At 53.4% G+C, this 69,940-nt stretch overlaps 2 protein-coding genes across 2 annotated transcripts in view; both read left to right on the forward strand.

Annotated features, from left to right (window-relative positions):
• Positions 1–12,636: 12,636 nt before the first annotated feature.
• On the forward strand, positions 12,637–23,236 carry spryd4 (SPRY domain containing 4). The gene is made up of 2 exons (XM_072494056.1): positions 12,637–12,768; positions 22,111–23,236. Exons 1-2 carry the CDS (start codon positions 12,675–12,677, stop codon positions 22,647–22,649), a joined length of 633 nt encoding a protein of 210 aa, XP_072350157.1. The 5' UTR covers positions 12,637–12,674; the 3' UTR covers positions 22,650–23,236.
• A 26,310-nt stretch (positions 23,237–49,546) lies between these two features.
• LOC140405515 (tumor necrosis factor receptor superfamily member 5-like) overlaps positions 49,547–69,940 on the forward strand; it is a 50,865-nt gene continuing 30,471 nt past the window's right edge. The window contains exons 1-4 of the mRNA XM_072494057.1: positions 49,547–49,845; positions 61,926–62,013; positions 66,947–67,072; positions 69,502–69,651. Of these exons, the coding sequence (XP_072350158.1) occupies positions 49,816–49,845; positions 61,926–62,013; positions 66,947–67,072; positions 69,502–69,651 (394 nt within the window). The 5' untranslated portion in view covers positions 49,547–49,815. The remainder of the gene's footprint in view (positions 49,846–61,925; positions 62,014–66,946; positions 67,073–69,501; positions 69,652–69,940) is intronic.

The following is a 69,940-nucleotide window of genomic DNA, read 5'->3' on the forward strand; positions in this document are numbered from 1 at the left end:
CCCCTCAATATCCCCATCCTCATCCTCCCTGATATCCCCATCCTCATTCCCCCCTCAATATCCCCATCCTCATCCCCCTCAATACCCCATCCTCATCCTCCCCGATATCCCCAATCCTAATCCCCCCTCAATATCCCCATCCTCATCCCCCCCTCAATATCCCCATGCTCATCCCCCCTCAATATTCCCATCCTCATCCTCCCTCAATATCCCCAATCCTCATCCACCCTCAATATCCCCAATCCTCATCCCCCCTCAATATCCCCAATCCTCATCCCCCCTCAATATCCCCATCCACACCGCCCCCCAATATCCCCCTCAATATCCCCATCCTCATCCCCCCTCAATATCCCCATCGTCATTCGCTCTTCTATATCCCTCATTCCGATATCCTCCCTTCCTCATTCCCTCAATATCCCCATCCTCAACCGCGCCTCGATATCAGACCATCCTCATCCTCCGCAATATCCCCAATCCTAATCCCCCCTCGATATCCCCATCCTCATCCCGATATCCTTCCTTCCTCATTCCCTCAATATCCCCATCCTCAACCCCGCCTCGATATCAGCCCATCCTCATCCTCCCCAATATCCCCAATCCTAATCCCCCCTCAATATCCCCATCCTCATCCCGATATCCTCCCTTCCTCATCCCCCTCAATATCCCCAACCTCACCCCCCCCCCGCAATATCCCCATCCTCATCCCCCCTCAATATCCCCATCCTCATCCTCCCTGATATCCCCATCCTCATTCCCCCCTCAATATCCCCATCCTCATCCCCCTCAATACCCCATCCTCATCCTCCCCGATATCCCCAATCCTAATCCCCCCTCAATATCCCCATCCTCATCCCCCCCTCAATATCCCCATGCTCATCCCCCCTCAATATTCCCATCCTCATCCTCCCTCAATATCCCCATCCTCATTCCCTAAACATCCCCATCCTCATCCCCCCTCAATATCCCCCCTCAATATCCCCATCGTCATTCCCCCCTCGATATCCCCATCCTCATCCCGATATCCTCCCTTCCTCATCCCCCTCAATATCCCCATCCTCATCCTCCCTCAATATCCCCCATCCTAATCCCCCGTCAATATCCCCATCCTCATCCTCCCTCAATATCCACATCATCATCCCCCCTCAATATCCCCATCCTCATGCCCCCTCAATATCCCCATCCACATCCCCCTCAATATCCCCATCCTCATCCTCCCTCAATATCCCCATCATCATCCCCCCTCAATATCCCCATCCTCATCCACCCTCAATATCCCCAATCCTCATCCCCCCTCAATATCCCCAATCCACATCCCCCCTCAATATCCCCATCCTCATCCTCCCTCAATATCCCGCATCCTAATCCCCCCTCAATATCCCCATCCTCATCCCCCCCTCAATATCCCCATCCACACCGCCCCCCAATATCCCCCTCAATATGCCCATCCTCATCCCCCCTCAATATCCCCATCGTCATTCGCTCTTCGATATCCCTCATCCCGATATCCTCCCTTCCTCAATATCCCCATCCTCAACCGCGCCTCGATATCAGACCATCCTCATCCTCCGCAATATCCCCAATCCTAATCCCCCCTCGATATCCCCATCCTCATCCCGATATCCTTCCTTCCTCATTCCCTCAATATCCCCATCCTCAGCCCCGCCTCGATATCAGCCCATCCTCATCCTCCCCAATATCCCCAATCCTAATCCCCCCTCAATATCCCCATCCTCATCCCGATATCCTCCCTTCCTCATCCCCCTCAATATCCCCAACCTCATCCCCCCCCCCCGCAATATCCCCATCCTCATCCCCCCTCAATATCCCCGTCCTCATCCTCCCTGATATCCCCATCCTCATTCCCCCCTCAATATCCCCATCCTCATCCCCCTCAATATCCCCATCCTCATCCTCCCCGATATCCCCAATCCTAATCCCCCCTCAATATCACCATCCTCATCCCCCCTCAATATCCCCATCCTCATCCCCCTCAATATCACCATCCTCATCCCCCCTCAATATCCCCATCCTCATCCCCTCAATATCCTCATCCTCCCTCAATATCCCCATCCTCATCCCCCTCAATATCCCCATCCCCCCTCAATATCCCCATCCTCACCCCCCTCAATATCCCCATCCTTATCCTCCCTCAATATCCCCATCCTCATCCCCCTCAATATCCCCATCCTCATTGCCTCAATATCCCCATCCTCATTCCCCCCTCAATATTCCCATCCTCATCCTCCCTCAATATCCCCAATCCTAATCCCCCCTCAATATCCCCATCGTCATTCCCCCTTCGATATCCCCATCCTCATCCCGATATGCTCCCTTCCTCATTCCCTCAATATCCCCATCCTCATCCTCCCTCAATATCCCCCATCCTCATCCCCCCTCAATATCCCCAATCCTAATCCCCCCTCAATATCCCCATCCTCATCCCCCCTCAACATCCCCATCCTCATCCTCCCTCAATATCCCCATCCTCATCCCCCTCAATATCCCCATCCTCATCCCCCTCAATATCCCCATCCTCATTCCCTCAATATCCCCATCCTCATTCCCCCCTCAATATCCCCATCCTCATCCTCCCTCAATATCCCCCATCCTCATCCCCCCTCAATATCACCAATCCTAATCCCTCCTCAATATCCCCATCGTCATTCCCCCCTCAATATCCCCATCCTCATCCCCCCTCAATATCCCCATCCTCATCCCCTCTCAATATCCCCATCCTCATCCCCCCTCAATATCCCCATCCTCATCCCCTCTCAATATCCCCATCCTCATCCCCCCTCAATATCCCCATCCTCATCCCCCTCAATATCCCCATCCTCATCCCCCCTCAATATCCCGATCCTCATCCTCCCCGATATCCCCATCCTCATCCCCCCTCAATATCCCGATCCTCATCCTCCCCGATATCCCAATCCTCATCCCCCCTCAATATCCCCATCCTCATCCCCCCTCAATATCCCCATCCTCATCCTCCCTCAATATCCCGCATCCTAATCCCCCCTCAATATCCCCATCCTCATCCCCCCTCAATATCCCCAATCCTCATCCCCCCTCAATATCCCCATCCACACCGCCCCCCAATATCCCCCTCAATATCCCCATCCTCATCCCCCCTCAATATCCCCATCGTCATTCGCTCTTCAATATCCCTCATCCCGATATCCTCCCTTCCTCATTCCCTCAATATCCCCATCCTCAACCGCGCCTCGATATCAGACCATCCTCATCCTCCGCAATATCCCCAATCCTAATCCCCCCTCGATATCCCCATCCTCATCCCGATATCCTTCCTTCCTCATTCCCTCAATATCCCCATCCTCAACCCCGCCTCGATATCAGCCCATCCTCATCCTCCCCAATATCCCCAATCCTAATCCCCCCTCAATATCCCCATCCTCATCCCGATATCCTCCCTTCCTCATCCCCCTCAATATCCCCAACCTCATCCCCCCCCGCAATATCCCCATCCTCATCCCCCCTCAATATCCCCATCCTCATCCTCCCTGATATCCCCATCCTCATTCCCCCCTCAATATCCCCATCCTCATCCCCCTCAATATCCCCATCCTCATCCTCCCCGATATCCCCAATCCTAATCCCCCCTCAATATCCCCATCCTCATCCCCCCTCAATATCCCCATCCTCATCCCCTCAATATCCCCATCCTCCCTGCCCCCTCAATATCCCCATCCTCATCCCCCTCAATATGCCCATCCTCATCCCTCCCCCTCAATATCCCCATCCTAATCCTCCTCAATATCCCCATCCTCATCCCCCCTCAATATCCCCATCCTCATTCCCCCCTCAATATCCCCATCCTCATCCTCCCTCAATATCCCCATCCTCATCCCCCCTCAATATCCCCATCCTCATTCCCCCCTCAATATCCCCATCCTCATTCCCCCCTCAATATCCCCATCCTCATCCTCCCTCAATATCCCCCATCCTCATCCCCCCTCAATATCCCCAATCCTAATCCCCCCTCAATATCCCCATCGTCATTCCCCCTTCGATATCCCCATCCTCATCCCGATATCCTCCCTTCCTCATTCCCTCAATATCCCCATCCTCAACCCCGCCTCGATATTAGCCCATCCTCATCCTCCCCGATATCCCCAATCCTAATCCCCCCTCGATATCCCCATCCTCATCCCGATATCCTCCCTTCCTCATTCCCTCAATATCCCCATCCTCAACCCTGCCTCGATATTAGCCCATCCTCATCCTCCACGATATCCCCAATCCTAATCCCCCCTCAATATCCCCATCTTTATCCCACAATATTCCCACATCCGCATCTCCCCCTCGATATCCTCATCCCCCCTCGATATCCCCATCCTCATCCCGATATCCTCCCTTCCTCTTTCCCCCTCAATATCCCCATGTTCATCCCTCAATATTCCCCCATCCGCATCTCCCCCTCGATATCGTCATCCCCCCTCGATATCCACATCCTCATCCTCCCTCAATATCCCCCATCCTAATCCCCCCTCAATATCCCCATCCTCATCCTCCCTCAATATTCCCATCCTCATCCCCCCCTCAATATCCCCATCCTCATCCCCCCTCAATATCCCCAATCCTCATCCCCCTCAATATCCCCCATCCTAATCCCCCCTCAATATCCCCATCCTCATCCCCCTCAATATCCCTATCCTCATCCCCCTCAATATCCCCATCCTCATCCCCCTCAATATCCCCAATCCTAATCCCCCCTCAATATCCCCATCCTCATCCCCCTCAATATCCCCAATCCTAATCCCCCCTCAATATCCCCAATCCTCATCCCCCCTCAATATCCCCATCCTCATCCCCCTCAATATCCCCATCGTCATTCCCCCTTCGATATCCCCATCCTCATCACGAGATCCTCCCTTCCTCATTCCCTCAATATCCCCATCTTCATCCCTCAATATTCCCCCATCCGCATCTCCCCCTCGATATCCTCATCCCCCCTCGATATCCCCATCCTCATCCCGATATCCTCCCTTCCTCATTCCCCCTCAATATCCCCATGTTCATCCCTCAATATTCCCCCATCCGCATCTCCCCCTCGATATCCTCATCCCCCCTCGATATCCTCATCCCGATATCCTCCCTTCTTCATTCCCCCTCAATATCCCCATCTTCATCCCTCAATATTCCCCCATCCGCATCTCCCCCTCGATATCCTCATACTCATCCCCCCTCGATATTCCCATCTTCATCCCTCAATATTCCCCCATCCTCACTCCGCCGTCGATGTCCCCCATCCACATCCCCAATCTCATACCCCCCTCGATATCCCCCATCCTCATCCCCCCCAATCTCATAACCCCCTCGATATCCTCCCATCCTCATCCCACCCTCGATATCCCCCCATCTTCATCCCCAGCCTCGATATCCCCCCAGTCTCGAAATCCCATTCTCATCTCCCCCTTCGATATCCCCCCATCTTTTTCCCCAGCCTCGATCTCCCCCATCCTCATCTCCCCCTTCGATATCCCATCTTCATCCCCAGGCTCGATATCTCCCCCCCCCCAGCCTCGATATCCCATCCTCAACCCCCCCCAATCTTTAGCCCCAGCCTTGATATCCCCCCATCCTTGATTCCCCCCATCTTCATCCCCAGCCTCAATATCCCCCCACCCTCAACCCCCCCACTCTTCATCCCCAGCCTCGATATCCCCCCATCCTCACCCCCCCAGCCTCAATATCCCCCCATCCTTGATATCCCCCCATCCTCACCCCCCCATCTTCATCCCCAGCCTCAATATCCCCCCATCCTCACCCCTCCACTCTTCTGCCCCAGCCTCGATATCCCCCCATCTTTGATATCCCCCCCATCCTCACCCCCCATCTTCATCCCCAGCCTCGATATCCCCCATCCTCACCCCTTCACTCTTCTGCCCCAGCCTCGATATCCCCCCATCCTTGATATCCCCCCATCCTCACCCCCCATCTTCATCCCCAGCCTCAATATCCCCCCATCCTCACCCCCCCACTCTTCAGCCCCAGCCTCGATATCCCCCATCCTCAGTGCCCCACTCTTCATCCCCAGCCTCAATATCCCCCCATCCTCACCCCCCATCTTCATCCCCAGCCTCGATATCCCCCCATCCTCACCCCCCCACTCTTCAGCCCCAGCCTCGATATCCCCCCATCCTCACCCCCCACTCTTCAGCCCCAGCCTCGATATCCCCCCCATCCTCACCCCCCCACTCTTCAGCCCCAGCCTCGATATCCCCCCATCCTTGATATCCCCCCATCCTCACCCCCATCTTCATCCCCAGCCTCGATATCCCCCAGCCTCTATATCCCCCATCCTCATCTCCCCCTTCGATATCCCCCAATCTTCATCCCCAGCCTCGATATCCCCCCAACCTCAACCCCCATCTTCATCCCCAGCCTCAATATCCCCCCTTCCTCCTCCCCCCTCGATATCCCCATCCTCATCCCTCAATGTTCCCCCATCCTCATCCCCCCCCCCCCCCCCCCCCCCACGATATCCTCCCATCCTCACCCCCCCATCCCTCATTATGTCATTTGCAACAGAGGGACAGGGCAGGTCAGGCCCAGTGGGCAGGGCCCGGGGTCATGATGATGGCGGATAGGAGGAGGAGGGGGGTGAGAGACACCCCCGGTCAGAATAGTAACGTGGAATGTGAGGGGGTTGCAGGACCGGTGAAGAGGTTGAGGGTGTTTGCGCATTTAAAGAGCCTAAAGGTCGATGTGGCGATGCTGCAGGAGACCCAGCTGAGGGTGAAGAATCAGGTGATGCTTAGGAAGGGCTGAGTTAATCCGGTGTTTCATTCAGGGTTCGATATTAGGGCTCGGGGAGGTAGCGGTGTTGGTGGGCAAGAGGGTGAGGTTTCAGATGGAGACGGTGGTCGTGGACCAGGGGGGTGGGGTGAATAAGTGATTATCACAGTGGTGTTGGAGGGGAGCATGATGGCACTGGTGAGCGTACACAGCCCCAATTGGGAAGATGTAGGGTTTGCGAAGAGGGTGCTGGGTGATATCCCGGACTTGGACACTCGTGTGTTAATAGTAGGGTGGGGGACTGGAATATGGTGCAAGAGCCAAGGATGAACAGGTCGCAGCCGTACACGCTGGCCCGGTCGAGGGGGGCGGTGGTGAGGCAAAGGTGCTGACTGGGCTCATGAGAGAGATGCGTGATGTGGACCCGTGGAGGTTCCTGCACAAGAGGGAGTGGGAGTACTCGTTTTTCTCCCCGGTACATAAAGTATTCGAGAATAGACTTTTTTGTGGTGGGGAAGGCGTTATTGGCTAGAGTCAAGGGGTCGGGGTATTCTGCGATAGCCATCTCAGACCATGCGCCATATTGGTTGGATGTGGTCTTGGAGAAGGGGGTGGTCGAGAGGCCGGGGTGGCGAATGGATATGGGGTTGTTGGGAGACCGGAGTTTTTGTGGTAAGACTGGGAAGGTGATTGAGGAATATGCGGGATTCAATTGTACAGGGGAGGTTTTGCAGGCGGTGGTTTGGGGGGCTCGGAAGGCAGCAGTGAGGGGGGAGGTGAACTCGTTTAAGGCTAAGGTGGACAAGCAGGAGAGGGAAAAGTGCCAAAAGTTGATAGAGGAGGTTGATGGGAGACATGCGGGGGTTTGGACCGAGCCCTCCTGGACAGGAGGAACAAGCTTCAGGCAAAGGTTGACCGGTTGTCCACAGGGAAGGCGGTGCACCAACTGAGACGGGCGAGGGGGGTGGTGTATGAGCACAGGGAGAAGGCCAGCTAGCTCCGGAGGGAGACGGCAGCAAGGGAGATGGTCCAGGTACGAGATAGGACAGGGAAGTTAGTGGTGGCCCCGGAGCAGATTAATAATGTTTTTGAGGAGTTTGAGAAGTTGTATAGGTCGGAGCTGCCGGGAGAGGAGCGAGAGATGAGGGAGTTTCTAGACAGGTTGGAGTACCCAGTGTTTGGGGAGGAAGATAGGGCAGGGCTGGAGGGGCCGGCGGGAGAACAGGAGGTAAAAGAGGCAATCTGGAGGATGCAGTCAGGGAAGGTAGCAGGGCCGGATGGGTTCCCAGTGGAGTATTATCAGAAGTTTAAGGACAAGTTGGCGCCGCTGATGGTGGGAATGTTTGAGGAAGTGATGCCACGTGCCAGTGAGGCTAGAAATAGGAAGATAGAGCAGCTAAACACGTGGCTAAACAGCTGGTGTAGGAGGGAGGGTTTCCGTTATCTGGACCACTGGGAGCTCTTCCAGGGCAAGTGTGACCTATATAAGAAGGACGGGTTGCATCTAAACCGGAGAGGCATAAATATCCTGGCCGCGAGGTTTGCTAGTGTCACACGGGAGGGTTTAAACTAGTATGGCAGGGGGGTGGGCACGGGAGCAATAGGTCAGAAGGTGAGAGCATTCAGGGAGAACTAGGGAATAGGGACAGTGGGGCTCTGAGGCAGAGCAGACAGGGAGAAGTTGCTGAACACAGCGGGTCTGGTGGCCTGAAGTGCATATGTTTTAATGCAAGAAGTATTACGGGTAAGGCAGATGAACTTGGAGCTTGGATTAGTACTTGGAACTATGATGTTGTTGCCATTACAGAGACCTGGTTGAGGGAAGGGCAGGATTGGCAGGTAAACGTTCCAGGATTTAGATGTTTCAGGTGGGATAGAGGGGGATGTAAAAGGGGAGGCGGAGTTGCGCTACTGGTTCGGGAGAATATCACAGCTGTACTGCGGGAGGACACCTCAGAGGGCAGTGAGGCTATATGGGTAGAGATCAGGAATAAGAAGGGTGCAGTCACAATGTTGGGGGTTTACTACAGGCCTCCCAACAGCCAGCAGGAGATAGAGGAGCAGATAGGTAGACAGATTTTGGAAAAGAGTAAAAACAACAGGGTTGTGGTGATGGGAGACTTCAACTTCCCCAATATTGACTGGGACTCACTTAGTGCCAGGGGCTTAGACGGGGCGGAGTTTGTAAGGAGCATCCAGGAGGGCTTCTTAATACAATATGTAGACAGTCCAACTAGGGAAGGGGCGGTACTGGACCTGGTATTGGGGAATGAGCTCGGCCAGGTGGTAGATGTTTCAGTAGGGGAGCATTTCGGTAACAGTGACCACAATTCAGTAAGTTTTAAAGTACTGGTGGACAAGGATAAGAGTGGTCCTAGGATGAATGTGCTAAATTGGGGGAAGGCTAATTATAACAATATTAGGCGGGAACTGAAGAACATAGATTGGGGGCGGATGTTTGAGGGCAAATCACCATCTGACATGTGGGAGGCTTTCAAGTGTCAGTTGAAAGGAATTCAGGACCGGCATGTTCCTGTGAGGAAGAAGGATAAATACGGCAATTTTCGGGAACCTTGGATAACGAGAGATATTGTAGGCCTCGTCAAAAAGAAAAAGGAGGCATTTGTCAGGGCTAAAAGGCTGGGAACAGACGAAGCCTGCGTGGAATATAAGGAAAGTAGGAAGGAACTTAAGCAAGGAGTCAGGAGGGCTAGAAGGGGTCACGAAAAGTCATTGGCAAATAGGGTTAAGGGAACTCCCAAGGCTTTTTACACGTACATAAAAAGCAAGAGGGTAGCCAGGGAAAGGGTTGGCCCACTGAAGGATAGGCAAGGGAATCTATGTGTGGAGCCAGAGGAAATGGGCGAGGTACTAAATGAATACTTTGCATCAGTATTCACCAAAGAGAAGAAATTGGTAGATGTTGAGTCTGGAGAAGGGTGTGTAGATAGCCTGGGTCACATTGAGATCCAAAAAGACGAGGTGTTGGGTGTCTTAAAAAATATTAAGGTAGATAAGTCCCCAGGGCCTGATGGGATCTACCCCAGAATACTGAAGGAGGCTGGAGAGGAAATTGCTGAGGCCTTGACAGAAATCTTTGGATCCTCACTGTCTTCAGGGGATGTCCCGGAGGACTGGAGAATAGCCAATGTTGTTCCTCTGTTTAAGAAGGGTAGCAAGGATAATCCAGGGAACTACAGGCCGGTGAGCCTTACTTCAGTGGTAGGGAAATTACTGGAGAGAATTCTTCGAGACAGGATCTACTCCCATTTGGAAGCAAATGGACGTATTCGTGAGAGGCAGCATGGTTTTGTGAAGGGGAGGTTGTGACTCACTAACTTGATAGAGTTTTTCGAGGAGGACACTAAGATGATTGATGCAGGTAGGGCAGTGGATGTTGTCTATATGGACTTCAGTAAGGCCTTTGACAAGGTCCCTCATGGTAGACTAGTACAAAAGGTGAAGTCACACGGGATCAGGGGTGAGCTGGCAAGGTGGATACAGAACTGGCTAGGCCATAGAAGGCAGAGAGTAGCAATGGAAGGATGCTTTTCTAATTGGAGGGCTGTGACCAGTGGTGTTCCACAGACTTGTTTGGAGATTTGGGCGGAGAGATGGCAGATGGAGTTTAATCCGGACAAATGTGAGGTAATGCATTTTGGAAGGTCTAATGCAGGTAGGGAATATACAGTGAATGGTAGAACCCTCAAGAGTATTGAAAGTCAAAGAGATCTAGGAGTACAGGTCCACAGGTCACTGAAAGGGGGAGAAGGTAGTCAAGAAGGCATACGGCATGCTTGCCTTCATTGGCCGGGGCATTGAGTATAAGAATTGGCAAGTCATGTTGCAGCTGTATAGAACCTTAGTTAGGCCACACTTGGAGTATAGTGTTCAATTCTGGTCGCCACACTACCAGAAGGATGTGGAGGCTTTACAGAGGGTGAAGAGATTTACCAGAATGTTGCCTGGTATGGAGGGCATTAGCTATGAGGAGCGGTTGAATAAACTCGGTTTGTTCTCACTGGAACGAAGGAGGTTGAGGGGCGACCTGATAGAGGTCTACAAAATTATGAGAGGCATAGACAGAGTGGATAGTCAGAGGCTTTTCCCCGGGGTAGAGGGGTCAATTACTAGGGGGCATAGGTTTAAGGTGAGAGGGGCAAGGTTTAGAGTAGATGTACGAGGCAAGTTTTTTACGCAGAGGGTAGTGGGTGCCTGGAACTCGCTGCCGGAGGAGGTGGTGGAAGCAGGGACGATAGTGACATTTAAGGAGCATCTTGACAAATACATGAATAGGATGGGAATAGAAGGATACGGACCCAGGAAGTGTAGAAGATTGTAGTTTAGTCGGGCAGCATGGTCGGCACGGGCTTGGAGGGCCGAAGGGCCTGTTCCTGTCCTGTACATTTCTTTGTTCTTTGTAAGGGGGTTTTGCCTCAGACGTTGGGACATCCTTCGATTTCCCTGTTGTTAAAAAAGGACAAAGACCCGGTGGAAAGTGGTTCGTATAGGCCCACATCACTATTAAATGTGGACGCCAAGATACTGGCAAAGGTGCTGGTGGCAAGGTTGGAGGAGTGCGTCCCGAAGGTGATAGGAGAGGATCAGGCAGGGTTCGTTAAGGGAAGGAAGCTGTTCTCGAATGTTCGATGGTTGTTAAATGTGATCACGTCACCAATGGATGGAAAGGATGGCCCCGAGCAAGTATTCAGTGAGCCTGGTGGTGGTGGCAACTTTGAAGATCTGGAGGCAGTTTAGACAGCACTTTAAGCTGGGAGTGGGGTCGGAGGGATGCCAATTAGGGAGAATCATAGGTTCGAGCTGGGGAGGTGGGATGCGAGGTTTCGGAGGTGGGAGATAAGCACAGTGAAGGATCTGTTCCTGGGTGGCGATTTGCGAGGTTGGAGGAGGGAAGTCCGGGTTGGCGCAGGAGGGTTTCAGTACCTACAAGTCCGAGATTTTGCAAGGAAGGACTTCCCGATAGCGCCGGCCCCCTTGCTGTTGGAGGTGGTACTGTTGGCGGCGGGGTGGGGGGGTAGTATCGGCAATCTATGGGAGGACTCTGGGGGATTGGGTGTTCATGGAGCGGATTGACCGCCCAAAGGCGGGTCCTGTTGGGGTGAAGGTCAGCCTCCCCACCCGGTACCATGGCGTGGCGGGGCATCTGCTGCAGTTGCTGACGCTCGAGAAGGTGAAGTTTGAATTAAGTGGGGTAAAGGATGGAAGGATTCCACAATTCATGGGCATTGTTTATCTTGCATTTTCGGGAGCTGGTTACCGTTGGTTACCAGGTTTGGTTTATTGTTTGCTTTTTAATTTGTGAATCAATGTTTTAGGTTGCATATTGGTGGGGTCGTTTTGTTGTTGTTTCTGTTTTTTTTCTTTGTATGGTGAAAATATTGCGAATAAAAAGATTTTTTAGAAAGGAACATTGAAGTTAACGGCGTGTTTATCAGGGCCACCTCATTGGAAGTTAAATGTTCCGTTCCTGCAAATAGAATTTGGATGTTTTAAAACTTCCTACTAAAACTGAAGCAAATCCGCGGGGCAAATGCTGCCGTTTACCTCAGCTGGAGTCCAGCGAGTGAACAGCGGCCGACCATTCCCGCCTCATTGGCATGGGTGACGGAATCACGCTCCCGCCGCAGGGTGACGGAATCACGCTCCCGCCGCAGGGTGACGGAATCACGCTCCCGCCGCAGGGTGACGGAATCACGCTCCCGCCGCAGGGTGACGCGCCGACGCTCCCGCCGCAGGGTGACGCGCCGACGCTCCCGCCGCAGGGTGACGTGCCGACGCTCCCGCCGCAGGGTGACGGAATCACGCTCCCGCCGCAGGGTGACGGAATTACGCTCCCGCCGCAGGGTGACGCGCCGACGCTCCCGCCGCAGGGTGACGCGCCGACGCTCCCCGGAATGAAGATGGCGGCGGTCGGGAGGCTGTTCCGAGGGGCTGGAGGGTTGCTACTGGCCAGGAGGCAGTCGGGTGCCATGGAGCTCCCCAGACGCTGTGGGTATTAATTGGCCTTTGAAGTTTGATGCGGAATGTGATGAATCCAAGTTGCTCAGGATTTGTGGTCGGGTTAGTGGGGGTGGAGATGGGGGTTACAGAGGTCACTATGTGAATGGGGTTAGTGCTGAATGGGATTGGCCTAGTAGCTGGTTGGAAGAATTTCCCAACACATTCTCCCCCTGGAGCTAAGCAGTGGAAGTAGCTCTGCACATGCCCCGCAGCGACATGGAACTAAACAAATTACTGCAGATGTTGGACTCGAAAATGCTGGAAAATCTCAGCAGGTCTGGCAGCGTCTGTAGGGAGAGAAAAAAGCTTTGTCAAAGGGTGATCTGGACTCAAAACGTTAGCTCTTTTCTTTGGCAAGAATACCAAACTTCAAAGACACTCTTTCTCGCTCCCCAAGTGCTGCCAGACCTGCTGAGTTCATCCAGCATTTTCTGTTTCTAATTGAGAAAAGAGCGGGGGCACTAATTGTTTGACAAGTCGGCTCAGATTTGTTGAGGCATTGCCATGCAGAATGCACCAGGGAGCGATTGTTCCCCACTTATTTGTTTATTTCAAACAAGGTGCATTCCTTCATAGAATTTACAGCGCAGAAGGAGGCCATTTGGCCCATTGAATCTGCACCGGCCCTTAGGAAAGAGCAAAAACAGCTTCTTCCCCGCTGTCACCAGACTCCTAAATGACCCTCTTATGGACTGATTTCATTAACACTACACCCTGTCTGCTTCATCCGATGCCAGAGCTTATGTAGTTACATTGTATATGTTGTGTTGCCCTATTATGTATTTTCTTTTATTCCCTTTTCTTCTCATGTACTTAATGATCTGTTGAGCTGCTCGCAGAAAAATACTTTCCACTGTACCTCGGTACACGTGACAATAAACAAATCCAATCTAATCCAACCCTATCCCCATAACCCAGCAACCCTACCCAACCTTTTTTGGACACTAATGGCAATTTATTATGGCCAATCCACCTAACCTGCACACCTTTGGACTGTGGGAGGAAACCAGAGCACCCAGAGGAAACCCAGACAAGGGGAGAACATGCAGACACCGCACAGACAGTGACCCAGCGGGGAATCGAACCTGGAGCTGTGAAGCAACTGTGCTACCGTGCTTAGACATGTTCCTTTTTCCTGGAGAGAATATGTTCCTAAGAATATATGCATGTTCTAGCAAAAGTAAGTGAGCTGCACTGCGAGACAACTGATAATCATAATTGATAGTCAGTGTAACTCTTAGCGCACTTTCCAAACCTGTGACCTCTGTCACCTAGATGGACAAGGGCAACAGATACATAGGAACCCCACCAGCTGGCAGTTCCCCTCCAAATCACTCCCCCTCCTAACTTGAAAATATATCGGCTGTTCCTTCACTGTCAAAATCCTGGAACACCCTACCAAACAGCACGGTGTGGGTACCTACACCACATGGATTACAGCAGTTCAAGAACATGGCTCACCACGTAAGGGCAAGTAGGGTGAGCGATAAGTATTGATCTAAGCCAGTGATGCCCACATTCCACGAAAGAACAAAAAAAAAAACACTTGGGATTGTTCAACTAGTGCTGCCCGATCACGGAACCACATCAAATGGTAGACATTATGTTCTGAGTTTTGCCAGCACAAGTTGGTGGAATACAGTCCGTCCTCTGCTTGTTCCAAACAAAGAACTTTATCATCCCTACAATGTAGAAGGAGGCCCATCAAGTCTGCACCAACTTTCGAAAGAGCACTCCAGGCCTAATCCCCGGCCCAGGCCCACTCCCCTGCCCTATCCCCATAACCCCAATCCACCTTTGAACACCTACGGTGCAATTTAGCATGGCCAATCGACTGAACGATACTGTGTGATACAATCTACCAATCATTGGGATGTATGGTTTACAAACCTGGCATCGCACTGGTATTAAAATTCATATACCATATGACGCATTTGTGTAATATACAGAATGTCTTTTTGATTTGACGGCAGCATCCTGCTGGTGGAAAACTCCGCTCGTGTTGCTGCTGCATAGTAGCAGCATGAAAGGGCTAACTTGACCTGTTCAAATTTTTGAGATACTTTACTTGCACGGTGCACGGCCTTGTTTACAGGGTTGCCAATAAAGCTAATCTTACAGTGATTGGAGCTGCAGGAGTCCCAATTTGGATATTGACCAATGAAAGTAGACTTGTGGGAAACAGTAGCAGAGAGCCTATTAGCGTATTCCTCTGTCGCCGAAAGTGAGTGAGTTTGTTACACTGCACCATTTTAAAGATGAGTGCAGGATGGAGCCCATTAAGGTTTGTAAGGAAATTCTTGAAAGCGGCTGCCAATTCAAATATAGAACATAGAACGGTAAAGCACAGTACAGGCCCTTCGGCCCACAATGTTGTGCCGATCATTTATCCTAATCTAAGATCAACCTAACCTACACCCCTTCAATTTACTGCTGTCCATGTGCCTGTCCAAGAGTCGCTTAAATGTCCCTAATGACTCTGACTCCACCACCTCTGCTGGCAGTGCATTCCACACACCCACCACTCTCTGTAAAGAACCTCTGACATCTCCCCTATACCTTCCTCCAATCACCTTAAAATTATGTCCCCCTCGTGACAGCCATTTCCACCCTGGGGAAAAGTCTCTGGCTATCCACTCTATCCATGCCTCTCATCACCTTGATGTGGAGATGCCGGCGTTGGACTGGGTTGAGCACAGTAAGAAGTCTTACAACACCAGGTTAAAGTCTTTTATTTCGATATCACTAGCTTTCAGAGTGCTGCTCCTTCCTCAGGTGAAACAGTAGCAGAGAGCCTATTAGCGTATTCCTCTGTCGATGAAAGTGAGTGAGTTTGTTGCACTGCACCATCACCTCATCACCTTGTACACCTCTATCAAGTCACCTCTCTTCCTTCTTCGCTCCAGTGAGAAAAGCCCTAGCTCCCTCAACCTTTCTTCATAAGACATGCCCTCCAGTCCAGGCAGCATCCTGGTAAATCTCCTCTGTACCCTCTTCAAAGCATCCACATCCTCCCAAAAATGAGGCAACCAGAACTGGACACAATATTCCAAGTGTGGTCTAACCAGGGTTTTATAAATCTGCAGCAAAACGTCGCGGCTCTTAAACTCAATCCCCCTGTTAATGAAAGCAAACACACCATACGCCTTCTTAACAACCCTATCAACCTGGGTGGCAACTTTGAGGGATATAGTAAACATATCAACTACCTATCGGAAATGTGCAAAGGGACAGGAGCTATAAGGTCATTCTATCAAAACTCTGTTCTGGAAACCGCTAAAAATGTTAGAGCTGGGCCTAGAGGGTACCAATCTATTTGGGTAACACAGGATAGCGAGCCTGGTATTTGGATGATTTCTGAGAGGACACATGCATCAATATTTCTAACCCACTCCTTGGACTCTCATTCAAAAAGTATTAAAATTACAACACTGGCGGAGACCATTCAGCCCCACTTATTATTGAATCCTATTCCACTAGATCATGTCATATTTATCCTTTTTTCCTACACTTCAATCACCACATGAAGCATCTTTTCTTTTCATGTACTAAATAATCAGTTTGAGCTGCTCACAAAAAATACTTTTCCCTGTACCTCAGTATACATGGCAATAAACCAATCCAATATTTCAAGAACCTTCTTGTTTTATCCAGTCAGAATCTTCGGTCTCTTTCACGTCTCCCACTAATGTATACAATGTATCACTATTTACCCACGATAAAGTCCCCTGGTTTCACTCTTCACTGGCCATCCCCATTCACCACATTGCTGCTGCAGTATCTCCTGGCCCCATGCTCAGCCCATGCTCCGGTTTCCTCCCAGAAGTCCCGAAAGACGTGCTATTTGGTGAATTGGACATTCTGAATTCTCCCTCTGTGACCCGAACAGGCGCCGGAATGTGGCGACGAGGGGATTTTCACAGTAACTTCATTGCAATGTTAATGTAAGCCTACTTGTGACACTAATAAAGATTATTATTATTATTCTCCTCTTCCCTCCTCACTCAGTCCTTTGACTCCTCTCTCTCCCATCCACCAAACTAATATGCCCCGAGTTCCCACTCTCTTTCCCCACATCAACTCCTCCCCCCCCCCCCCCAAACTTGAGACCTAACCTTCCAACACCAAGTGGCACTGCTGCCTCACAGCTCCAGGGTCCTGGGTTCAATTCCGGCCTCGGGTGTCTGTGTGGAGTTTGCACTTTCTCCCCGTGTCTGCGTGGGTTTCCTCCGGGTGCTCCGGTTTCCTCCCACAGTCCATAAATTAGGTGGATTGGCCATGATAAATTGCCCCTTAGTGTCCAAAAGATTAGGTGGGGTTGCTGGGTATGTGCTCTATTTTTTTCAGAAATATTTTTATTCAAATTTTTACATATTTTCAACACCCCCCCCCCCCTTACAGAAAAAAGACAAACAAAGAACACATAAATAAACATCTTACAACTACATCACAAATTCCCCCAATATACAAACCCCCCCCCCCCCCCCCAATAAGCAATAATAAACCCACCTCCTAACGCTCCACTAGAAAGTCTAGGAACAGTTGCCACCGCCTGAAGAACCCTTGCACAGACCCTCTCCAATTTAATAAACCCCATCATATCGCTGATCCAGGCTTCCACGCTCGGGGGCCTCGCATCCTTCCACTGTAGCAGAATCCTCCGCCGGGCTACCAGGGACGCAAAGGCCAGAATACCGGCCTCTTTCACCTCCTGCACGCCTGGCTCGCCGATACCCCAAATAGTGCTAACCCCCAGCTCGGCTTAACCCGGGTGTTCACCACCTTAGACACCGTCCTCGCAATACCCCTCCAGAACCCATCCAGCGCCGGGCACGCCCAGAACATGTGGGTGTGATTTGCTGGGCTCCCCCAGCACCTCCCACACCTGTCTTCCACCCCAAAGAACTTGCTCAGCCTCGCCCCTGTCATATGCGCTCTGTGAAGAACCTTAAATTGTATCAGGCGAAACCTGGCGCAAGAGGAGGAAGAATTAACCCTACCCAGGGCGTCCGCCCACGTACCCTCGTCTATCTCCTCCTCCCATTTACCCTTTAGCTCCTCCACCGAGGTCTCCTCCTCCTCCTGCATCTACTGGTAGATCGCCGAGACCCTGCCCCCCCCCCCCCCCCCCCCCCCCCGCATTTCCGGGAGGAAGCCCAAATTTTTCCTCCAGCGCCCCAAGGCTCGCAAACGTCCCATCTAAAAACAGGTCCCCCATCCTTCTAATTCCTGCCCTGTGCCAGCTCAGGAACCCCCCATCCATTCTCCCCGGGACGAACCAATGGTTCTCCCGGATCGGGGACCAAACCGAAGCCTCTACCTCACCCCTGTGGCGCCTCCACTGCCCCCAAATTTTCAAAGTCGCCGCCGCCACCGGACTCGTGGTGTACTTAGTTGGCGGGAGCGGCAGCGGTGCTGTCACCAGCGCTCCCAGACTCGTGCCCACACAGGACGCCATCTCCAGCCTCTTCCACGCCGCCCCCTCCCCCTCCATTGCCCACTTGCATATCATCGCCACATTGGCAGCCCAGTAATACCCACACAGATTAGGCAACGCTAACCCTCCTCTGTCCCTACTCCGCTCCAGAAACACCCTTCTCACCCTCGGGGTCTTTTCGCCCACACGAATCCCATGGTGATCCTACTGACCCGCTTTAAAAAGGCCTTGGGGATCAGGATGGGGAGGCACTGGAATATAAAAAGGAACCTCGGGAGCACCGTCATTTTCACCGACTGTACCCTACCCTCCAAGGAGAGTGGCAGCATATCCCACCTTTTAAACTCCTCCTCCATCTGCCCCACCAGCCTCGTCAAGTTGAGCTTGTGTAGGGCCCCCCAGCTCCTGGCCAGCTGGATCCCCAGGTACCGAAAATTCCTTTCCGCCCTCTTCAATGGAAGCTCGTCTATCCCCCTTCCCTGGTCCCCTGGGTGTACCATGAAGAGCCCACTCTTCCCCACGTTGAGCTTATACCCAGAAAAGTCCTCAAACTCCCTGAGGATCCGCATCACCACCGGCATCCCCCCCCACTGGGCCCGCCACATACAGTAACAGGTCATCGGCATACAACGATACCCGGTGTTCCTCCCCCCCCCCCCCCCCCCCCCCCCCCCCCCGGACCAGCCCCCTCCAGTTCCTGGACTCCCTTAGAGCCACAGCCAAAGGCTCAATTGCCAATGCAAATAGCAAGGGGGATAGGGGCACCCCTGCCTCGTCCCCCGGTACAACCAAAAGTATTCTGACCTCCTCCGATTCGTGGCCACACTCGCCACCGGGGCTTTGTTAAGTAGCCTAACCCAACTAATGAACGCCTCCCCGAACCCAAACCTCCTCAACACTTCCCAGAGGTACCCCCACTCCATCCTATCGAAGGCCTTCTCCGCGTCCATCGCCGCCACTATCTCCAATTCCCCCTCCACTGCAGGCATCATGATTACGTTAAGGAGCCTCCGCACATTGGTATTCAGCTGCCTTCCCTTAACAAAACCCGTCTGGTCCTCGTGAATCACCCCCGGGACACTGTCCTCAATTCTGGTAGCCAACACCTTCGCTAACAGCTTCGCGTCCACGATGAGGAGAGAGATTGGCCTATACGACCCACACTGTAATGGGTCCTTGTCCCGCTTCAAGATCAGCGAGATCAGCGCCCTGGACATCGTCGGGGGTAGGGCCCCCCCATCCCCCCCTCCCCCCTCTCCTCATTGAAAGTCCTCACTAATAGAGGGCCCAGCAGGTCCATGTACTTCCGGTAAAATTCCACCGGGAACCCATCTAGCCCTGATGCCTTCCCCGCCTGCATACTCCTCCGCCCCTTAGTTAGCTCCTCCAGCCCTACCGGTGCCCCAAGCCCAGCCACCTGCTCATCCTCCACCCTCGGGAACCTCAGTCGATCCAAAAATCGACGCATCCCCCCCCCTCCTCCGTCGGGGGCTCAGACCTATACAGCCCCTCATAAAAGTCTCTAAATACCCCATTAATTCCCACCGCACTCCGCACCGTGTTCCCCCTTTATCCCTAACTCCCCCAATCTCCCTCGCCGCCTCCCGCTTCCGAAGCTGGTGTGCCAACATCCGGCTAGCCTTCTCCCCGTACTCATACACCGCCCCTTGCGCTTTCCTCCACTGCACCTCTGCCTTCTTGGTGGTCAACAGGTCGAACTCGGCCTGGAGGCTTCGTCGCTCCTTGAGTAGTCCCTCCTCGGGGACCTCTGCACACCTCCTATCCACCCTTAAAATCTCCCCCACCAATCTCTCCCTCTCTCTCCTCTCCTTCTCCTTGTGGACCCTAGTGGAGATTAGCTCTCCCCTAATCACCGCCTTCAGCACCTCCCAGACCACCCCCACCTGCACCTCCCCATTATCATTAGCCTCTAGATAGCTTTCAATGCACCCCCGGATCTGCCCGCTCACCATCACATACCTACCTCCATTGTCTGCCACGATGTTCAGCGCCTCAAACGACACCTTCCCCACCAAAATCAACACCCCTCGATTCTTTGCGTCCAACCCCGAGTGGAAAACCTGCCCTCCCCACCCCTAACCTGATCTGCCACCCTCAAATGCGTCTCCTGGAGCATAACCACATCTGCCTTCAGTCCCTTCAGGTGCACGAACACACGGGCCCTCTTGACCGGCCCGTTCAGGCCTCTCACATTCCAAGTTATCAGCCACGTGCCCACGCCGCCCGCACTCTCCATTCCCCCCCCAGCGGCAGACCGCCATCGCCGTCCATCAGCGGGCGCTCCTCTCCAACACCGCCCTTCCCCCTTCCTTCCCTAGCGCGGGAAAAAGCCCACGCTTTCCATCAGACCAGCCCCGCCCTCTCTAGCGCAGCTCTCTTTTGCGGCCTAATCCCAGCTCCCCTCCCCCCAACGGGGCCCCGTCCTTCCAACCACCGACGCCCCCCCACTTCGAACCATTTCACCCTTCCCCACCCAGCACCCAAGCAAACAATACAGAACAGAACATCCCCCAAAGCACAGTAACCACAGTAGCCCCCCGCGACCTCCCCTCACAACCGACCCTCAGTCCGTGTCCAACTTTTCGGCCTGAATAAAGGTCCACGCCTCGTCCGGCGTCTCAAAGTAATGGTGCCGGTCCTTAAACGTGACCCACAGTCGCGCCGGCTGCAGCATCCCGAATTTCACCCCCTTGCGATGCAGAACCGCCTTAGCCCAATTGTACCCGGCCCTCTTCTTGGCGACCTCCGCGCTCCAGCCCTGGTATATCCGGACCTCTGCATTCTCCCACCTGCTGCTCTGTTCCTTTTTTGCCCATCTTAGGACACACCCCCTGTCCACCAAGCGGCGGAACCGCACCAATACCGCCCGCGGCTGCTCGTTAGACTTGGGCCTCCTCGCCAGGACTCGGTGGGCCCCATCCAGCTCCAGGGGCCTCGGGAAGGCACCCGCGCCCATCAACGTGTTCAGCACCGTGACCACATATGCTCCAGCATCCGACCCCTCCACTCCCTCTGGGAGACCCGGAATCCGCAGGTTATTCCTCCTCGGCCGATTCTCCATGTCCTCGAACTTCTCCTGCCATTTCTTATGCAGCGCCTCGTGCGCCTCCACCTTCACCGCCAGGCCCAATATCTCGTCCTCATTCTCCGAGGCCTTCTGCCGCACCTCCCGGATCGCCGCCCCTTGGGCCTTCTGGGTCTCGACCAGCTTGTCGATCGAAGCCTTCAATGGCTCCAGCAGCTCTGCTTTCAATTCCGTGAAGCAGCGCTCGAGAAACTCCTGCTGCTCTTGCGACCACTGCGCCCACGCTGCCTGGTCTCCACCCGCCGCCATCTTGGCTTTCCTCCCTTGCACTTTTCGCTGCACCAGAATTACTTTTTTCACCGCTCCACTCCTGGTCCAATCCATACAGTGCCGGGGAAATCGTACTGTCACCTTCCCACACTGGGAGCCGTCGAACGGGCCCCTCAAAAGAGCCCAAAAGTCCGTTTCTGGCGGGAGCTGCCGAACGTGCGACTTAGCTCAGCATAGCCGCATCCGGAAGCAGGGTATGTGCTCTTTCAAGAGTCGGTGCAGACTTGATGGGCCAAATTACATCCATCTGCACAGTAAATTCTATGATCATGATAAGTCTCTCGATTTCCCCCTCCTGAACCCCGTTCCTCCTGATCTCTCTTCCCCCCCCCCACTTGCATTCTCATCACCCCCGCCCTCGCTGAGCCTCAGCAGTTTATAATTAAGCCGATAAGAAAGTTGTTGACCGGTCTTTGAATTTAAAATGAATTGCTTGCCACTGATGAACTGGAAATTTCTCTGGAGCAATACACTTTGTTGAGCAGTGTGTCGCATTGTTTTCTTTTTCCATTTATAGATTTAAATTTCAAACTGGACGAGAAGACAGCCCACAGTTGCTTGGACCTTTTCAAAAAAGAGACGGGAGTCATTTACCGGGTGATCGGTATTGACCCAAGTAAAGTGCCCAAAAATCCTGAGCGCTTCAGAGAGTGGGCTGTGGTCTTTGCTGACGTGACTCTCTCAACTGGGAGACATTACTGGGAGGTCACAGTGAAACGGTCATATGAGTTTCGCATTGGGGTGGCAGAGGCAAACATGTCCCGAGAAGAATGTATTGGTGCCAATGACTGCTCCTGGGTTTATGCTCATCTCCAGAGGAAGTGGTACTCCATGGCGTCCAATGAGATGGTTCCAGTTGACTTCTTTGGGAAGCCTGATCGAGTGGGCTTTCTCCTGGACTGTGAAGGCAGGAAGCTCAGTTTAATAGACGTCGAGAAAGCTGCTGTTGTTAGCACAATAACAGCGGAGTTCAAAATGCCGCTAGTTCCAGCCTTTGCATTATGGAATGGAGAGCTCTTAACACATTCAGGCCTGGACATTCTGCAAGGCATCTGATCCCCTCCCCTCAAGCTACCTGCGATCTGGACTTCATTCTGTTCACTGTATTTGTCGGTCATTTTTGAGGAATCAGCTATGTCCTATAATCAGCTCTTTCAACGTAGCCACAGGCTTTGAAACAGAGTTATCCTTTAGTCCTCTCAAAGCATTACTTGAAGCCTGTGTCCATTTTCTGTTCAACTGTGAGCAATATGTGATTGCTGCTTTTATTGTGATCCATGTAATCTGCTGCGGGTACGCAAGTGCCCTTTCCTGTTTTTAAAATGTGGAAAAGAATTTTGCAACAAAACAAAAAGTATTCGGTCCTTGTTGACGAGTGAGGCAACGTCAGTCTCTTGTTGGCCAGATTCAGTCTTGTGAAACACTCTCCACATTGGGTAATTGCACCATCAGCTCTCAAAATGCCAACCGATAACTCTGAGAAATCCTGTTTCTGCTGCTCAAGACTTAACTTGCTTTTTTTGTCGACACCCCCCAGACCGAGAGCAAGGAGATAAATGGAGCAACACAGGGGGGCCGGAGTTAGAATGCTGAGTATTCTATCTGTATTCTAATATTTTAATAAAATATGAATGTACCAACAACGAGCAGCTTTACTGTGCCAAAACATGCCCTGGCACATGCCAGGATCATCTTCAAGCAGAATTTGACATATGTGGTGTTAGAGTAAAAGATTTGTTAGAAGTGATAGGTTCAAAGGAGTGTCTTTAAGGAAGAGAGGTGGAGAAATTTCAGGAGGGAATGTCAGAGTGTATGGCCCGGACAACTGTCGGGACACCAGAGGCAACAGTGGGGGTGGGGTAGAAAAAGGAGGTTGAAGGTGCGGAGCTGACTTGCAAGGATGGAGGGAACAAAGTATTTTTTTGAGGAGAGGGTAATCACGATAGATCTGAAGGGGCTTAGGACAGAAAAGAGGGGAGAGAACAGTTTACAATATCGGCAATAATAATAACCTTCAGTGTCACAAGTAGGCTTACATTAACACTGCAATGAAGTTACTGTGAAAAGCCCCTAGTCGCCACATTCCGGCGCCTGTTCGGGTCACAGAGGGAGAATTCAGAATGTCCAATCCACCTAACAGCACATCTTTAAGGACTTGTGGGAGGAAACCGGAGCACCCGGAGGAAACCCACGCAGACACGGGGAGAACGTGCAGACTCCGCACAGACAGTGATCCAATTAATCTGCAGGAGAAATGGGGACTGCAGTGGGAGGGGTAAGTGGTATCTGTGACTGTGTCTCTGTGTGGGAGAAACGGGGACTGCAGTGTGAGGGGGTAAGTGGTATCTGTGACTGTGTCTCTGTGTGGGAGAAACGGGGACTGCAGTGTGAGGGGGTAAGTGGTATCTGTGACTGTGTCTCTGTGTGGGAGAAACGGGGACTGCAGTGTGAGGGGGTAAGTGGTATCTGTGTCTCTGAGCGGGGGAAATGGGGACTGCAGTGTGAGGGGGTAAGTGGTATCTGTGTCTCTGAGCGGGGGAAATGGGGACTGCAGTGTGAGGGGGTAAGTGGTATCTGTGTCTGTGTCTCTGAGCGGGGGAAATGGGGACTGCAGTGTGAGGGGGTAAGTGGTATCTGTGTCTCTGAGCGGGGGAAACGGGGACTGCAGTGTGAGGGGGTAAGTGGTATCTGTGTCTCTGAGCGGGGGAAATGGGGACTGCAGTGTGAGGGGGTAAGTGGTGTCTGTGTCTCTGAGCGGGGGAAATGGGGACTGCAGTGTGAGGGGGTAAGTGGTATCTGTGTCTGTGTCTCTGAGCGGGGGAAATGGGGACTGCAGTGTGAGGGGGTAAGTGGTATCTGTGTCTGTGTCTCTGAGCGGGAGAAATGGGGACTGCAGTGTGAGGGGGTAAGTGGTATCTGTGTCTGTGTCTCTGAGCGGGGGAAATGGGGACTGCAGTGTGAGGGGGTAAGTGGTATCTGTGTCTCTGAGCGGGGGAAATGGGGACTGCAGACTGAGGGGGTAAGTGGTATCTGTGTCTCTGAGCGGGAGAAACGGGGACTGCAGTGTGAGGGGGTAAGTGGTATCTGTGTCTCTGAGCGGGGGAAATGGGGACTGCAGTGTGAGGGGGTAAGTGGTATCTGTGTCTGTGTCTCTGAGCGGGGGAAATGGGGACTGCAGTGTGAGGGGGTAAGTGGTATCTGTGTCTCTGAGCGGGGGAAATGGGGACTGCAGTGTGAGGGGGTAAGTGGTATCTGTGTCTGTGTCTCTGAGCGGGGGAAATGGGGACTGCAGTGTGAGGGGGTAAGTGGTGTCTGTGTCTGTGTCTCTGAGCGGGGGAAATGGGGACTGCAGTGTGAGGGGGTAAGTGGTATCTGTGTCTGTGTCTCTGAGCGGGGGAAATGGGGACTGCAGTGTGAGGGGGTAAGTGGTATCTGTGTCTGTGTCTCTGAGCGGGGGAAATGGGGACTGCAGTGTGAGGGGGTAAGTGGTATCTGTGTCTGTGTCTCTGAGCGGGGGAAATGGGGACTGCAGTGTGAGGGGGTAAGTGGTATCTGTGTCTGTGTCTCTGAGCGGGGGAAATGGGGACTGCAGTGTGAGGGGGTAAGTGGTATCTGTGTCTGTGTCTCTGAGCGGGGGAAATGGGGACTGCAGTGTGAGGGGGTAAATGGTATCTGTGTCTCTGAGCGGGGGAAATGGGGACTGCAGTGTGAGGGGGTAAGTGGTATCTGTGTCTCTGAGCGGGGGAAATGGGGACTGCAGTGTGAGGGGGTAAGTGGTATCTGTGTCTCTGAGCGGGGGAAATGGGGACTGCAGTGTGAGGGGGTAAGTGGTATCTGTGTCTGTGTCTCTGAGCGGGGGAAATGGGGACTGCAGTGTGAGGGGGTAAGTGGTATCTGTGTCTCTGAGCGGGGGAAATGGGGACTGCAGTGTGAGGGGGTAAGTGGTATCTGTGTCTCTGAGCGGGGGAAATGGGGACTGCAGTGTGAGGGGGTAAGTGGTATCTGTGTCTGTGTCTCTGAGCGAGGGAAATGGGGACTGCAGTGTGAGGGGGTAAGTGGTATCTGTGTCTCTGAGCGGGGGAAATGGGGACTGCAGTGTGAGGGGGTAAGTGGTATCTGTGTCTCTGAGCGGGGGAAATGGGGACTGCAGTGTGAGGGGGTAAGTGGTATCTGTGTCTCTGAGCGGGGGAAATGGGGACTGCAGTGTGAGGGGGTAAGTGGTATCTGTGTCTGTGTCTCTGAGCGGGGGAAATGGGGACTGCAGTGTGAGGGGGTAAGTGGTATCTGTGTCTGTGTCTCTGAGCGAGGGAAATGGGGACTGCAGTGTGAGGGGGTAAGTGGTATCTGTGTCTCTGAGCGGGGGAAATGGGGACTGCAGTGTGAGGGGGTAAGTGGTATCTGTGTCTCTGAGCGGGGGAAATGGGGACTGCAGTGTGAGGGGGTAAGTGGTATCTGTGTCTCTGAGCGGGGGAAATGGGGACTGCAGTGTGAGGGGGTAAGTGGTATCTGTGTCTCTGAGCGGGGGAAATGGGGACTGCAGTGTGAGGGGGTAAGTGGTATCTGTGTCTGTGTCTCTGAGCGGGGGAAATGGGGACTGCAGTGTGAGGGGGTAAGTGGTATCTGTGTCGGTGTCTCTGAGCGGGGGAAATGGGGACTGCAGTGTGAGGGGGTAAGTGGTATCTGTGTCTCTGAGCGGGGGAAATGGGGACTGCAGTGTGAGGGGGTAAGTGGTATCTGTGTCTCTGAGCGGGGGAAATGGGGACTGCAGTGTGAGGGGGTAAGTGGTATCTGTGTCTCTGAGCGGGGGAAATGGGGACTGCAGTGTGAGGGGGTAAGTGGTATCTGTGCCTGTGTCTCTGAGCGGGGGAAATGGGGACTGCAGTGTGAGGGGGTAAGTGGTATCTGTGTCTGTGTCTCTGAGCGGGGGAAATGGGGACTGCAGTGTGAGGGGGTAAGTGGTATCTGTGTCTGTGTCTCTGAGCGGGGGAAATGGGGACTGCAGTGTGAGGGGGTAAGTGGTATCTGTGTCTGTGTCTCTGAGTGGGGGAAATGGGGACTGCAGTGTGAGGGGGTAAGTGGTATATGTGTCTCTGAGCGGGGGAAATGGGGACTGCAGACTGAGGGGGTAAGTGGTATCTGTGTCTGTGTCTCTGAGCGGGGGAAATGGGGACTGCAGTGTGAGGGGGTAAGTGGTATCTGTGCCTGTGTCTCTGAGCGGGGGAAATGGGGACTGCAGTGTGAGGGGGTAAGTGGGATCTGTGTCTCTGAGCGGGGGAAATGGGGACTGCAGTGTGAGGGGGTAAGTGGTATCTGTGTCTGTGTCTCTGAGCGGGGGAAATGGGGACTGCGGTGTGAGGGGGTAAGTGGTATCTGTGTCTCTGAGCGGGGGAAATGGGGACTGCAGTGTGAGGGGGTAAGTGGTATCTGTGTCTCTGAGCGGGGGAAATGGGGACTGCAGTGTGAGGGGGTAAGTGGTATCTGTGTCTGTGTCTCTGAGCGGGGGAAATGGGGACTGCAGTGTGAGGGGGTAAGTGGGATCCGTGTCTCTGAGCGGGGGAAATGGGGACTGCAGTGTGAGGGGGTAAGTGGTATCTGTGTCTCTGAGCGGGGGAAATGGGGACTGCAGTGTGAGGGGGTAAGTGGTATCTGTGTCTGTGTCTCTGAGCGGGGAAAATGGGGACTGCAGTGTGAGGGGGTAAGTGGTATCTGTGTCTGTGTCTCTGAGCGGGGGAAATGGGGACTGCAGTGTGAGGGGGTAAGTGGTATCTGTGTCTGTGTCTCTGAGCGGGGGAAATGGGGACTGCAGTGTGAGGGGGTAAGTGGTATCTGTGTCTGTGTCTCTGAGCGGGGGAAATGGGGACTGCAGTGTGAGGGGGTAAGTGGTATCTGTGTCTGTGTCTCTGAGCGAGGGAAATGGGGACTGCAGACTGAGGGGGTAAGTGGTATCTGTGTCTGTGTCTCTGAGCGAGGGAAATGGGGACTGCAGTGTGAGGGGGTAAGTGGTATCTGTGTCTCTGAGCGGGGGAAATGGGGACTGCAGTGTGAGGGGGTAAGTGGGATCTGTGTCTCTGTCTCTGAGCGGGGGAAATGGGGACTGCAGTGTGAGGGGGTAAGTGGTATCTGTGTCTGTGTCTCTGAGCGGGGGAAATGGGGACTGCAGTGTGAGGGGGTAAGTGGTATCTGTGTCTGTGTCTCTGATCGGGGGAAATGGGGACTGCAGTGTGATGGGGTAAATGGTATCTGTGTCTCTGAGCGGGGGAAATGGGGACTGCAGTGTGAGGGGGTAAGTGGTATCTGTGTCTGTGTCTCTGAGCGGGGGAAATGGGGACTGCAGTGTGAGGGGGTAAGTGGTATCTGTGTCTCTGAGCGGGGGAAATGGGGACTGCAGTGTGAGGGGGTAAGTGGGATCTGTGTCTGTGTCTCTGAGCGGGGGAAATGGGGACTGCAGTGTGAGGGGGTAAGTGGTATCTGTGTCTGTGTCTCTGAGCGGGGGAAATGGGGACTGCAGTGTGAGGGGGTAAGTGGTATCTGTGTCTGTGTCTCTGAGCGGGGGAAATGGGGACTGCAGTGTGATGGGGTAAATGGTATCTGTGTCTCTGAGCGGGGGAAATGGGGACTGCAGTGTGAGGGGGTAAGTGGTATCTGTGTCTGTGTGTCTGAGCGGGGGAAATGGGGACTGCAGTGTGAGGGGGTAAGTGGTACCTGTGTCTCTGAGCGGGGGAAATGGGGACTGCAGTGTGAGGGGGTAAGTGGTGTCTGTGTCTGTGTCTCTGAGCGGGGGAAATGGGAACTGCAGTGTGAGGGGGTAAGTGGTGTCTGTGTCTGTGTCTCTGAGCGGGGGAAATGGGGACTGCAGTGTGAGGGGGTAAGTGGTATCTGTGTCTCTGAGCGGGGGAAATGGGGACTGCAGTGTGAGGGGGTAAGTGTTATCTGTGTCTGTGTCTCTGAGCGGGGGAAATGGGGACTGCAGTGTGAGGGGGTAAGTGGTATCTGTGTCTCTGAGCGGGGGAAATGGGGACTGCAGTGTGAGGGGGTAAGTGGTATCTGTGTCTGTGTCTCTGAGCGGGGGAAATGGGGACTGCAGTGTGAGGGGGTAAGTGGTATCTGTGTCTCTGAGCGGGGGAAATGGGGACTGCAGTGTGAGGGGGTAAGTGGTATCTGTGTCTGTGTCTCTGAGCGGGGGAAATGGGGACTGCAGTGTGAGGGGGTAAGTGGTATCTGTGTCTCTGAGCGGGGGAAATGGGGACTGCAGTGTGAGGGGGTAAGTGGTATCTGTGTCTGTGTCTCTGAGCGGGGGAAATGGGGACTGCAGTGTGAGGGGGTAAGTGGTATCTGTGTCTCTGAGCGGGGGAAATGGGGACTGCAGTGTGAGGGGGTAAGTGGTATCTGTGTCTGTGTCTCTGAGCGGGGGAAATGGGGACTGCAGTGTGAGGGGGTAAGTGGTATCTGTGTCTGTCTCTGAGCGGGGGAAATGGGGACTGCAGTGTGAGGGGGTAAGTGGTATCTGTGTCTGTGTCTCTGAGCGGGGGAAATGGGGACTGCAGTGTGAGGGGGTAAGTGGTATCTGTGTCTGTGTCTCTGAGTGGGGGAAATGGGGACTGCAGTGTGAGGGGGTAAGTGGTATCTGTGTCTGTGTCTCTGAGCGGGGGAAATGGGGACTGCAGTGTGAGGGGGTAAGTGGTATCTGTGTCTCTGAGCGGGGGAAATGGGGACTGCAGTGTGAGGGGGTAAGTGGTATCTGTGTCTGTGTCTCTGAGCGGGGGAAATGGGGACTGCAGTGTGAGGGGGTAAGTGGTATCTGTGTCTGTGTCTCTGAGCGGGGGAAATGGGGACTGCAGTGTGAGGGGGTAAGTGGGATCTGTGTCTGTGTCTCTGAGCGGGGAAATGGGGACTGCAGTGTGAGGGGGTAAGTGGTATCTGTGTCTGTGTCTCTGAGCGGGGGAAATGGGGACTGCAGTGTGAGGGGGTAAGTGGGATCTGTGTCTGTGTCTCTGAGCGGGGGAAATGGGGACTGCAGTGTGATGGGGTAAGTGGGATCTGTGTCTGTGTCTCTGAGCGGGGGAAATGGGGACTGCAGTGTGAGGGGGTAAGTGGTATCTGTGTCTGTGTCTCTGAGCGGGGGAAATGGGGACTGCAGTGTGAGGGGGTAAGTGGTATCTGTGTCTCTGAGTGGGGGAAATGGGGACTGCAGTGTGAGGGGGTAAGTGGTATCTGTGTCTCTGAGCGGGGGAAATGGGGACTGCAGACTGAGGGGGTAAGTGGTATCTGTGTCTCTGAGCGGGGGAAATGGGGACTGCAGTGTGAGGGGGTAAGTGGTATCTGTGTCTGTGTCTCTGAGCGGGGGAAATGGGGACTGCAGTGTGAGGGGGTAAGTGGTATCTGTGTCTGTGTCTCTGAGCGGGGGAAATGGGGACTGCAGTGTGAGGGGGTAAGTGGGATCTGTGTCTGTGTCTCTGAGCGGGGGAAATGGGGACTGCAGTGTGAGGGGGTAAGTGGTATCTGTGTCTGTGTCTCTGAGCGAGGGAAATGGGGACTGCAGTGTGATGGGGTAAGTGGTATCTGTGTCTGTGTCTCTGAGCGGGGGAAATGGGGACTGCAGTGTGAGGGGGTAAGTGGTATCTGTGCCTGTGTCTCTGAGCGGGGGAAATGGGGACTGCAGTGTGAGGGGGTAAGTGGTATCTGTGTCTCTGAGCGGGGGAAATGGGGACTGCAGTGTGATGGGGTAAGTGGTATCTGTGTCTGTGTCTCTGAGTGGGGGAAATGGGGACTGCAGTGTGAGGGGGTAAGTGGTATCTGTGTCTGTGTCTCTGAGCGGGGGAAATGGGGACTGCAGACTGAGGGGGTAAGTGGTATCTGTGTCTCTGAGCGGGGGAAATGGGGACTGCAGTGTGAGGGGGTAAGTGGGATCTGTGTCTGTGTCTCTGAGTGGGGGAAATGGGGACTGCAGTGTGAGGGGGTAAGTGGGATCTGTGTCTCTGAGCGGGGAAAATGGGGACTGCAGTGTGAGGGGGTAAGTGGTATCTGTGTCTGTGTCTCTGAGCGGGGGAAATGGGGACTGCAGTGTGAGGGGGTAAGTGGTATCTGTGTCTGTGTCTCTGAGTGGGGGAAATGGGGACTGCAGTGTGATGGGGTAAGTGGTATCTGTGTCTCTGAGCGGGGGAAATGGGGACTGCAGTGTGATGGGGTAAGTGGTATCTGTGTCTCTGAGCGGGGAAAATGGGGACTGCAGTGTGAGGGGGTAAGTGGTATCTGTGTCTGTGTCTCTGAGCGGGGGAAATGGGGACTGCAGTGTGAGGGGGTAAGTGGTATCTGTGTCTGTGTCTCTGAGTGGGGGAAATGGGGACTGCAGTGTGAGGGGGTAAGTGGTATCTGTGTCTCTGAGCGGGGGAAATGGGGACTGCAGTGTGAGGGGGTAAGTGGTATTTGTGTCTGTGTCTCTGAGCGGGGGAAATGGGGACTGCAGTGTGAGGGGGTAAGTGGTATCTGTGTCTCTGAGCGGGGGAAATGGGGACTGCAGACTGAGGGGGTAAGTGGCATCTGTGTCTCTGAGCGGGGGAAATGGGGACTGCGGTGTGAGGGGGTAAGTGGTATCTGTGTCTGTGTCTCTGAGCGGGGGAAATGGGGACTGCAGTGTGAGGGGGTAAGTGGTATCTGTGTCTGTGTCTCTGAGCGGGGGAAATGGGGACTGCAGTGTGAGGGGGTAAGTGGTATCTGTGTCTCTGAGCGGGGGAAATGGGGACTGCAGTGTGAGGGGGTAAGTGGTGCCTGTGTCTCTGAGTGGGGGAAATGGGGACTGCAGTGTGAGGGGGTAAGTGGTATCTGTGTCTCTGAGCGGGGGAAATGGGGACTGCAGTGTGATGGGGTAAGTGGTGCCTGTGTCTCTGAGCGGGGGAAATGGGGACTGCAGTGTGAGGGGGTAAGTGGTGTCTGTGTCTCTGAGCGGGGGAAATGGGGACTGCAGTGTGAGGGGGTAAGTGGTATCTGTGTCTGTGTCTCTGAGCGGGGGAAATGGGGACTGCAGTGTGAGGGGGTAAGTGGTATCTGTGTCTCTGAGCGGGGGAAATGGGGACTGCAGTGTGAGGGGGTAAGTGGTGTCTGTGTCTCTGAGCGGGGGAAATGGGGACTGCAGTGTGAGGGGGTAAGTGGTATCTGTGTCTGTGTCTCTGAGCGGGGGAAATGGGGACTGCAGTGTGAGGGGGTAAGTGGTATCTGTGTCTGTGTCTCTGAGCGGGGGAAATGGGGACTGCAGTGTGAGGGGGTAAGTGGTATCTGTGTCTCTGAGCGGGGGAAATGGGGACTGCAGTGTGAGGGGGTAAGTGGTGTCTGTGTCTCTGAGCGGGGGAAATGGGGACTGCAGTGTGAGGGGGTAAGTGGTATCTGTGTCTGTGTCTCTGAGCGGGGGAAATGGGGACTGCAGTGTGAGGGGGTAAGTGGTATCTGTGTCTGTGTCTCTGAGCGGGGGAAATGGGGACTGCAGTGTGAGGGGGTAAGTGGTATCTGTGTCTCTGAGCGGGGGAAATGGGGACTGCAGTGTGAGGGGGTAAGTGGTATCTGTGTCTGTGTCTCTGAGCGGGGGAAATGGGGACTGCAGTGTGAGGGGGTAAGTGGTATCTGTGTCTCTGAGCGGGGGAAATGGGGACTGCAGTGTGAGGGGGTAAGTGGTACCTGTGTCTGTGTCTCTGAGCGGGGGAAATGGGGACTGCAGTGTGAGGGGGTAAGTGGTATCTGTGTCTGTGTCTCTGAGCGAGGGAAATGGGGACTGCAGTGTGAGGGGGTAAGTGGTATCTGTGTCTCTGAGCGGGGGAAATGGGGACTGCAGTGTGAGGGGGTAAGTGGTATCTGTGTCTGTGTCTCTGAGCGGGGGAAATGGGGACTGCAGTGTGAGGGGGTAAGTGGTATCTGTGTCTCTGAGCGGGGGAAATGGGGACTGCAGTGTGAGGGGGTAAGTGGTATCTGTGTCTGTGTCTCTGAGCGGGGGAAATGGGGACTGCAGTGTGAGGGGGTAAGTGGTATCTGTGTCTCTGAGCGGGGGAAATGGGGACTGCAGTGTGAGGGGGTAAGTGGGATCTGTGTCTGTGTCTCTGAGCGGGGGAAATGGGGACTGCAGTGTGAGGGGGTAAGTGGTATCTGTGTCTGTGTCTCTGAGCGGGGGAAATGGGGACTGCAGTGTGAGGGGGTAAGTGGTATCTGTGTCTGTGTCTCTGAGCGGGGGAAATGGGGACTGCAGTGTGATGGGGTAAATGGTATCTGTGTCTCTGAGCGGGGGAAATGGGGACTGCAGTGTGAGGGGGTAAGTGGTATCTGTGTCTGTGTGTCTGAGCGGGGGAAATGGGGACTGCAGTGTGAGGGGGTAAGTGGTACCTGTGTCTCTGAGCGGGGGAAATGGGGACTGCAGTGTGAGGGGGTAAGTGGTGTCTGTGTCTGTGTCTCTGAGCGGGGGAAATGGGAACTGCAGTGTGAGGGGGTAAGTGGTGTCTGTGTCTGTGTCTCTGAGCGGGGGAAATGGGGACTGCAGTGTGAGGGGGTAAGTGGTATCTGTGTCTCTGAGCGGGGGAAATGGGGACTGCAGTGTGAGGGGGTAAGTGTTATCTGTGTCTGTGTCTCTGAGCGGGGGAAATGGGGACTGCAGTGTGAGGGGGTAAGTGGTATCTGTGTCTCTGAGCGGGGGAAATGGGGACTGCAGTGTGAGGGGGTAAGTGGTATCTGTGTCTGTGTCTCTGAGCGGGGGAAATGGGGACTGCAGTGTGAGGGGGTAAGTGGTATCTGTGTCTCTGAGCGGGGGAAATGGGGACTGCAGTGTGAGGGGGTAAGTGGTATCTGTGTCTGTGTCTCTGAGCGGGGGAAATGGGGACTGCAGTGTGAGGGGGTAAGTGGTATCTGTGTCTCTGAGCGGGGGAAATGGGGACTGCAGTGTGAGGGGGTAAGTGGTATCTGTGTCTGTGTCTCTGAGCGGGGGAAATGGGGACTGCAGTGTGAGGGGGTAAGTGGTATCTGTGTCTCTGAGCGGGGGAAATGGGGACTGCAGTGTGAGGGGGTAAGTGGTATCTGTGTCTGTGTCTCTGAGCGGGGGAAATGGGGACTGCAGTGTGAGGGGGTAAGTGGTATCTGTGTCTGTCTCTGAGCGGGGGAAATGGGGACTGCAGTGTGAGGGGGTAAGTGGTATCTGTGTCTGTGTCTCTGAGCGGGGGAAATGGGGACTGCAGTGTGAGGGGGTAAGTGGTATCTGTGTCTGTGTCTCTGAGTGGGGGAAATGGGGACTGCAGTGTGAGGGGGTAAGTGGTATCTGTGTCTGTGTCTCTGAGCGGGGGAAATGGGGACTGCAGTGTGAGGGGGTAAGTGGTATCTGTGTCTCTGAGCGGGGGAAATGGGGACTGCAGTGTGAGGGGGTAAGTGGTATCTGTGTCTGTGTCTCTGAGCGGGGGAAATGGGGACTGCAGTGTGAGGGGGTAAGTGGTATCTGTGTCTGTGTCTCTGAGCGGGGGAAATGGGGACTGCAGTGTGAGGGGGTAAGTGGGATCTGTGTCTGTGTCTCTGAGCGGGGAAATGGGGACTGCAGTGTGAGGGGGTAAGTGGTATCTGTGTCTGTGTCTCTGAGCGGGGGAAATGGGGACTGCAGTGTGAGGGGGTAAGTGGGATCTGTGTCTGTGTCTCTGAGCGGGGGAAATGGGGACTGCAGTGTGATGGGGTAAGTGGGATCTGTGTCTGTGAGCGGGGGAAATGGGGACTGCAGTGTGAGGGGGTAAGTGGTATCTGTGTCTGTGTCTCTGAGCGGGGGAAATGGGGACTGCAGTGTGAGGGGGTAAGTGGTATCTGTGTCTCTGAGTGGGGGAAATGGGGACTGCAGTGTGAGGGGGTAAGTGGTATCTGTGTCTCTGAGCGGGGGAAATGGGGACTGCAGACTGAGGGGGTAAGTGGTATCTGTGTCTCTGAGCGGGGGAAATGGGGACTGCAGTGTGAGGGGGTAAGTGGTATCTGTGTCTGTGTCTCTGAGCGGGGGAAATGGGGACTGCAGTGTGAGGGGGTAAGTGGTATCTGTGTCTGTGTCTCTGAGCGGGGGAAATGGGGACTGCAGTGTGAGGGGGTAAGTGGGATCTGTGTCTGTGTCTCTGAGCGGGGGAAATGGGGACTGCAGTGTGAGGGGGTAAGTGGTATCTGTGTCTGTGTCTCTGAGCGAGGGAAATGGGGACTGCAGTGTGATGGGGTAAGTGGTATCTGTGTCTGTGTCTCTGAGCGGGGGAAATGGGGACTGCAGTGTGAGGGGGTAAGTGGTATCTGTGCCTGTGTCTCTGAGCGGGGGAAATGGGGACTGCAGTGTGAGGGGGTAAGTGGTATCTGTGTCTCTGAGCGGGGGAAATGGGGACTGCAGTGTGATGGGGTAAGTGGTATCTGTGTCTGTGTCTCTGAGTGGGGGAAATGGGGACTGCAGTGTGAGGGGGTAAGTGGTATCTGTGTCTGTGTCTCTGAGCGGGGGAAATGGGGACTGCAGACTGAGGGGGTAAGTGGTATCTGTGTCTCTGAGCGGGGGAAATGGGGACTGCAGTGTGAGGGGGTAAGTGGGATCTGTGTCTGTGTCTCTGAGTGGGGGAAATGGGGACTGCAGTGTGAGGGGGTAAGTGGGATCTGTGTCTCTGAGCGGGGAAAATGGGGACTGCAGTGTGAGGGGGTAAGTGGTATCTGTGTCTGTGTCTCTGAGCGGGGGAAATGGGGACTGCAGTGTGAGGGGGTAAGTGGTATCTGTGTCTGTGTCTCTGAGTGGGGGAAATGGGGACTGCAGTGTGATGGGGTAAGTGGTATCTGTGTCTCTGAGCGGGGGAAATGGGGACTGCAGTGTGATGGGGTAAGTGGTATCTGTGTCTCTGAGCGGGGAAAATGGGGACTGCAGTGTGAGGGGGTAAGTGGTATCTGTGTCTGTGTCTCTGAGCGGGGGAAATGGGGACTGCAGTGTGAGGGGGTAAGTGGTATCTGTGTCTGTGTCTCTGAGTGGGGGAAATGGGGACTGCAGTGTGAGGGGGTAAGTGGTATCTGTGTCTCTGAGCGGGGGAAATGGGGACTGCAGTGTGAGGGGGTAAGTGGTATTTGTGTCTGTGTCTCTGAGCGGGGGAAATGGGGACTGCAGTGTGAGGGGGTAAGTGGTATCTGTGTCTCTGAGCGGGGGAAATGGGGACTGCAGACTGAGGGGGTAAGTGGCATCTGTGTCTCTGAGCGGGGGAAATGGGGACTGCGGTGTGAGGGGGTAAGTGGTATCTGTGTCTGTGTCTCTGAGCGGGGGAAATGGGGACTGCAGTGTGAGGGGGTAAGTGGTATCTGTGTCTGTGTCTCTGAGCGGGGGAAATGGGGACTGCAGTGTGAGGGGGTAAGTGGTATCTGTGTCTCTGAGCGGGGGAAATGGGGACTGCAGTGTGAGGGGGTAAGTGGTGCCTGTGTCTCTGAGTGGGGGAAATGGGGACTGCAGTGTGAGGGGGTAAGTGGTATCTGTGTCTCTGAGCGGGGGAAATGGGGACTGCAGTGTGATGGGGTAAGTGGTGCCTGTGTCTCTGAGCGGGGGAAATGGGGACTGCAGTGTGAGGGGGTAAGTGGTGTCTGTGTCTCTGAGCGGGGGAAATGGGGACTGCAGTGTGAGGGGGTAAGTGGTATCTGTGTCTGTGTCTCTGAGCGGGGGAAATGGGGACTGCAGTGTGAGGGGGTAAGTGGTATCTGTGTCTCTGAGCGGGGGAAATGGGGACTGCAGTGTGAGGGGGTAAGTGGTGTCTGTGTCTCTGAGCGGGGGAAATGGGGACTGCAGTGTGAGGGGGTAAGTGGTATCTGTGTCTGTGTCTCTGAGCGGGGGAAATGGGGACTGCAGTGTGAGGGGGTAAGTGGTATCTGTGTCTGTGTCTCTGAGCGGGGGAAATGGGGACTGCAGTGTGAGGGGGTAAGTGGTATCTGTGTCTCTGAGCGGGGGAAATGGGGACTGCAGTGTGAGGGGGTAAGTGGTGTCTGTGTCTCTGAGCGGGGGAAATGGGGACTGCAGTGTGAGGGGGTAAGTGGTATCTGTGTCTGTGTCTCTGAGCGGGGGAAATGGGGACTGCAGTGTGAGGGGGTAAGTGGTATCTGTGTCTGTGTCTCTGAGCGGGGGAAATGGGGACTGCAGTGTGAGGGGGTAAGTGGTATCTGTGTCTCTGAGCGGGGGAAATGGGGACTGCAGTGTGAGGGGGTAAGTGGTATCTGTGTCTGTGTCTCTGAGCGGGGGAAATGGGGACTGCAGTGTGAGGGGGTAAGTGGTATCTGTGTCTCTGAGCGGGGGAAATGGGGACTGCAGTGTGAGGGGGTAAGTGGTATCTGTGTCTGTGTCTCTGAGCGGGGGAAATGGGGACTGCAGTGTGAGGGGGTAAGTGGTATCTGTGTCTGTGTCTCTGAGCGAGGGAAATGGGGACTGCAGTGTGAGGGGGTAAGTGGTATCTGTGTCTCTGAGCGGGGGAAATGGGGACTGCAGTGTGAGGGGGTAAGTGGTATCTGTGTCTGTGTCTCTGAGCGGGGGAAATGGGGACTGCAGTGTGAGGGGGTAAGTGGTATCTGTGTCTCTGAGCGGGGGAAATGGGGACTGCAGTGTGAGGGGGTAAGTGGTATCTGTGTCTCTGAGCGGGGGAAATGGGGACTGCAGTGTGAGGGGGTAAGTGGTATCTGTGTCTCTGAGCGGGGGAAATGGGGACTGCAGTGTGAGGGGGTAAGTGGTATCTGTGTCTCTGAGCGGGGGAAATGGGGACTGCAGTGTGAGGGGGTAAGTGGTATCTGTGTCTCTGAGCGGGGGAAATGGGGACTGCAGTGTGAGGGGGTAAGTGGTATCTGTGTCTGTGTCTCTGAGCGGGGGAAATGGGGACTGCAGTGTGAGGGGGTAAGTGGTATCTGTGTCTGTGTCTCTGAGCGGGGGAAATGGGGACTGCAGTGTGAGGGGGTAAGTGGTATCTGTGTCTCTGAGCGGGGGAAATGGGGACTGCAGTGTGAGGGGGTAATTGGTATCTGTGTCTGTGTGTCTGAGCGGGGGAAATGGGGACTGCAGTGTGAGGGGGTAAGTGGGATCTGTGTCTGTGTCTCTGAGCGGGGGAAATGGGGACTGCAGTGTGAGGGGGTAAGTGGTATCTGTGTCTCTGAGCGGGGGAAATGGGGACTGCAGTGTGAGGGGGTAAGTGGTATCTGTGTCTGTGTCTCTGAGCGGGGGAAATGGGGACTGCAGTGTGAGGGGGTAAGTGGTATCTGTGTCTCTGAGCGGGGGAAATGGGGACTGCAGTGTGAGGGGTTAAGTGGTATCTGTGTCTCTGAGCGGGGGAAATGGGGACTGCAGTGTGAGGGGGTAAGTGGTATCTGTGTCTGTGTCTCTGAGCGGGGGAAATGGGGACTGCAGTGTGAGGGGGTAAGTGGGATCTGTGTCTGTGTCTCTGAGCGGGGGAAATGGGGACTGCAGTGTGAGGGGGTAAGTGGTATCTGTGTCTCTGAGCGGGGGAAATGGGGACTGCAGTGTGAGGGGGTAAGTGGTATCTGTGTCTGTGTGTCTGAGCGGGGGAAATGGGGACTGCAGTGTGAGGGGGTAAGTGGTATCTGTGTCTGTGTGTCTGAGCGGGGGAAATGGGGACTGCAGTGTGAGGGGGTAAGTGGTATCTGTGTCTGTGTGTCTGAGCGGGGGAAATGGGGACTGCAGTGTGAGGGGGTAAGTGGTATCTGTGTCTCTGAGCGGGGGAAATGGGGACTGCAGTGTGAGGGGGTAAGTGGTATCTGTGTCTGTGTGTCTGAGCGGGGGAAATGGGGACTGCAGTGTGAGGGGGTAAGTGGTATCTGTGTCTCTGAGCGGGGGAAATGGGGACTGCAGTGTGAGGGGGTAAGTGGTATCTGTGTCTGTGTCTCTGAGCGGGGGAAATGGGGACTGCAGTGTGAGGGGGTAAGTGGTATCTGTGTCTCTGAGCGGGGGAAATGGGGACTGCAGTGTGAGGGGGTAAGTGGTATCTGTGTCTGTGTGTCTGAGCGGGGGAAATGGGGACTGCAGTGTGAGGGGGTAAGTGGTATCTGTGTCTCTGAGCGGGGGAAATGGGGACTGCAGTGTGAGGGGGTAAGTGGTATCTGTGTCTGTGTCTCTGAGCGGGGGAAATGGGGACTGCAGTGTGAGGGGGTAAGTGGTATCTGTGTCTGTGTCTCTGAGCGGGGGAAATGGGGACTGCAGTGTGAGGGGGTAAGTGGTATCTGTGTCTCTGAGCGGGGGAAATGGGGACTGCAGTGTGAGGGGGTAAGTGGTATCTGTGTCTGTGTCTCTGAGCGGGGGAAATGGGGACTGCAGTGTGAGGGGGTAAGTGGTATCTGTGTCTCTGAGCGGGGGAAATGGGGACTGCAGTGTGAGGGGGTAAGTGGTATCTGTGTCTCTGAGCGGGGGAAATGGGGACTGCAGACTGAGGGGGTAAGTGGTATCTGTGTCTGTGTCTCTGAGCGGGGGAAATGGGGACTGCAGTGTGAGGGGGTAAGTGGTATCTGTGTCTGTGTCTCTGAGCGGGGGAAATGGGGACTGCAGTGTGAGGGGGTAAGTGGTATCTGTGTCTCTGAGCGGGGGAAATGGGGACTGCAGTGTGAGGGGGTAAGTGGTATCTGTGTCTCTGAGCGGGGGAAATGGGGACTGCAGTGTGAGGGGGTAAGTGGTATCTGTGTCTGTGTCTCTGAGATGGGGAAATGGGGACTGCAGTGTGAGGGGGTAAGTGGTATCTGTGTCTCTGAGCGGGGGAAATGGGGACTGCAGTGTGAGGGGGTAAGTGGTGTCTGTGTCTCTGAGCGGGGGAAATGGGGACTGCAGTGTGAGGGGGTAAGTGGTGTCTGTGTCTCTGAGCGGGGGAAATGGGGACTGCAGTGTGAGGGGGTAAGTGGTATCTGTGTCTGTGTCTCTGAGCGGGGGAAATGGGGACTGCAGTGTGAGGGGGTAAGTGGCATCTGTGTCTCTGAGCGGGGGAAATGGGGACTGCAGTGTGAGGGGGTAAGTGGTATCTGTGTCTGTGTCTCTGAGCGGGGGAAATGGGGACTGCAGTGTGAGGGGGTAAGTGGTATCTGTGTCTCTGAGCGGGGGAAATGGGGACTGCAGTGTGAGGGGGTAAGTGGTATCTGTGTCTCTGAGCGGGGGAAATGGGGACTGCAGTGTGAGGGGGTAAGTGGTATCTGTGTCTCTGAGCGGGGGAAATGGGGACTGCAGTGTGAGGGGGTAAGTGGTATCTGTGTCTGTGTCTCTGAGCGGGGGAAATGGGGACTGCAGTGTGAGGGGGTAAGTGGTATCTGTGTCTCTGAGCGGGGGAAATGGGGACTGCAGTGTGAGGGGGTAAGTGGTATCTGTGTCTCTGAGCGGGGGAAATGGGGACTGCAGTGTGAGGGGGTAAGTGGTATCTGTGTCTGTGTCTCTGAGCGGGGGAAATGGGGACTGCAGTGTGAGGGGGTAAGTGGTATCTGTGTCTCTGAGCGGGGGAAATGGGGACTGCAGTGTGAGGGGGTAAGTGGTGTCTGTGTCTCTGAGCGGGGGAAATGGGGACTGCAGTGTGAGGGGGTAAGTGGTATCTGTGTCTCTGAGCGGGGGAAATGGGGACTGCAGTGTGAGGGGGTAAGTGGTATCTGTGTCTCTGAGCGGGGGAAATGGGGACTGCAGTGTGAGGGGGTAAGTGGTATTTGTGTCTGTGTCTCTGAGCGGGGGAAATGGGGACTGCAGTGTGAGGGGGTAAGTGGTATCTGTGTCTCTGAGCGGGGGAAATGGGGACTGCAGACTGAGGGGGTAAGTGGCATCTGTGTCTCTGAGCGGGGGAAATGGGGACTGCGGTGTGAGGGGGTAAGTGGTATCTGTGTCTGTGTCTCTGAGCGGGGGAAATGGGGACTGCAGTGTGAGGGGGTAAGTGGTATCTGTGTCTGTGTCTCTGAGCGGGGGAAATGGGGACTGCAGTGTGAGGGGGTAAGTGGTATCTGTGTCTCTGAGCGGGGGAAATGGGGACTGCAGTGTGAGGGGGTAAGTGGTGCCTGTGTCTCTGAGTGGGGGAAATGGGGACTGCAGTGTGAGGGGGTAAGTGGTATCTGTGTCTCTGAGCGGGGGAAATGGGGACTGCAGTGTGATGGGGTAAGTGGTGCCTGTGTCTCTGAGCGGGGGAAATGGGGACTGCAGTGTGAGGGGGTAAGTGGTGTCTGTGTCTCTGAGCGGGGGAAATGGGGACTGCAGTGTGAGGGGGTAAGTGGTATCTGTGTCTGTGTCTCTGAGCGGGGGAAATGGGGACTGCAGTGTGAGGGGGTAAGTGGTATCTGTGTCTCTGAGCGGGGGAAATGGGGACTGCAGTGTGAGGGGGTAAGTGGTGTCTGTGTCTCTGAGCGGGGGAAATGGGGACTGCAGTGTGAGGGGGTAAGTGGTATCTGTGTCTGTGTCTCTGAGCGGGGGAAATGGGGACTGCAGTGTGAGGGGGTAAGTGGTATCTGTGTCTGTGTCTCTGAGCGGGGGAAATGGGGACTGCAGTGTGAGGGGGTAAGTGGTATCTGTGTCTCTGAGCGGGGGAAATGGGGACTGCAGTGTGAGGGGGTAAGTGGTGTCTGTGTCTCTGAGCGGGGGAAATGGGGACTGCAGTGTGAGGGGGTAAGTGGTATCTGTGTCTGTGTCTCTGAGCGGGGGAAATGGGGACTGCAGTGTGAGGGGGTAAGTGGTATCTGTGTCTGTGTCTCTGAGCGGGGGAAATGGGGACTGCAGTGTGAGGGGGTAAGTGGTATCTGTGTCTCTGAGCGGGGGAAATGGGGACTGCAGTGTGAGGGGGTAAGTGGTATCTGTGTCTGTGTCTCTGAGCGGGGGAAATGGGGACTGCAGTGTGAGGGGGTAAGTGGTATCTGTGTCTCTGAGCGGGGGAAATGGGGACTGCAGTGTGAGGGGGTAAGTGGTATCTGTGTCTGTGTCTCTGAGCGGGGGAAATGGGGACTGCAGTGTGAGGGGGTAAGTGGTATCTGTGTCTGTGTCTCTGAGCGAGGGAAATGGGGACTGCAGTGTGAGGGGGTAAGTGGTATCTGTGTCTCTGAGCGGGGGAAATGGGGACTGCAGTGTGAGGGGGTAAGTGGTATCTGTGTCTGTGTCTCTGAGCGGGGGAAATGGGGACTGCAGTGTGAGGGGGTAAGTGGTATCTGTGTCTCTGAGCGGGGGAAATGGGGACTGCAGTGTGAGGGGGTAAGTGGTATCTGTGTCTCTGAGCGGGGGAAATGGGGACTGCAGTGTGAGGGGGTAAGTGGTATCTGTGTCTGTGTCTCTGAGCGGGGGAAATGGGGACTGCAGTGTGAGGGGGTAAGTGGTATCTGTGTCTCTGAGCGGGGGAAATGGGGACTGCAGTGTGAGGGGGTAAGTGGTATCTGTGTCTCTGAGCGGGGGAAATGGGGACTGCAGTGTGAGGGGGTAAGTGGTATCTGTGTCTGTGTCTCTGAGCGGGGGAAATGGGGACTGCAGTGTGAGGGGGTAAGTGGTATCTGTGTCTGTGTCTCTGAGCGGGGGAAATGGGGACTGCAGTGTGAGGGGGTAAGTGGTATCTGTGTCTCTGAGCGGGGGAAATGGGGACTGCAGTGTGAGGGGGTAAGTGGTATCTGTGTCTGTGTGTCTGAGCGGGGGAAATGGGGACTGCAGTGTGAGGGGGTAAGTGGGATCTGTGTCTGTGTCTCTGAGCGGGGGAAATGGGGACTGCAGTGTGAGGGGGTAAGTGGTATCTGTGTCTCTGAGCGGGGGAAATGGGGACTGCAGTGTGAGGGGGTAAGTGGTATCTGTGTCTGTGTCTCTGAGCGGGGGAAATGGGGACTGCAGTGTGAGGGGGTAAGTGGTATCTGTGTCTCTGAGCGGGGGAAATGGGGACTGCAGTGTGAGGGGGTAAGTGGTATCTGTGTCTCTGAGCGGGGGAAATGGGGACTGCAGTGTGAGGGGGTAAGTGGTATCTGTGTCTGTGTCTCTGAGCGGGGGAAATGGGGACTGCAGTGTGAGGGGGTAAGTGGGATCTGTGTCTGTGTCTCTGAGCGGGGGAAATGGGGACTGCAGTGTGAGGGGGTAAGTGGTATCTGTGTCTCTGAGCGGGGGAAATGGGGACTGCAGTGTGAGGGGGTAAGTGGTATCTGTGTCTCTGAGCGGGGGAAATGGGGACTGCAGTGTGAGGGGGTAAGTGGTATCTGTGTCTGTGTGTCTGAGCGGGGGAAATGGGGACTGCAGTGTGAGGGGGTAAGTGGTATCTGTGTCTGTGTGTCTGAGCGGGGGAAATGGGGACTGCAGTGTGAGGGGGTAAGTGGTATCTGTGTCTGTGTGTCTGAGCGGGGGAAATGGGGACTGCAGTGTGAGGGGGTAAGTGGTATCTGTGTCTCTGAGCGGGGGAAATGGGGACTGCAGTGTGAGGGGGTAAGTGGTATCTGTGTCTGTGTGTCTGAGCGGGGGAAATGGGGACTGCAGTGTGAGGGGGTAAGTGGTATCTGTGTCTCTGAGCGGGGGAAATGGGGACTGCAGTGTGAGGGGGTAAGTGGTATCTGTGTCTGTGTCTCTGAGCGGGGGAAATGGGGACTGCAGTGTGAGGGGGTAAGTGGTATCTGTGTCTCTGAGCGGGGGAAATGGGGACTGCAGTGTGAGGGGGTAAGTGGTATCTGTGTCTGTGTGTCTGAGCGGGGGAAATGGGGACTGCAGTGTGAGGGGGTAAGTGGTATCTGTGTCTCTGAGCGGGGGAAATGGGGACTGCAGTGTGAGGGGGTAAGTGGTATCTGTGTCTGTGTCTCTGAGCGGGGGAAATGGGGACTGCAGTGTGAGGGGGTAAGTGGTATCTGTGTCTGTGTCTCTGAGCGGGGGAAATGGGGACTGCAGTGTGAGGGGGTAAGTGGTATCTGTGTCTCTGAGCGGGGGAAATGGGGACTGCAGTGTGAGGGGGTAAGTGGTATCTGTGTCTGTGTCTCTGAGCGGGGGAAATGGGGACTGCAGTGTGAGGGGGTAAGTGGTATCTGTGTCTCTGAGCGGGAGAAATGGGGACTGCAGTGTGAGGGGGTAAGTGGTATCTGTGTCTCTGAGCGGGGGAAATGGGGACTGCAGACTGAGGGGGTAAGTGGTATCTGTGTCTGTGTCTCTGAGCGGGGGAAATGGGGACTGCAGTGTGAGGGGGTAAGTGGTATCTGTGTCTGTGTCTCTGAGCGGGGGAAATGGGGACTGCAGTGTGAGGGGGTAAGTGGTATCTGTGTCTCTGAGCGGGGGAAATGGGGACTGCAGTGTGAGGGGGTAAGTGGTATCTGTGTCTCTGAGCGGGGGAAATGGGGACTGCAGTGTGAGGGGGTAAGTGGTATCTGTGTCTGTGTCTCTGAGCGGGGGAAATGGGGACTGCAGTGTGAGGGGGTAAGTGGTATCTGTGTCTCTGAGCGGGGGAAATGGGGACTGCAGTGTGAGGGGGTAAGTGGTGTCTGTGTCTCTGAGCGGGGGAAATGGGGACTGCAGTGTGAGGGGGTAAGTGGTGTCTGTGTCTCTGAGCGGGGGAAATGGGGACTGCAGTGTGAGGGGGTAAGTGGTATCTGTGTCTGTGTCTCTGAGCGGGGGAAATGGGGACTGCAGTGTGAGGGGGTAAGTGGCATCTGTGTCTCTGAGCGGGGGAAATGGGGACTGCAGTGTGAGGGGGTAAGTGGTATCTGTGTCTGTGTCTCTGAGCGGGGGAAATGGGGACTGCAGTGTGAGGGGGTAAGTGGTATCTGTGTCTCTGAGCGGGGGAAATGGGGACTGCAGTGTGAGGGGGTAAGTGGTATCTGTGTCTCTGAGCGGGGGAAATGGGGACTGCAGTGTGAGGGGGTAAGTGGTATCTGTGTCTCTGAGCGGGGGAAATGGGGACTGCAGTGTGAGGGGGTAAGTGGTATCTGTGTCTGTGTCTCTGAGCGGGGGAAATGGGGACTGCAGTGTGAGGGGGTAAGTGGTATCTGTGTCTCTGAGCGGGGGAAATGGGGACTGCAGTGTGAGGGGGTAAGTGGTATCTGTGTCTCTGAGCGGGGGAAATGGGGACTGCAGTGTGAGGGGGTAAGTGGTATCTGTGTCTGTGTCTCTGAGCGGGGGAAATGGGGACTGCAGTGTGAGGGGGTAAGTGGTATCTGTGTCTCTGAGCGGGGGAAATGGGGACTGCAGTGTGAGGGGGTAAGTGGTGTCTGTGTCTCTGAGCGGGGGAAATGGGGACTGCAGTGTGAGGGGGTAAGTGGTATCTGTGTCTCTGAGCGGGGGAAATGGGGACTGCAGTGTGAGGGGGTAAGTGGTATCTGTGTCTGTGTCTCTGAGCGGGGGAAATGGGGACTGCAGTGTGAGGGGGTAAGTGGTATCTGTGTCTCTGAGCGGGGGAAATGGGGACTGCAGTGTGAGGGGGTAAGTGGTATCTGTGTCTGTGTCTCTGAGCGGGGGAAATGGGGACTGCAGTGTGAGGGGGTAAGTGGTATCTGTGTCTCTGAGCGGGGGAAATGGGGACTGCAGTGTGAGGGGGTAAGTGGTATCTGTGTGTCTGAGCGGGGGAAATGGGGACTGCAGTGTGAGGGGGTAAGTGGTATCTGTGTCTGTGTCTCTGAGCGGGGGAAATGGGGACTGCAGTGTGAGGGGGTAAGTGGTATCTGTGTCTCTGAGCGGGGGAAATGGGGACTGCAGTGTGAGGGGGTAAGTGGTATCTGTGTCTCTGAGCGGGGGAAATGGGGACTGCAGTGTGAGGGGGTAAGTGGTATCTGTGTGTCTGAGCGGGGGAAATGGGGACTGCAGTGTGAGGGGGTAAGTGGTATCTGTGTCTGTGTCTCTGAGCGGGGGAAATGGGGACTGCAGTGTGAGGGGGTAAGTGGTATCTGTGTCTCTGAGCGGGGGAAATGGGGACTGCAGTGTGAGGGGGTAAGTGGTGTCTGTGTCTCTGAGCGGGGGAAATGGGGACTGCAGTGTGAGGGGGTAAGTGGTATCTGTGTCTGTGTCTCTGAGCGGGGGAAATGGGGACTGCAGTGTGAGGGGGTAAGTGGCATCTGTGTCTCTGAGCGGGGGAAATGGGGACTGCAGTGTGAGGGGGTAAGTGGTATCTGTGTCTGTGTCTCTGAGCGGGGGAAATGGGGACTGCAGTGTGAGGGGGTAAGTGGTATCTGTGTCTCTGAGCGGGGGAAATGGGGACTGCAGTGTGAGGGGGTAAGTGGTATCTGTGTCTCTGAGCGGGGGAAATGGGGACTGCAGTGTGAGGGGGTAAGTGGTATCTGTGTCTCTGAGCGGGGGAAATGGGGACTGCAGTGTGAGGGGGTAAGTGGTGTCTGTGTCTGTGTCTCTGAGCGGGGGAAATGGGGACTGCAGTGTGAGGGGGTAAGTGGTATCTGTGTCTGTGTCTCTGAGCGGGGGAAATGGGGACTGCAGTGTGAGGGGGTAAGTGGTATCTGTGTCTCTGAGCGGGGGAAATGGGGACTGCAGTGTGAGGGGGTAAGTGGTATCTGTGTCTGTGTCTCTGAGCGGGGGAAATGGGGACTGCAGTGTGAGGGGGTAAGTGGTATCTGTGTCTCTGAGCGGGGGAAATGGGGACTGCAGTGTGAGGGGGTAAGTGGTATCTGTGTCTGTGTCTCTGAGCGGGGGAAATGGGGACTGCAGTGTGAGGGGGTAAGTGGTATCTGTGTCTGTGTCTCTGAGCGGGGGAAATGGGGACTGCAGTGTGAGGGGGTAAGTGGTATCTGTGCCTGTGTCTCTGAGCGGGGGAAATGGGGACTGCAGTGTGAGGGGGTAAGTGGTATCTGTGTCTGTGTCTCTGAGCGGGGGAAATGGGGACTGCAGTGTGAGGGGGTAAGTGGTATCTGTGTCTCTGAGCGGGGGAAATGGGGACTGCAGTGTGAGGGGGTAAGTGGTATCTGTGTCTCTGAGCGGGGGAAATGGGGACTGCAGTGTGAGGGGGTAAGTGGTGTCTGTGTCTCTGAGCGGGGGAAATGGGGACTGCAGTGTGAGGGGGTAAGTGGTATCTGTGTCTGTGTCTCTGAGCGGGGGAAATGGGGACTGCAGTGTGAGGGGGTAAGTGGTATCTGTGTCTGTGTCTCTGAGCGGGGGAAATGGGGACTGCAGTGTGAGGGGGTAAGTGGTATCTGTGTCTCTGAGCGGGGGAAATGGGGACTGCAGTGTGAGGGGGTAAGTGGTATCTGTGTCTGTGTCTCTGAGCGGGGGAAATGGGGACTGCAGTGTGAGGGGGTAAGTGGTATCTGTGTCTGTGTCTCTGAGCGGGGGAAATGGGGACTGCAGTGTGAGGGGGTAAGTGGTATCTGTGTCTCTGAGCGGGGGAAATGGGGACTGCAGTGTGAGGGGGTAAGTGGTGTCTGTGTCTCTGAGCGGGGGAAATGGGGACTGCAGTGTGAGGGGGTAAGTGGTACCTGTGTCTGTGTCTCTGAGCGGGGGAAATGGGGACTGCAGTGTGAGGGGGTAAGTGGTATCTGTGTCTCTGAGCGGGGGAAATGGGGACTGCAGTGTGAGGGGGTAAGTGGTATCTGTGTCTGTGTCTCTGAGCGGGGGAAATGGGGACTGCAGTGTGAGGGGGTAAGTGGTATCTGTGTCTGTGTCTCTGAGCGGGGGAAATGGGGACTGCAGTGTGAGGGGGTAAGTGGTATCTGTGTCTGTGTCTCTGAGCGGGGGAAATGGGGACTGCAGTGTGAGGGGGTAAGTGGTATCTGTGTCTCTGAGCGGGGGAAATGGGGACTGCAGTGTGAGGGGGTAAGTGGTATCTGTGTCTCTGAGCGGGGGAAATGGGGACTGCAGTGTGAGGGGGTAAGTGGTGTCTGTGTCTCTGAGCGGGGGAAATGGGGACTGCAGTGTGAGGGGGTAAGTGGTATCTGTGTCTGTGTCTCTGAGCGGGGGAAATGGGGACTGCAGTGTGAGGGGGTAAGTGGTATCTGTGTCTGTGTCTCTGAGCGGGGGAAATGGGGACTGCAGTGTGAGGGGGTAAGTGGTATCTGTGTCTCTGAGCGGGGGAAATGGGGACTGCAGTGTGAGGGGGTAAGTGGTATCTGTGTCTGTGTCTCTGAGCGGGGGAAATGGGGACTGCAGTGTGAGGGGGTAAGTGGTATCTGTGTCTGTGTCTCTGAGCGGGGGAAATGGGGACTGCAGTGTGAGGGGGTAAGTGGTATCTGTGTCTCTGAGCGGGGGAAATGGGGACTGCAGTGTGAGGGGGTAAGTGGTGTCTGTGTCTCTGAGCGGGGGAAATGGGGACTGCAGTGTGAGGGGGTAAGTGGTACCTGTGTCTGTGTCTCTGAGCGGGGGAAATGGGGACTGCAGTGTGAGGGGGTAAGTGGTATCTGTGTCTCTGAGCGGGGGAAATGGGGACTGCAGTGTGAGGGGGTAAGTGGTATCTGTGTCTGTGTCTCTGAGCGGGGGAAATGGGGACTGCAGTGTGAGGGGGTAAGTGGTATCTGTGCCTGTGTCTCTGAGCGGGGGAAATGGGGACTGCAGTGTGAGGGGGTAAGTGGTATCTGTGTCTGTGTCTCTGAGCGGGGGAAATGGGGACTGCAGTGTGAGGGGGTAAGTGGTATCTGTGTCTCTGAGCGGGGGAAATGGGGACTGCAGTGTGAGGGGGTAAGTGGTATCTGTGTCTCTGAGCGGGGGAAATGGGGACTGCAGTGTGAGGGGGTAAGTGGTATCTGTGTCTCTGAGCGGGGGAAATGGGGACTGCAGTGTGAGGGGGTAAGTGGTATCTGTGTCTCTGAGCGGGGGAAATGGGGACTGCAGACTGAGGGGGTAAGTGGTATCTGTGTCTGTGTCTCTGAGCGGGGGAAATGGGGACTGCAGTGTGAGGGGGTAAGTGGTATCTGTGTCTCTGAGCGGGGGAAATGGGGACTGCAGTGTGAGGGGGTAAGTGGTATCTGTGTCTGTGTCTCTGAGCGGGGGAAATGGGGACTGCAGTGTGAGGGGGTAAGTGGTATCTGTGTCTCTGAGCGGGGGAAATGGGGACTGCAGTGTGAGGGGGTAAGTGGTATCTGTGTCTCTGAGCGGGGGAAATGGGGACTGCAGTGTGAGGGGGTAAGTGGTATCTGTGTCTCTGAGCGGGGGAAATGGGGACTGCAGTGTGAGGGGGTAAGTGGCATCTGTGTCTCTGAGCGGGGGAAATGGGGACTGCAGTGTGAGGGGGTAAGTGGTATCTGTGTCTCTGAGCGGGGGAAATGGGGACTGCAGTGTGAGGGGGTAAGTGGTATCTGTGTCTCTGAGCGGGGGAAATGGGGACTGCAGTGTGAGGGGGTAAGTGGTATCTGTGTCTCTGAGCGGGGGAAATGGGGACTGCAGTGTGAGGGGGTAAGTGGCATCTGTGTCTCTGAGCGGGGGAAATGGGGACTGCAGTGTGAGGGGGTAAGTGGTATCTGTGTGTCTGAGCGGGGGAAATGGGGACTGCAGTGTGAGGGGGTAAGTGGTATCTGTGTCTGTGTCTCTGAGTGGGGGAAATGGGGACTGCAGTGTGAGGGGGTAAGTGGTATCTGTGTCTGTGTCTCTGAGCGGGGGAAATGGGGACTGCAGTGTGAGGGGGTAAGTGGTATCTGTGTCTCTGAGCGGGGGAAATGGGGACTGCAGTGTGAGGGGGTAAGTGGGATCTGTGTCTGTGTCTCTGAGCGGGGGAAATGGGGACTGCAGTGTGAGGGGGTAAGTGGTATCTGTGTCTCTGAGCGGGGGAAATGGGGACTGCAGTGTGAGGGGGTAAGTGGTGTCTGTGTCTCTGAGCGGGGAAAATGGGGACTGCAGTGTGAGGGGGTAAGTGGTATCTGTGTCTCTGAGCGGGGGAAATGGGGACTGCAGACTGAGGGGGTAAGTGGGAGGGAGGGGTAGGAGGGGAGGGGATGGCTGGGGGGAGGAGAGGGAGGGGGACGGGTGGAGGCTGCGAGGGTGGGGCTGTGGGGGAGGGGGCTGGGAGGAGTAGGGGAGGGGTTGGGGCTGTGGGGGAGGGGCTGTGGGGGAGGGGTGGGGTGGGGTGGGGCCTGTGGGGGAGGGCCTGTGGGGGAGGGGCTCCAAAGCTGCCGCACGGTGGAAGTTGTTTTCAATCGGAGCTGCTCACAGGTGCTGCCCCTTCCCGCCTCCCAAGTACCAGCGTCAAGTTTGACATTAATATTCATTGTTTTGAAAAAACATTTCCTTTCGCTGGCGATTCATTGCAGTAGATTTGTCCCGAAAACGTGTTGGTGTTTCAGTGCGGTTCAAGTTGGGACAGGTGAAAACTTTCAGCGTCAGCACTTCGATCATTTTGGGAAAAGCGAGGTTGTGAGGAAAATGTTTGTCCGGTGGATCTTCATTCTGGCGGTAAGTGCTGTCCCGGCGCTGGCTTCATTCCAGGGTGCCGAATGGCCGAGCTTCCAGAGCAGGAAATCAGTCTCCATTACTGTTTTTTTATATAGAGCAGGGAATCTGATTCTCTCCTGGAAAGTCTTCAGGATCAATCCCTTAACAATCCCCAAGTCTGCACGTCCTCCCCGTGTGTGCGTGGGTTTCCTCCGGGTGCTCCGGTTTCCTCCCACAGTCCAAAGATGTGCCGGTTAGGTGGATTGGCCATGATAAATTGTCCCTTAGTGTCCAAAGATGTACAGGTTAGGTGGATTGGCCATGTTAAATTGTCCCTTAGTGTCCAAAGATGTGCAGGTTAGGTGGATTGGCCATGTTAAATTGTCCCTTAGTGTCCAAAGATGTGCAGGTTAGGTGGATTGGCCATGATAAATTGTCCCTTAGTGTCCAAAGATGTGCAGGTTAGGTGGATTGGCCATGTTAAATTGTCCCTTAGTGTCCAAAGATGTGCAGGTTAGGTGGATTGGCCATGATAAATTGTCCCTTAGTGACCAAAGATGTGCAGGTTAGGTGGATTGGCCATGTTAAATTGTCCCTTAGTGTCCAAAGATGTGCAGGTGAGGTGGATTGGCCATGATAAATTGCACCTAGTGTCCAAAGATGTGCAGGTTAGGTGGATTGGCCATGCTAAATTGTTCCTTAGTGTCCAAAGATGAGCAGGTTAGGTGGATTGGCCATGATAAATTGCCCCTTAGTGTCCAAAGATGTGCAGGTGAGGTGGATTGGCCATGATAAATTGCACCTAGTGTCCAAAGATGTGCAGGTTAGGTGGATTGGCCATGCTAAATTGTCCCTTAGTGTCCAAAGATGTACAGGTTAGGTGGATTGGCCATGTTAAATTGTCCCTTAGTGTCCAAAGATGTGCAGGTTAGGTGGATTGGCCACGATAAATTGTACCTTAGTGTCCAAAGATGTACAGGTTAGGTGGATTGGCCATGATAAACTGTCCCTTAGTGCCCAAAGATGTACAGGTTAGGTGGATTGGCCACGATAAATTGTACCTTAGTGTCCAAAGATGTGCAGGTTAGGTGGATTGGCCATGCTAAATTGCACCTAGTGTCCAAAGATGTGCAGGTTAGGTGGATTGGCCATGATAAATTGTCCCTTAGTGTCCAAAGATGTGCAGGTTAGGTGGATTGGCCGTGCTAAATTGTCCCTTAGTGTCCAAAGATGTACAGGTTAGTTGGATTGGCCATGCTAAATTGTCCCTTAGTCTCCAAAGATGTGCAGGTTAGGTGGATTGGCCATGCTAAATTGTCCCTTAGTGTCCAAAATTGCCCTTAGTGTTGGGTGGGGTTACTGGGTTATGGGGATAGGGTGGCGGTGTTGACCTTGGGTAGGGTGCTCTTTCCAAGAGCCGGTGCAGACTCGATGGGCCGAATGGCCTCCTTCTGCACTGTAAATTCTATGATAACTATGTGCAGATCAGGTGGATTGGCCATGTTAAATTGTCCCATAGTGTCCAAAGATGTGCAGGTTAGGTGGATTGGCCGTGTTAAATTGTCCCTTAGTGTCCAAAGATGTGCAGGTTAGGTGGATTGGCCGTGCTAAATTGTCCCTTAGTGTCCAAAGATGTACAGGTTAGTTGGATTGGCCATGCTAAATTGTCCCTTAGTCTCCAAAGATGTGCAGGTTAGGTGGATTGGCCATGCTAAATTGTCCCTTAGTGTCCAAAGATGTGCAGGTTAGGTGGATTGGCCATGCTAAATTGCACCTAGTGTCCAAAGATGTGCAGGTTAGGTGGATTGGCCATGATAAATTGTCCCTTAGTGTCCAAAGATGTGCAGGTTAGGTGGATTGGCCATGTTAAATTGCCCTTAGTGTCCAAAGATGTACAGGTTAGGTGGACTGGCCGTGATAAATTGTCCTTAGTGTCCAAAGATGTGCAGGTTAGGTGGATTGGCCATGTTAAATTGTCCCTTAGTGTTCAAAGATGTGCAGGTTAGGTGGATTGGCCATGATAAATTGTCCCTTAGTGCCCAATGATGTGCAGGTTAGGTGGATTGGCCGTGTTAAATTGCACCTTAGTGTCAAAAGATGTACAGGTTAGGTGGATTGGCCATGTTAAATTGTCTATAAGATTAGGTGGTGTTACTGGGTTATGGGGGAAGTGTGGGCTTCAATGGGGTGCTCTTTCCAAGGTGTGATGCAGACTCAATGGGCCGAGTGGCCTCCTTCTGCACTGTAAATTCTGAAAGAAAAAACAAAGGAAAAATAATACAATAACAATCCGCCCCACCCCCCAAAAAAAGCAGCACCCCTTCACTATACAGACCAAGATGTGGAGATGCCGGCGTTGGACTGGGGTGAGCACAGTAAGAAATTTTATAACACCAGGTTAAAGTCCAACAGGTTAGTGACATCGAAACAAACCTGTTGGACTTTAACCTGGTGTTGTAAAACTTCGTACTAAACAGGCCAAAACATCCGCTTGTGTGTCCCAGGTAAAAAAAATTAACAGTCAATCAGTAAATTGCAATCAAAATAATAACAACGCCAACCTTCTTCCTCACCCCCCTTCAATGGCAGCCAGTTCTCGGAAATGCCTGTTAAACAGTCTGTATTGCAGAACGCCACCCCTCCTTCATCCCCCTCAGCTCAAATTTCACCTTCTCGTGAGTCAGAAACTACAGTAGATCCTGCCGTCACGCCAAGGCACAGGGCAGAGATGATGCCCCCCCCCCTCCCCAAACAGGTCCCGCCTCCGGGCAATTAACAAGGGGAGGGCTAAAACATCTGCTTCCGCCTGCAACCCGAGCCTGGAAATGGCCTCTAGGGGTGATTCCAAGTTCACATGCACTATCCCCGAGATGACACTGGAAACCTAAAGCAGGGGAGGGGGATCGATACTGGGTGAGGTGTTTTCGAGAGGAAGTGGAAGGGGGGATTCTGGGAGAGTTTCGATGGTAACAATGGGATGGGCGCCGTTCAGGTCCAGTAGGCAGGGCCCAGAGTTATGATGGTGGATAGGAGAGCCGGGGGGGGGGGTGGGGTGTGGTGAGGTGAGAGAGCCCCTGTTAGGTTAGTTACGTGGAACGTGAAGGGGCTGGGAGAACCAGTGAAGAGTTCGAGGGTGCTCGCGCACTTAAAAAGTTTGAAGGCGGCAGCACGGTGGTGCAGTGGTTAGCACTGCAGCCTCACGGCGCCGAGGTCCCGGGTTCGATCCCGGCTCCGGGTCACTGTCTGTGTGGAGTTTGCACATTCTCCCCTTGTCTGCGTGACTTTCACCCCCTTGTCTGCGTGACTTTCACCCCCTTGTCTGCGTGACTTTCACCCCCTTGTCTGCGTGACTTTCACCCCCACAACCCAAAAGATGTGCAGGGTAGGTGGATTGGCCACGCTAAATTGCCCCTTAATTGGAAAAAATGAATTGGGTACTCTAAATTTATTTTAATTTTAAAAATTAAAAAAAAAAATTGAAGGCTGATGTGGCGATGCTGCAGGAGACTCACTTGAGGGTGAAGGATCAGGTGAGGCTTAGGAAGGGCTGGGTTAGTCAGGTGTTTCATTCGGGATTTGATAGCAGGGCACGGGGGGGGGTAGCGGTTTTGGTTAGTAAGAGAGCGAGGTTCCAGATGGAGAAGGTGGTGGCAGACCAGGGGGGCAGGTATTTGATAGTGACCAGGGGTGTTGGAGGTTAGGTTGGTGGCCTGGGGAAGCGTGTATGGCCCTAACTGGGACAATGTAGGGTTTGTGAGGAAGGTATGTGGGGCCATCCCCGACTTGGATTCATACGAGCTGATAATGGGTGGGGACTGGAACATGGTGCAGGAGCCGAGATTGGACAGGTCGCAGCCGCGCTTGCTTGCCCAGTCGCAAAGGCATTGTCTGGACTTGTGGAGGAAATGGGAGGGTTGGACCCTTGGAGGTTTTAGCACACGAGGGAGCGGGAGTATTCGTTTTTCTCCTCGGTCCACAAGGTTTATTCGAGGATAGATTATTTTTGTGGTGGGGAAGGCGCTGTTGGCTGGGGTTAAGGGGTGGGAGTATTCGGCAATAGCAGTTTTGGATCATGCCCCGCATTGGGTGGACATGGTGTTGGAGAAGGGGGCAGTACAGAGGCCGGGGTGGAGATTGGATGTGGCATTGTTGGGGGACTGAGGTTTCTGTGAAAATATTGGGAAGGTAATTGAGGAATACGCAGGTTTAACTGCACGAGGGAGGTATCGTAGGCGGTGGTACGGGAGGCCTTGAAGGCGGTGGTGAGGGGGGAGGTGATTTGGGCGGGGGGGGGGGGTTTAGGGGGGATGTTGGCTAGGATTAGGAGGGTGCTTCTGAAGAAAGGACTGCAGGCAGGGGGAGAGTTGGGTCTCCCGAATTTACTGTATTATTAGTGGGTGGTGAATGCTGAGAAGGTGAGTTGGGTCATCGGCGGGGGGGGGGATTATATAGATTCACAACCCTTTGGGTGAAGAAGTTCCATCTAAGCTCAGTCCTAAATCTACTTCCCCTTATTTTGAGGGTATGTCCCCTAGTTCTGCTTTCACCCGCCATTGGAAACAACCTGCCTGCATCTATCCTATCTATTCCCTTCATAATTTTATTAAGGAGACCAAAACTGAACACAATACTCCAGGTGTGGCCTCACTATCACCTTATACAATTGCAGCATAACCTCCCTAGTCTTAAACTCCATCCCTCTAGCAATGAAGGATAAAACTCCATTTGCCTTCTTAATCACCTGTAAACCAACTTTTTGCGACTCATGCACTAGCACACCCAGGTCTCACTGCACAGCAGCATGTTTTAATATTTTATCATTTAAATAATCCCTTTTGCTGTTATTCCTACCAAAATGGATAACCTCACATTTGTCAACATTATATTCCATCTGCCAGACCCTAGCCCATTCACTTAGCCTATCCAAATCCCTCTGCAGACTTCCAGTATCCTCTGCACTTTTTGCTTTACCACTCATCTTCGTGTCTTCTGCAAACAAAGGCGCGACTAATACAGAGCATCCATCACCTCCCAAAAGCGTCTATGTGCTGTAGATTGTGGAATGCCACACGGGTTCCTTCTCGAGCCCTGGAATGATCTGGTGGCATAAAGGTTGAGGGCTGCAGTGACCTTCAGAGGCACTGAGAGCGGGTGTCCTCCTCCACGGGGTGCTATGTCCGCGAGGATGTGGCAGAGATGCCGCACTATCTCTCTGCTGAGACAGAGTCTTCTGCAGCACATTGAATGACCAATGACACCTGTACACCTTGGCCTGTCGCTGTCCTCCGCTTCTGGGTCCTTCCTCAGCCTCGTGGGCAGCCGGGTCTTCAGGGTGTGTGCCGGCCCAAATACAGCCTGTATCGTTGCTGCTGCCATTTCCGGTGTTTATCTGCCTTGTCTGCTACCAGCAACGTGAGGGCAGCGTCTGCGGGATCCACAACCGCAAACAATTTTTGATCTGTAAAGAATTGGAGAAGGAGAGAGACCAACAATCAGTTAGGGCTACCATCCCAGGACCCTCGCATCCCCCAAGCCTCTCCCACCCTTACGTGGCCCACCTTTCAGAGTTCTATCCAGCAAGCCAGATATGCTGGCAAACCTTGCTCTGCACACTTGCTGCCACATCAGGAGCCTCGAGACCCCAGACACCTGCCGGGAACATTAGGGAGGGCATGTTCAGGTACCCTCCACTCATCCATAGACTTACTTTTTGGTCGTGAGAGGATCCCCAGTGCTTAAGCCCCTGCTCTTTCGTGTTCGATTGTTGGCAGCTGCCTCTATGGTTTGGGCCGTTTTGTGGCGTGAGTGCATCATTTGTATGCATCCCCGGTGGCAAGCGGGCGTATGAATGAGATGAGTTCAGTGTATTTTGGGTTGCGCACACAATGTGGCAGGGGTGTCCGCTGTCATCATTGCTTGCATTGGCGATTGAGTCCTTTGCGATGGCCCTTTTGGAGGTCGGCTAAGTAGCGAGTGATTGTGAGGGTGGGCAGAGAGAACCGGATGTCATTGCATGCAGACGACCTGCTGTTGTTTGTGTCGGACCCCCCACCGAGCACTGGGACCACAGCTCTGGTGCCCTTGAGCTGCATGCTGGGAAATGGAAATGGTTACCCACTCCTCGCTTCCCCCAGCAGCCATTGCGCCAGCTTCACGTTTTTGAAAAGGAATGCTAAACGACTCTGCATGACTTCCCGCTGGGGAGTAGGGTAATTCGCGGGAGGCCTCTGCATTCATCTTCAATCTCGCGAATGGGATTGAAATGAATGCAAATGAGTACTAACGATCTGCTCACCTTTTTTCTGCGTGATCCGGAACTTGTCAGCGGGAGCGGGCCAGGTGCATCGCAAACTGGTTCATGCCCAGCGCGAATCTTGATTTTGGCCTTTCCCACTATTCACCCGGCATGCCCAGATCCGCGCAGGGCGCAACGCGGTAGTTAGATAGTGCAGAACAGTTTTTTATCTATCAACGGATTGTGCCGATCATTGTTGTTTTGGAAAGCCAGAGGGATGTCTGGCCTTATTCAAGAATCTGCTGTGTTCAATATTTAGTTAAATTCATCCCATCACAGAGAATGGAGTGGGTGCACAATGAGCAGGAAAAGATACCGAGATAGAATGCTGCAAATATAACGGGGACTGAGGGGGAGAGTGGGAGTAGACTGGGTGGGATATTAAAGGGTGTGGGGAGTGAGGGGGTGTGGGATTAGACTGGGTGGGATATTAAAGGGAGTGGGGAGTGAGGGGGAGAGTGGGATTAGACTGGGTGGGATATTAAAGGGTGTGGGGAGTGAGGGGAGAGTGGCATTAGACTGGGTGGGATATTAAAGGGTGCGGGGACTGAGGGGGAGAGTGGGATTAGACTGGGTGGGATATTAAAGGGTGTGGGGAGTGAGTGGGATTAGACTGGGTGGGATATTAAAGGGTGTGGGGAGTGAGGGGAGAGTGGGATTAGACTGGGTGGGATATTAAAGGGTGTGGGGAGTGAGGGGGAGAGTGGGATTAGACTGGGTGGGATATTAAAGGGTGAGGGGAGAGTGGGATTAGACTGGGTGGGATATTAAAGGGTGTGGGGAGTGAGGGGAGAGTGGGATTAGACTGGTTGAGATATTAAAGGGTGAGGGGGAGAGTGGGATTAGACTGGGTGGGATATTAAAGGGTGTGGGGAGTGAGGGGAGAGTGGGATTAGACTGGGTGGGATATTAAAGGGTGCGGGGACTGAGGGGGAGAGTGGGATTAGACTGGGTGGGATATTAAAGGGTGCGGGGAGTGAGGGGAGAGTGGGATTAGACTGGGTGGGATATTAAAGGGTGCGGGGAGAGTGGGATTAGACTGGGTGGGATATTAAAGGGTGTGGGGAGTGAGGGGGAGAGTGGGATTAGACTGGGTGGGATATTAAAGGGTGAGGGGAGAGTGGGATTAGACTGGGTGGGATATTAAAGGGTGTGGGGAGTGAGGGGAAAGTGGGATTAGACTGGATGGGATATTAAAGGGTGTGGGGAGTGAGGGGGAGAGTGGGATTAGACTGGTTGAGATATTAAAGGGTGAGGGGGAGAGTGGGATTAGACTGGGTGGGATATTAAAGGGTGCGGGGACTGAGGGAGAGAGTGGGATTAGACTGGGTGGGATATTAAAGGGTGTGGGGAGTGAGGGGGAGAGTGGGATTAGACTGGATGAGATATTAAAGGGTGTGGGGAGTGAGGGGGAGAGTGGGATTAGACTGGGTGGGATATTAAAGGGTGAGGGGGGGGGAGTGGGATTAGACTGGGTGGGATATTAAAGGGTGTGGGGAGTGAGGGGAGAGTGGGATTAGGCTGGGAGGGGGATATTAATGGGTGTGGGGTGTGAGGGGGGAGTGGGATTAGACTGGGTGGGATATTAAAGGGTGTGGGGAGTGAGGGGGAGAGTGGGATTAGACTGGGTGGGCTATTAAAGGGTGTGGGGAGTGAGGGGAGAGTGGGATTAGACTGGGTGGGATATTAAAGGGTGTGGGGAGTGAGGGGAGAGTGGGATTAGACTGGGTGGGATATTAATGGGTGTGGGGTGTGAGGGTGGAGTGGGATTAGACTGGGTGGGATATTAAAGGGTGTGGGGAGTGAGGGGAGAGTGGAATTAGACTGGGTGGGATATTAAAGGGTGTGGGGATTGAGGGGGAGACTGGGATTAGACTGGGTGGGATATTAAAGGGTGTGGGGAGTGAGGGGGAGACTGGGATTAGACTGGGTGGGATATTAAAGGGTGTGGGGAGTGAGGGGAGAGTGGGATTAGACTGGGTGGGATATTAAAGGGTGTGGGGAGTGAGGGGGAGAGTGGGATTAGACTGGGTGGGATATCAAAGGGTGTGGGGAGTGAGGGGGAGAGTGGGATTAGACTGGGTGGGATATTAAAGGGTGTGGGGAGTGACGGGAGAGTGGGATTAGACTGGGTGGGATATTAAAGGGTGGGGGGAGTGAGTGGAGAGTGGGATTAGACTGGGTGGGATATTAAAGGGTACGGGGAATGATGGGGAGAGTGGGATTAGACTGGGTGGGATATTAAAGGGTGAGGGGAGAGTGGGATTAGACTGGGTGGGATATTAAAGGGTGTGGGGAGTGAGGGGGAGACTGGGATTAGACTGGGTGGGATATTAAAGGGTGAGGGGAGAGTGAGATTAGACTGGGTGGGATATTAAAGGGTGAGGGGAGAGTGGGATGAGTCTGGGTGGGATATTAAAGGGTGTGGGGAGTGAGGAGGAGAGTGGGATTAGACTGGGTGGGATATTAAAGGGTGCGGGGAGTGAGGGGGAGACTGGGTGGGATATTAAAGGGTGTGGGGAGTGAGGGGCAGAGTGGGATTAGACTGGGTGGGATATTAAAGGGTGTGGGGAGCGAGAGGGAGAGTGGGATTAGACTGGGTGGGATATTAAAGGGTGCGGGGACTGAGGGGGAGAGTGGGATTAGACTGGGTGGGATATTAAAGGGTGTGGGGGAGAGTGGGATTAGACTGGGTGGGATATTAAAGGATGTGGGGAGTGAGGGGAGAGTGGGATTAGACTGGGTGGGATATTAAAGGGTGTGGGGTGTGAGGGGAGAGTGGGATTAGACTGGGTGGGATATTAAAGGCTGTGGGGAGTGAGGGGAGAGTGGGATTAGACTGGGTGGGATATTAAAGGGTGTGGTGAGCGAGAGGGAGAGTGGGATTAGACTGGGTGGGATATTAAAGGGTGTGGTGAGCGAGAGGGAGAGTGGGATTAGACTGGGTGGGATATTAAAGGGTGCGGGGACTGAGGGGGAGAGTGGGATTAGACTGGGTGGGATATTAAAGGGTGTGGGGAGTGAGGGGAGAGTGGGATTAGACTGGGTGGGATATTAAAGAGTGTGGGGAGTGAGAGGAGAGTGGGATTAGACTGGGTGGGATATTAAAGGGTGTGGGGAGTGAGGGGAGAGTGGGATTAGACTGGGTGGGATATTAAAGGGTGTGGGAATGAGGGGGAGAGTGGGATATGACTGGGTGGGATATTAAAGGGTGCGGGGAGTGAGGGGAGAGTGGGATTAGACTGGGTGGGATATTAAAGGGTGTGGGGAGTGAGGGGAGAGTGGGATTAGACTGGGTGGGATATTAAAGGGTGTGGGGAGTGAGGGGTGAGTGGGATTAGACTGGGTGGGATATTAAAGGGTGTGGGGAGTGAGGGGAGAGTGGGATTAGACTGGGTGGGATATTAAAGGGTTTGGGGAGTGAGGGGGTGAGTGGGATTAGACTGGGTGGGATATTAAAGGTTATGGGGAGTGAGGGGGAGAGTGGGATTAGACTGGGTGGGATATTAAAGGGTGTGGGGAGTGAGGGGAGAGTGGGATTAGACTGGGTGGGATATTAAAGGGTGCGGGGACTGAGGGGGAGAGTGGGATTAGACTGGGTGGGATATTAAAGGGTGCGGGGAGTGAGGGGGGCAGTGAGATTAGACTGGGTGGGATATTAAAGGGTGTGGGGAGTGAGGGGGAGAGTGGGATTAGACTGGGTGGGATATTAAAGGGTGTGGGAATGAGGGGGAGAGTGGGATTAGACTGGGTGGGATATTAAAGGGTGAGGGGAGAGTGGGATTAGACTGGGTGGGATATTAAAGGGTGCGGGGAGTGAGGGGAGAGTGGGATTAGACTGGGTGGGATATTAAAGGTTATGGGGAGTGAGGGGGAGAGTGGGATTAGACTGGGTGGGATATTAAAGGTTATGGGGAGTGAGGGGGAGAGTGGGATTAGACTGCGTGGGATATTAAAGGGTGTGGGGAGTGAGGGGAGAGTGGGATTAGACTGGGTGGGATATTAAAGGGTGTGGGGAGTGAGGGGAGAGTGGGATTAGACTGGGTGGGATATTAAAGGTTATGGGGAGTGTGGGGGAGAGTGGGATTAGACTGGGTGGGATATTAAAGGGTGTGGGGAGTGAGGGGAGAGTGGGATTAGACTGGGTGGGTTATTAAAAGGTGTGGGGAGTGAGGGGAGAGTGGGATTAGACTGGGTGGGATATTAAAGGGTGCGGGGAGTGAAGGGAGAGTGGGATTAGACTGGGTGGGATATTAAAGGGTGAGGGGAGAGTGGGATTAGACTGGGTGGGATATTAAAGGGTGCGGGGAGTGAGGGGAGAGTGGGATTAGACTGGGTGGGATATTAAAGGGTGAGGGGAGAGTGGGATTAGACTGGGTGGGATATTAAAGGGTGTGGGGAGTGAGGGGAGAGTGGGATTAGACTGGGTGGGATATTAAAGGGTGTCGGGAGTGAGGGGAGAGTGGGATTAGACTGGGTGGGATATTAAAGGGTGCGGGGAGTGAGGGGAGAGTGGGATTAGACTGGGTGGGATATTAAAGGGTGAGGGGAGAGTGGGATTAGACTGGGTGGGATATTAAAGGGTGTGGGGAGTGAGGGGAGAGTGGGATTAGACTGGGTGGGATATTAAAGGGTGTCGGGAGTGAGGGGAGAGTGGGATTAGACTGGGTGGGATATTAAAGGGTGTGGGGAGTGAGGGGGAGAGTGGGATTAGACTGGGTGGGATATTAAAGGGTGTGGGGAGTGAGGGGGAGAGTGGGATTAGACTGGGTGGGATAGTAAAGGGTGCGGGGAGTGAGGGGAGAGTGGGATTAGACTGGGTGGGATATTAAAGGGTGTGGGGAGTGAGGGGGAGAGTGGGATTAGACTGGGTGGGATATTAAAGAGTGTGGGGAGTGAGGGGGAGAGTGGGATTAGACTGGGTGGGATATTAAAGGGTGCGGGGAGTGAGGGGGAGAGTGGGGTTAGACTGGGTGGGATATTAAAGGGTGTGGGGAGTGAGGGGAGAGTGGGATTAGACTGGGTGGGATATTAAAGGGTGTGGGGAGCGAGGGGGAGAGTGGGATTAGACTGGGTGGGATATTAAAGGGTGTGGGGAGTGAGGGGAGAGTGGGATTAGACTGGGTGGGATATTAAAGGGTGCGGGGAGTGAAGGGAGAGTGGGATTAGACTGGGTGGGATATTAAAGGGTGCGGGGAGTGAGGGGGAGAGTGGGATTAGACTGGGTGGGATATTAAAGGGTGTGGGGAGTGAGGGGAGAGTGGGATTAGACTGGGTGGGATATTAAAGGGTGTGGGGAGTGAGGGGAGAGTGGGATTAGACTGGGTGGGATATTAAAGGGTGCGGGGAGTGAAGGGAGAGTGGGATTAGACTGGGTGGGATATTAAAGGGAGTGAGGGGAGAGTGGGATTAGACTGGCTGGGATATTAAAGGGTGCGGGGAGTGAGGGGGAGAGTGGGATTAGACTGGGTGGGATATTAAAGGGTGTGGGGAGTGAGGGGAGAGTGGAATTAGACTGGGTGGGATATTAAAGGGTGTGGGGAGTGAGGGGGAGAGTGGGATTAGACTGGGTGGGATATTAAAGGGTGTGGGGAGTGAGGGGGAGAGTGGGATTAGACTGGGTGGGATATTAAAGGGTGAGGGGAGACTGGTACACTACAGGACCTTTTACAGTACTATCATAATCGGTCAGTTTCTGGTGCCCTGCACCATTCCCCATCCATATGTGAAAATGCTGCCATGTTAATTGCAGTGTGAAAATCTAACTGCCAAAATCGTGCTCATTCTCTTTTGTATATTTATGCAGATTGCAAATGATGTGCACTCCCATCGTGTTTCATGTGGTGCAAAGGAATATGAGCATAAAACGATCTGCTGCCCAATGTGTAACCCTGGTAAGTCTGTATTTCTGACAGGTGTGAGGGGAGAGATTAAGCTTTCTGATCTCTCGATAAACGTTCTTGTTCAGCATTAGCAATCCCACGTGTTGAGAATGTTTTTTCCACATGGATAAGACCATAAGACATAGGAGCAGAATTAGGCCACTCGGCCCATCGAGTCTGCTCCACCATTCAATCATGGCTGATATTTTCTCATCCCCATTCTCCTGCCTTCTCCCCATAACCCCTGATCCCCTTATTAATCAAGAACCTATCTATCTCTGTCTTAAAGACACTCAGTGATTTGGCCTCCACAGCCTTCTGAGGCAAAGAGTTCCACAGATTCACCACCCTCTGGCTGAAGAAATTCCTCCTCATCTCTGTTTTAAAGGATCGTCCCTTTAATCTGAGATTGGGTCCTCTGGTTCTAGTTTTTCCTACAAGTCGACACGTCCTCTCCACGTCCACTCTATCCAGGCCTCAGTATCCTGTAAGTTTCAATAAGATCCCCCTCATCCTTTTGTTTGTCGGTAGAAATTCTTCAGTTTATGCTTTATTTTTGACATAAAATTACAAAATATGGCTTTTATCAAGATAATATGGCAAAACGTTTAGTCCAACTGTATAAACTTCATGTTCTGGTCGTATATATTTACATTCAAAAGGATTATTCAATGGAAAAACTGATTTTACATTCCATGTTACAAACATTCAAAAACTTGAACAATGGAAAAAGTTCAAAATTGACTTAACTTCCTCACTTCATTTTCCATTTCCTGCTCCATTTCCTATATTTGCGCAGTCTTGTTAATCTCTTTACGATGATGGTAAATGCATTGACTGAGCACTGCATGAATTTTTCACGCTGATTTCCCTCAGTTTTCTGAGTAGCTTGTTCCCAGAGATTCATCAGCCTTTCATGGTCTACAGTTACAGGTAGTGTGTGTTCCGAAAGGATCTCCAGTGCTTTCTCAGCATTAATGTGCTGTTGCTGTTCCACCTGGGCATGTCTACTGAGGGCCATACGTAACATCGAGCATTTATCTGCAGAATGATGTGCTTTATTTCTCTCCCTTTCTTTGTGTTTACTTGACTCAAGTTGTTGGTTTTTAAGAGAATCTCCTTTTACCCAATTCGCTTTCTTCCCATTTTGCCTGGTTAGTAGAAAACATCTTCCTCGTGTCTCTGGAAGCTGAAGGTTGCTTGCAGCAACTGGGGAAGGCACTTTACCCATTTGGTCAGAAAGTTCCTGACCTGGCTTTTTATTCTCGGTTGTGGAATTCTTTGGAAACTCGGGATAAAATGTAGGTGCAAAGTTGGAAGAATAGCAGCCTCTGTTCTTCCGACATTCTTGGATTTCTTCACAAAGTTTTTCAAATTCTTCAAGTTCTGATTTCATAATTGCATTGACGGTGTCTTTCAAAGCATAGGCTCGGTGTCTAATCATTACCCTCTCATCCTTCTAAACTCCAACGAGTACAGACCCAGAGTTCTCAAATGTTCCTCATACGACAAGCTCTTCACTCCGGGGATCATTCTTGTGAATCTCCTCTGGACCCTTTCCAAGGCCAGCACGTCCTTCCTTAGATACGGGACCCAAAACTGCTCACAATACTCCAAATGGGGCCTGACCAGAGCTTTATACAGCCTCAGAAGTACATCCCTGCTCTTGTATTCTAGCCCTCACGACATGAATGCTAACATTGCATTTGCCTTCCTAACTGCCGACTGAACCTGCACATTAACTTTAAGAGAATCTTGAACAAGGACTCCCAAGTCCCTTTGTGCTTCTGATTTCCGAAGCATCTCCCCATTTAGAAAATAGTCTATGCCTCCATTTCTCCTTCCAAAGTGCATAACCTCACACTTTTCCACATTGTATTCCATCTGCCACTTCTTTGCCCACTCTCCTAGTCTGTCCAGGTCCTTCTGCAGCCCCACTGCTTACTTAATACTAGTTGTCCCTCCTCATAGAACATGCAGTACAGAAGGAGGCCATTCGGCCCATCGAGTCTGCACCGACCCACTTAAGCCCTCACTTCCATCCTATCCCCGTAACCCAATAACCCCTCCTAACCTTTTGGTCACTAAGGGCAATTTATCATGGCCAATCCACCTAACCTGCACGTCTTTGGACTGAGGGAAGAAACCGGAGCACCCGGAGGAAACCCATGCAGACACTGGGAGAACGTGCAGACTCCGCACAGACAGTGACCCAGCAGGGAATCGAACCTGGGACCCTGGCGCTGTGAAGCCACAGTGCTAACCACTGTGCTACCGTGCTGTCCGTGTGGAGGTGGTGTCTTGGTATCATCTGCAAATGTAGCAACAGTGCCTTCAGTACCTTCTTCCAGATCATTAATGTATATTGTGAAAGGCTTGTGGTCCCAGCACAGACCTCTGAGGCACACCACTAGTCACCTGCTCCCACCCTGAAAAAGACCCCTTGTGTGTATGGAAGTGAGAATTCGGTATTGGCTGTGGATTCGCAAATGGTTTTTTAAAAAAATATTTTTATTGGTGATTCAATTAACAGTTACAAGAAAAGAAGAGGAAAAAAACCTGGGTTTCACACACACTGTCGTACAATGACATTTGAATGTCCAACCTCGCGACCCTCCTTGTCACTACAGCTGTGACTGGGGCTCTAATAGAATAGTGGGCATCCCTGCTTCGTTCCCCTTTGCAACCAAAAGTATTCGGTGTTTGTCCGTGCGCTCGCCATAGGAGCCCTGTACAGCAGCTTCACCCACGTGGTGGACACCGCTCCAAACCCAAACCGTCCAAGCACCTCCATGATGTACCTCCATTCTACTCAATCAAAGGCTTTCTCAGGGTCCAGGGAGACAATCACCTCTGGCGTCCTCTCCCCGGGTGGGGTCATTACTACGTTCAGCAGGCGTCTGATGTTCGCTGTTAGTTGTCTTTTCTTAACAAACTCTGTCTGATCTTCCGCGATCACATCTGGCAGGCAGCTCCCCAGGCGCCTTGCCAAAGCTTTCACCAGGACTTCAGCGTCAGTGTTTAGGAGAGAGATGGGTCGCTATGCTCCACACTCTGTCGGGTCTTTGTCCTTTTTGGGGATCAACGAGATCGAGGCCTGGGCCAGCGTCGGTGGCAGGGCCTCCTTCGACAGTGAGTCATTGAACGTCTCCCACCGGTGTGGGGCCAGCGCTGCTGAGAATTTGTTGTAAAAGTCTGCCGGGAAACACATCCGGTCCCAGCGCTTTCCCTGGCGTCCTAGTGGTGCTTCCAGCACTTTAATAAATTTAGAGTATCCAATTAAGGGGCAATTTAGCGTGGCCAAGGAAAATCAAAGGGGGCTTGGCTTTACCGAGTCTACAATGCTACCACTGGGCAGCAATGGCAGGGAGAGTGAGGGGATTAGAACCCGACACAGAGTGGGTACAAATGGAGGAGGCATCCTGTAAAGGAACGATCCGGGCCCTGGCCACAGCAGCACTCCCATCCTCCTCAACAAGATACACAACAAGCCCAGTGGTAGCAGCCAAGCTGAGAACATGGACCCAACTCAGACAACATTTCGGGATAGTTAAAATGTTATCACAGATTCCCCCAGTCATGCTAGATAACACCTTCAAAAGATGGAGGCGGGACGGGGGCACGATGACGGTCGGGGACTTCTATGTAGGGCACAGACTGGCGACACTGGACGAGGAAGTGGAAACTAGCAAGAGGATAGGAATTCAGACACCTTCAAATAAAACACTTCCTCCGCAAAGAGACAGTGGGGGGTGGAGAGACGGAAGGAAGGTGGGGAAATCACACAAGAAGAGAAGAGGAGGGAGGGAGGGAAGTTAGCCCCCCCTGAAAATACCAGCAAAGCACAGCTGAAACAAACGGGGGGAGGAAAGGGATGTGGGTGGGACCATAGACTGATCCAGAGGGCGGCGAAATATATATATAGGGTCAATTAAAAGAAAGACAAAATAAACCTTTCTGTACAATAAAGTAAATTAACGCGGGTAAGAAAAATGTGATGTGTGTGTATATATATATAATGTTAATAAATATGAGAAATGCCAATAAAAAGATTTTTTTTAAAATACAAATAAAAATTTAGCGTGGCCAATCCACCTAACCTGCACATCTTTGGGTTGTGGGGGTGAGACCCACGCAGACACGGGGAGAATGTGTAAACTCCACACGGACACTGACCCAGAGTCGGGATCGAACCTGGGACCTCGGCATCGTGAGGCAGCAGTGCTAACCACTGCACCTGTGCCACCCCTTCATTCCTCATTCTAGCCAGGTTTAGGGCGGCATGGTGGCACAGTGCTTAGCACTGCTGCCTCACAACGCCAAAGACCCGAGTTCGATTCCGGCCTTGGGTGACTGTGTGCAATTTGCACGTTCTCCCCGTGCCTGAATGGGTTTCCTCCGGGTGCTCCAGTTTCCTCCAGCAGTCCAAAGATTAAGTGAATTGGACATTCTGAATTCTCCTTCTGTGTACTCGAACAGGCGCCGGAATGTGGCGACTAGGGGATTTTCACAGTAACTTCATTGCAGCGTTAATGTAAGCCTACTTGTGACAATAAAGATTATTTTTATTATTATTAAGAAGATGGGCAGGTTAGGTGGAGTGGCCATGCTAAATTACTCCTTAGTGTCCAACGGTTAGGTGAGGTTATGGGGATAGGGCGAGTGTGTGGGTCTGGGTAGGGTGCTCTTTCAGAGGGTCGGTGCAGACCAATTGGGCCGAATAGCCTCCTTCTGCACTGTAGAGATTCTATAAACCAGAGGGTGCAAGGTTATCAGGGGGTGGCAGGAATGTGGGGTTGAGGTTACAATCAGATCAGCCACGATCTTATTGAATGGCGGAACAGGCTCGAGGGGCCGAGTGGCCTCCTCCTGCTCCTAATTTGTATGTACCATTCCTTTGCTGGGGTTTAACAGTTTGTTCTCTCACTCTTCTTTCCTGTTCTAGGCCTACGAGTTGGGGAGCATTGCACAAAGCATAGTGGCACACAGTGTCAACCGTGTGAAAACAAAACTTACCAAGACCATTTCAACGGAGATGAGAGGTGCAAGGCGTGCAAGCCTTGTGAAGAAGGTGAGTGATTAAAATAGGGCAACGAGTCGGAGGGGTTTCTGCGGTGCATTCAGAATGTTCCAGATCAATCCGTTACTAGTCCAACGAGGCAAGAGTCCTCGTTGGATCTGCCTCTGGGGAATGAGGTGGGACAAGGGGAAGGAACATTTATGGGACTGTGGTCATCGTGTCATAAGGTTTGGATTGACTATGGAAACGGTGAAGTGGCAATGGGGTATAAATAATGAGCTGGGGGAAAGGCTCATTTAATTGGCGTGAGAAAGTAAAGACTGGCAGGCAAAGCTGTAATGGAACAATGAGATGCCTTTCCAGACGAGATGGTTCGGGGACAGTGATGGTACATTCCCATGAGGGGGGAAGGTAGGACAAACAAACCAGAGCTTTCTGGATGATGAAAGAGATAGAGAATAAAATAGAGATAGAGAAAGTATAAGAAGAGACTGACAGCTATCATCAAAGGAAATTGCAAAGTCTTCTCTAGCTGTATAGATAGTCAAAGCAAAGTAAGCGGAAGAGTGAGTCTGATTAGGGATGAGAAAGGGGATTTACACCTGGAGTAAGAGGGGATGATTGAGAAACTAAATGAATATTTTGCATCTGTCTTTACCAAGGACGAAGGTGCTACCAAAGTCATAGTGACAGAGGCGGCAGTTGTGACACTGGAATAAATATTGATAAAGAAGAGATGTTGATAAGGCACCAGGACCAGATGAGATGCATCCAGGGATTCTGAGGGTAGGAAGGATCAAAATTGCAGAGGCCCTGACCATCATTTTTCAATCCTCCTTAGATACCGAGGTGGTGCCAGGGGACAAGAGAATTGCAAATGTAGCAAATGCCTTTTGGAGGTCCATATGCACCCCATCAACTCTGTTACTTCATTATGAACCCCAATCACGAGTGGTTAGGATCTGGAATGTACTGTGTGTGAGTGTGGTGGAGACAGATTCACACAGCGAGTGGTTAGGATCTGGAATGTACTGTCTGTGAGTGTGGTGGAGGCAGATTCACACAGCGAGTGGTTAGGATCTGGAATGTACTGTCTGTGAGTGTGGTGGAGGCAGATTCACACAGCGAGTGGTTAGGATCTGGAATGTACTGTCTGTGAGTGTGGTGGAGACAGATTCACACAGCGAGTGGTTAGGATCTGGAATACACTGAGAGTGTGGTGGAGACAGATTCACACAGCGAGTGGTTAGGATCTGGAATGTACTGTCTGAGTGTGGTGGAGACAGATTCACACAGCGAGTGGTTAGGATCTGGAATGTACTGTCTGTGAGTGTGGTGGAGACAGATTCACACAGCGAGTGGTTAGGATCTGGAATGTACTGTGTGTGAGTGTGGTGGAGACAGATTCACACAGCGAGTGGTTAGCATCTGGAATGTACTGTGTGTGAGTGTGGTGGAGACAGATTCACACAGCGAGTGGTTAGGATCTGGAATGTTCTGTGTGTGAGTGTGGTGGAGACAGATTCACACAGCAAGTGGTTAGGATCTGGAATGTACTGTCTGTGAGCGTGGTGGAGACAGATTCACACAGCGAGTGGTTAGAATCTGGAATGTACTGTCAGTGAGCGTGGTGGAGACAGATTCACACAGCGAGTGGTTAGGATCTGGAATGTTCTGTCAGTGAGCGTGGTGGAGACAGATTCACACAGCGAGTGGTTAGGATCTGGAATGTACTGTCTGTGAGTGTGGTGGAGACAGATTCACACAGCGTGTGGTTAGGATCTGGAATGTTCTGTGTGTGAGCGTGGTGGAGACAGATTCACACAGCGAGTGGTTAGGATCTGGAATGTTCTGTCAGTGAGCGTGGTGGAGACAGATTCACACAGCGAGTGGTTAGGATCTGGAATGTACTGTCTGTGAGTGTGGTGGAGACAGATTCACACAGCGAGTGGTTAGAATCTGGAATGTACTGTCAGTGAGCGTGGTGGAGACAGATTCACACTGTGAGTGAGCATCACGGTAGCACAGTGGTTAGCACTGTTGATTCACAGCTCCAGGGGCCCAAGTTCGAATCCCAGTTAGGGTCACTGTCTTGCGGAGTCTGCACGTTCTCCCCGTGTCTGCGTGGGTTTCCTCCGGGTGTTCCGGTTTCCCCCCACAAGTCCCGAAAGACGTGCTGTTAGGTGAATTGGACATTCTGAATTCTCCCTCTATACCCGAACAGGTGCCGGAATGTGGCAACTAGGGGCTTTTCACAGTAACTTCATTGCAGTGTTAATGTAAACCTACTTGTGACAATAAAGATTATTATTATTATTATTACCTGAGCTCCTGTGGATGACTGCCTGGAATAGACAGGGAGCTGAGCCCTTCTGTCCACGGGACTCTGTGACGTCCGCAAAACCAAATTGAGGCTGTTATTGGCAACTACAAGAAGTTAAAACCAACCCCGGATGTTAACAAGAATCTATTCTCTGCAGGGATGTTTCCAATTAAAGAGTGCGAGAGGACATATGACACTGTCTGTGACTGCTCAGAAGGTTTCCATTGCGATCACATCACTGAGGATGGCTGTGATCAGTGTACAAGACACAGAAATTGTGGACCAGGAGAGGAAGTTGTGCGGCAAGGTGAGGTCCATCTGGTCTCTTACTACTGTTGAGTTTTCTTCAACTGAGTCAATAAGTTTTAAAATATCTGTAAGCTCAGACACCCTGGGTAGATCACTGACCGGGCAGAATACAGCCCCTTCGGCCCCTTCCGCCAGCCCAAACCAGTCAACCCGAGTCTTCACTGATGTCCGTCAAATCGTTCTGCAATCTGCTTGGTTGAATTAAAGGCAGCACAAGCCTCTGGGATCTGCAGCCTGCTTTGCTTTAGGGTCACGGGTCAGACTTCAGTTTGAACCAATCCAGGCCT

The sequence above is a fragment of the Scyliorhinus torazame genome, chromosome X, assembly GCF_047496885.1.
Source record: "Scyliorhinus torazame isolate Kashiwa2021f chromosome X, sScyTor2.1, whole genome shotgun sequence".
NCBI classification, from domain to species: Eukaryota; Metazoa; Chordata; class Chondrichthyes; order Carcharhiniformes; family Scyliorhinidae; genus Scyliorhinus; species Scyliorhinus torazame.

Bases quoted from the DNA above. Each gene is read 5' to 3' on its own strand.
- spryd4 (XM_072494056.1), top strand. From the start codon at position 12,675: ATGAAGATGGCGGCGGTCGGGAGGCTGTTCCGAGGGGCTGGAGGGTTG. The intron at 12,769-22,110 runs GTGGGTATTAAT...TTCCATTTATAG, and splicing joins CATGGAGCTCCCCAGACGCT to ATTTAAATTTCAAACTGGAC.